Raw genomic sequence first — 60,948 nt, forward strand, 5'->3', positions numbered from 1 at the left:
GGTAGGAAAGAAAGTTCATTCATTGTTGTTCAAGTTCTAAGGAATATAAGATATTTCTGCAAAAATAAATAGGGATAAGTTGACTGCATTCCACCTCATAATTTTGAATTCATCTACAGACCTACAACAATTCAATATTATAGTATAACACCCATACCCTCCCATGAAATGGCATCAATTCCGATTTGGCACCTACCCTAACTGTATAGTGGAGCCAAGATTTTTGGGGTGGAGTAAATAGTAAAAACCCCAAATAAATAACTAAATTATAGGCAATAATTAAGGTATTAATACAAGGGCATATCATATCCGTATCCATGATCATGGATACAGGATACACTATGATTGGATACATATCCTACGAGTCAGGCATATCGGTACGATATGCCTTCGTATCAGGTTGTATCGCATCGTATCAGTGGATACGGTTTGATATACACCAATATGGAGGTGTATTAGTGTCTAGTTTGACAAAATTGTACATTGAATACTTTTGGATTGTTTTTCATTTTTAATACAAGTTAGAAAATAGTATTATGAAAAACTAAAATAAATAATTTAAGATTTAATTTTTCTACAAAAATTAATAAAAACTAAAAATTATAAAAATAATATATTTCATCTATCTTAGATGATTTATATATTTTATTTTACACATAATTATGTGTTAAAAATGAAAACATAGTTATTAGTTGAAAAATAGAGTTATTATATAAAAATACTAAATAAATAAAATTTCCAACAAAATGAATGGAAAACATAAAATTATAATTATAAAAAACTGAAATGAATAATTTAAGATTTGATTTTCCCAAAAAAATCTGAGAATTAAATATAATTTATTTTATCCACCTTAAATGTTTTATTTGTTTTATTTTACAATATGTGTAAAATAAAAACATTATATGTTAAAAATGAAAACATATTTATTATTAAAAAAATAGTTGTTATTTAAATAAAATACTAAATTAATAAATATTCCAAAAAATTAATAAAAACTAAAAATTATAATTATAAAATTGAAAGAGTGATAATTATTGTACAATGTTTGAATGCTCTAGAGTCCCAGTATTGTTTATTGTCATACTTCTCTTATGAAGTATGCAATTCTCATGTGCTTATATCTTATTCATTGTCAATTCAGCTTTTGGTTTAATATGATTAATGCATTTATGTGATTTGTATGCATTTCACTATCATATCCAAGCATTTCTATATCTTTTGTTCGTATCCATGTGTTTCCAAAGCATATCCATATTCGTATCTGAGTTATCTGGTACGATACTCGATATAGAGACTTTGATCTATGGGTGTTCACGGGTTGGGTTGGGTTGAGTCATTTTCTTCAACCGATCCAACCTAGTCGATTTACTTATTGACTAAACCAAAACTGACCAACATTGAAGCAAAACCAACTTAAACATGAATGATCGGTTTATCAGTTTAGTCGGTTTTATATATATTTTAAACTAAAATATGTATTTATACTTCAATTTATTTCTTTTTAGTTTTTATGCAAAATCAAAATATATATTGTTGAGGGCTTGTGAGAAGGATCTAGTCACGAGGCGATCCACGGGAAAACCTTCTTGTTTCCCCTTGTCTCTCCCCTTGCGTAAGGCACCTATCTTGCTCTTCTTGGGCGGAGGTGATTTGTTCAAGAGATCACCAACTCTCCTACTTTCTTGAGACTGAATATTCGATGCCTTTATTCCTCACTAGGGTCTCCTTAAATAGGAGAAGATTACAATAGTCCCACTCCTAGTTGGACGTGGAGACCTTCTCCTAATCTAACAAGAGTAAGTCACTCCTTATTCTGATCTAACAAGTAAGTCCTAATCTAATGTGGTAACAAGATAAGATAAGTGTTGTTAACGTAGGTGGGCTGGGGGCCCATTACTACTGCCAAAGTAAGCCCACTACTGCTGCTGAAGTAGATGGGATGAGTTGTGCTGAAGTAAATGGGCTGGGCTTACTATTGTTGCTGGCGACGCTGGTGAGTCTTCTTAGTAAACACGTCCATAACATTACACCCCTCCTGGACTAAGAGCTTGTCCATAAGCTCAAAGTCAGGAAAAGTCTCTCGGAGGTCGGCCAAGGGAACCCAAGTGGCTTCGGTTGGGGGTAGGTTGGCCCATTCGACCAAAACTTCGGGAGTGCCTCCAGTGATGCGGGAGCGGAGAAAAGCTATTGGTTCAGGGGCAAGTTTGCCTTCCTGTAGGGGCGGTAGAGTGGGAACTTGGTCCGGAGAGTTGCTTATAAACGGTTTCAACAGGGAAACGTGGAAAATATCGTGAAGCCGACTGTTTGCTGGTAACTCGAGCTGGTATGCAACCGAGCCAATCTGCTGTAAGACCTTGAAGGGCCCAAAAAATTTAGGGCCTAGTTTAGATGTGGCCTTGTGGCGTACAGAGCATTGCCTATAGGGTTGCAGCTTTAACCAAACGTATTGCCCTGGTTCAAGTGTTAGCTCCGATGGCGCTGGTCATAAGTGTGCTTCATGCGGAGCTGTGTCTGTTGTAGGCAAAGGTGGACGTCGGCGAGAAGGGCATCGCGTTCCTGCAAGGAGTGATCAATTGCCTCCAAACGGGTAGAGCCTGGTTCGTAGGATAGTAAGCGAGGGGGTCCTGGCCATAGATGATGCGAAAAGGGGTCATGCCGAGAGAAGAATGGTAGGCAGTGTTGTAGCAATACCCACCGTCGTGGTTGGTCACCCACAAAACATCGAAGATACATTTCTATTGTGCGGTTGACCACTTCTGTCTGACCGTCGGTCTGTGGATGATATGCAGAAGAGAAGGCCAAAGTGGTGCCATGGAGGCGGAACAACTCCCTCCAAAACGCACTAGTGAAAACCGGGTCCTTGTTGCAAACAATGGATTCAGGCAGCCCGTGTAACCTAACAATGTGTGTGAGGAAGGCGAGGGTGACAGAGGCGGCACTGTATGGGTGTGAGAGGGGAGTGAAATGGGCGTATTTGGAAAAGCGGTCTACCACTACGAGCATGACTAATTTGCCACCCACCTTGGGCAGTCCTTCGATGAAATCCGTGGATATGTCGGCCCAGATCTGAGTGGGGATCAAAAGGGGCTGAAGGAGGCCTGCTGGGTGCAAGTTCTCCCATTTATGCTGCTGGCATGTGGAGCAGTTTTGGACAAAATCCCGGATAGAAGCTTTCATACCAATCCAATGGAAATTAGACCGGACACGATGCAGTGTCTTCTAAACGCCCTCATGGGTGGAGTTGTGGATGTTCGAAATGATGGAGGAGAATAAGGGAAACCTAGGTGGGAGGTAGACCTGACCCTTATATAGGACCAGGCCATCCTGAAGGGACCAATTGGGATTGGCAGTGCCGAACAGTATTTTCTGTACAAGAGGGGTCCATTCGGATGACTGTGGTAGGGCCTTCTTGATGTCGTCCAAGAGAGAGAGACGTGGTTGGGATAGCCTGTACAAGGACATTCCTTCCTCGTCACGTCTAGAAAGGGTAGTTTGAGGAGCCCGCATTATATTCTACTCAGAAATCGAACCCAATGCTGCTGAGGGGACGTGATGAGCCGCTGTTCCAACAAGTACTTGAAACTGTAGTGATCGGTTTTGACAACGAATGACCGTCCCCACAAATACGACCTTCAATGCTGCACGGCCCTGGCTAGTCCGATTAGCTCACGCTCATAGGCTGGTAGCTTCATATGCCGATCGGCCAACTTGTGACTGAAGAAGGCGATCGGGTGTCCCTGCTGTTGTAAGACAGCCCCAAAACCGCTACCGGATGCATCACATTCGATGGTAAACTCGAGGCCAAAGTTTGGTAATTATAGAACAGGAGTGGAGGTCAGGGCATCTCTTAATGTCACGAAGGCTGCCTCTGCTGTATCGTCCCACCAGAAGGAATTCTTTTTTAGTAGATTAGTTAATGGGGCGGCTAGCAGTCCATAATTTCGTACAAATTTGCGGTAGTAGCTGGTCAGCCCCAAAAACCCGCGCAAAGCCTTGACGTTTTGGGGTCGTGGCCACTCCTTGATAGCCTGAATCTTGGAGTTGTCTATTGTGACCCCTTGTCCGTGGATGACGTGGCCCAGGTACAGCACCTGTCGCTCTCCGAAGGAGCACTTAGGTTGTTCAAGAAAGAGTTTGTGCAGTTGTAGGAGCTTGAATACGGTCCGCAGATGATGTACATGCTCTACCCATGATTTACTGTATACGAGGATATCATCAAAGAAGACTAAGACAAACTTGCGCAGATGGGGCTGAAATACCTCGTTCATCAGTGACTGAAACGTGGATGGGGCGTTTGTGAGACCAAATGACATGACTAGGAATTCAAAGTGGCCATGGTGGGTGTGAAAAGCAGTTTTTTCCACATCTTCGGGTGCCATTCGGACCTGGAAGTATCCGGACCGGAGGTCTAGTTTGGAGAAGTATTGGGCCCCATGTAGTTCGTTCAACAGTTCGTCGACCACGGGAATGGGGAATTTATCTTTGATCGTCCGGCTGTTGAGTTCCCTGTAGTTAATGCAAAACCGCCATGATCCATCCGGTTTTGCTATCAAAAGGACTGGTGATGAGAAGGGGGAATGGCTGGTTCGTATAATCCCTTGTTTCAGCATTTCGGAGCATTGTTGTTCGATCTCGTCCTTCTGTAGATGTGGGTAGTGATATGGCCGGACGACTGGTTCGGAGCCTGCTACCATAGGGATTCAGTGATCGCAAGCTCGGGGAGGGGGAAGGCCCTTTGGTTCTTGGAATACATCTAAAAACTTAGCAAGGAGTTTCTCCATGGCTGTTGTCTGCATGGTTTCTGCTTGGAGTGTATGAGCCTGTGGTATTTTTGCCTTTCTTTACAACCTTGCCACGAGACTTTGCTTTCCATTCAAATGGAAAGCCATGGTTAGTGCGCTGAAGTCCCATAGAATTGGGCCTAGGGTGATCAACCATTTGATCTCGAGGACAAGATCGAACCCATCCAAGGACAATACAAATAAGTCGGCAAAGAAGAGTTCAGAGTCCACCTGTATCTGCACATTCTTGCAGATTCTGGGGCTGTGGATTCTTTCGCTATTCGCGATGACTACCTGGAGCTGTGGACGGGGTTCGATTGGTAGGTTGAATCGTAGGGCGGCGTGCTCACTCACGAAATTGTGCGTGCTCCCTGAATCTACGTATCCGTACTGGTTGGCCTACGATCCGGGCCAGCTGCTGCATGGTCTGAGAGTTCTTAATGCCGTTAATGGCGTGGAGAGAGATCTCTGGCTCGAATATAGCGGTTTCTTCGTCATCCTCTCCTTGCTCATCTACTAGGAGGTAGAAGAGCCTCTTGCACCAATGCCCGACAGAATAGAGGTCGTCGCAATTGAAGCATTGGCCCTTCGCCCATCGTTCGGCCATCTCTGCTCTAGACAATCTCTTAATGGGAGGAGCCACTACGCTGCTCCCTACGCTTGTCGCTGGTCGGGAGGTATTATTTGAGTGGGTCTTCTGTTCTCTGTTGGCCGAAGGAAGGGGATTTGCTACGGTTGATTTCGGGGGAGCCCATGAGGTCGGTGGTCGCCCCTGGTTGATGGTCCTGCAGTTGAGTTGCAGCTTGCGCTCGAACGCACGGGCTAGGTTCATGGCTGTTACTAGATTTGGAGGGTTCTACATCTTTACGTCCACCCTCAGAGGGTTTGGAACTGGCGTTGGTACTCTGCCACTGTTCCTGTTTGTTTGAGATTGATCAGCTCGCCCAAGGGGTTACTTGTGAGCGGAGGTCCGAACCTAAGAAGGCAATATGACTTGAACTGTGCCCAGCCGAGCCCGGGTTCTTCTTGCTCCAATCGGTAGAACTAGAGCTGGGCTTCTTCTGTTAAGTGGAAAGCAGCTAGGCTAACCTTGTCGTGGTCATCAGCCTGTTGGTTGCGAAAAAACTGTTCGCACCTGTGCAACCAACCCAGGGGGTCTCCGTTGCTGTTGTAGGACAGGAACTCCAATATGCTATATTTTGGAATAATGGTGGCTCCTTGACCGGTGGTCTACTGTTCATTGGATGATTCTGACAGGTCTAGTCGGCGATTGCTGGTGGCTGCTGCTCCGTCGGCATTCCTTTCTTTGTTAGAAAGGAACAACTCCATCAGGCGCCGAAGCTCTCTGATTTCATCCTTGATCTCTCGGACCTCGGAATTGCTTTTTGTGACGCGGTATTCAAGCTCGTGGACTCGAGATGGGAGCTGTTCTGGATCACCCATGACGCCTTGCTCTGATACCCGATTGTTGAGGGCTCGTGAGTAGGATCTAGTCACGGGGCGATCCACGAGAAAACCTTCTTGTTTCCCCTTATCTCTCCCCTTGCGTGAGGCACCTATCTTGCTCTTCTTGGGCGGAGGTGATTTGTTCAAAAGATCACCAACTCTCCTACTTTCTTGAGATTGAATATTCGATGCCTTTATTCCTCACTAGGGTCTCCTTAAATAGGAGAAGATTACAATAGTCCCACTCCTAGTTGGACGTGGAGACATTCTCTTGATTTAACAAGAGTAAGTCACTCCTTATTCTGATTTAACAAGTAAGTCCTAATCTAATGTGGTAACAAGATAAGATAGGTAGGTAACAAGATAAGATAAGTGCTGTCAACGTAGGTGGGCTGGGGGCCCACTGCTGCTGCCGAAGTAAGCCCACTACTGCTGCCAAAGTAGATGGGCTGAGTTGTGCGGAAGTAAATGGGCTGGGCTGGGCTTACTGTTGCCACTGGCGACGTTGGTGAGTCTTCTTAGTAAAGGCATCCATAACATATATTTATAGCAAAAATAAATCATTTACATTACCATAGTTTGCATCATTGCAAATAAATTTGCAAATGAACCAAATACAATGTTTTAGAGGAAAATTTAGTTCATTTTCTAAAATTTCAAGTTGCTCTCCTCTTATTCCCTCTTTTAGTTGAGAATCTTCTACCATGTTCCCTCTCAGCTTGTTCTAGACGTCTCGTACGTATCTGACTATCGTATAAGGATTGGGGAGATGTGATTTGGGCACTTCTCAGGTTTTTATTTTTTAATTGCTGCCCAATTTTATTCCTCAAGTCATAAAATACCCTTAGGTTCAATTTAGAAGGAGTATAAATGTAAATTTATAGAATGCAAAACTTGTATTTTGTATATATTTATATTTATTATACGAAATTTGAAAAAAGAATACAAATATAAATATATAAACAATATAAAATGTAAGATTTTCCGCTCTCTACGTATTTGCATCTATACTCCTTCCAAACTAAGCCTCAGGACATCAGCACTTTTGGTAGTTTTTTTTTTTCGTTGGGACATGTTGCGTCTATCAAAACAGAACCTGGCAAAATCACACCCATCTTGTAACACTTAGTAACCCGAACTTTCGAATGCAATATTTAGGTATCCCGAACTTTTAGAAATAAACACTCAGGTCCATTCCGTTAATTCATGTTATAAAGTTACTGAAATGGCCATATTTTTTAAATAATTAAATAATAAATTTGAAAAAGACCGAAATAACCCTGATTAAAAGTTGGGTTCTATTTGGTTTGGGCACCACTGTTGCTCATCGTGGGGAGAAACTATTGCTGCCGCGGGTAAAAGAGATGGTTGTCGCCGCCTGGAAAAAACTATTGCCACCGCCTGAGAAGAAATTGTTTTCGCCACGGGGAGAAGAAATCATTGTTGCCATCTGAGAAGGAATCATTGGTTTGTTTGAGGTGATTCACTGGATATTTTCTGTGACTTTTCAATGCTGCCGCACTTTGCATACATGTCCCAGGAGCGCACCCGATACATCTGGGTTGGTATTTAACCCAAGTTTGATTACGTAGGAATGGCACCCTTGTCCTTGTCTCAGTAATACAGATTCAGTAGATCCAATTGCACTCAAAACACTACCAAAAGTGAATTCATTTGGAGAGGATTTTAGTATGGTAAGGAGAATGTTTGTAAAGCTTCTTGACCCATCCCAGTTTGTGCATACCTATAAATTAAAGCATCCAATGATACGGTCTCTTTGTAATTAATCTCATCAAATATCATTTTTGACTCCTTCATGGATTCAAATTTAAAATACATGGCAATGAAACTGTTGGGTAACATTCAATTCAGACAGAAAACCAATTTTTATACAAAATCCATGAATTGTATGCCCTTCTTTTACCAAATTCTCAACTGATATATATGGATTGATCCACCAAATGTTACTTCATTTGGATAAACTCCATCTTTTCTCATATCGATGAAGAGAGAAATAACATCTTTTTTCATTTATTGAAATCATGTTCGTCCATGAAATTACACTGCCTTCAGTTACGCTCTCAAACACCATATTAGCATCCTCAACCACCTCACACTTTGAATACATTGAGATCAGAACATTACAAACTGAAACATAGGTCCCATACCACAAGATCTCAAAACTAGACCATGTATTTGTCTCTCAAATTCCAAGCTTTTTTTCATGGCCACAAGCTGAAAAAACAATAGGAAAAGAGACATGATCAAGCTCCACCAACTCAACAAAGGTATAAACCTTTTTACCCCATAATTTCCTTTTTGGACATGGCCTGAAAGTAGAGCATTCCAAGAAACCAAATCCCTTTTGGGCATTTCATCAATCTCTCTCTTGGCTTCTTCTAGATAGTCCCACCCTTAGTACATTGTTATAAGTGCATTCCCAACAAATGTTTCAAAGTCAAACCCAGATTTAATTACAAGGGAACGAAATTCAAAACTCAATAGACAGTCCTGAATATTTGACAAAAAGTTAAGAACAGTATTATAAGTTACAACATCAAAGGACTGCCTAATGCTGTTTGATATGAGGTATTGCAGGAACCGAGGGTGCAATTAGATAATTCTTGCCAACTGGGTAGAGCCGAGGTGGAAGGATGAAGTTGCACTTTAAGATCTGAAATCAAGAAAAATTCAAAAGCCCGATGAATTATCCCTGGGTAGATACTCTGATGTTCAAATCAGTAGAAAACAGTGAGGTGGTCGGGCTGAGCAGTTAGAGAACGGTGCTGGTCCGAGCATAGTAACAGTATGGGAGTCAAAAGTTGATCATTTACCTTGAGCCAGGAGACACCTTTTTATAGTTGTCGTGTTCTAATCGGACGAGGCTCCGAGGTTGTTGGGATGAGGTTAATCGTTGAGGTCTTCGGGATAAGACAATCCCCAGCGGAGTTGTCCCCATCCGTATGATGATCTCTTGTCTTAGTCGTACTTATCCACATGACGCGGTTCTAACATGGCCGAGGAGATAGGATGGCCGCGTAGGTGACACGTGGCATCAGCCCAGCGCCTCTGCACAGGTGACATGGATCTTCAATTGTCTCTCATCAGCCCAACACGAACCAACATCGAGAAGGACGTGTATCACCTCACATCGATCTCCTCTATCATGCTTACCGCCGCTTTCTCCTCCTCGGTGAGTCGGGCCCACTCGGGTTGCGGCACCTTTGTCCTCAACATCTAGAGCACGGTTGGCAGAGGTGAACCTCCAGTGCAACACACAACGAATAATCCCTCCTTCCAATGCTTCATCGGGGATGGGGCCCCGACCAACACCTTGATGTGCTGCCTAGTCGATAAATAATAGTACCCATGCTGGTGATGCTTCCATTGGAGAAAATAGGTGATCATCCTCAGGGTGAGGTCAACATTGTGGATAAAGCAATAGGGCATGAGGACGATCAAGAATTTAAATGAGTTCGACATCAACTATACTGGTAGCACTCGGCACCACTCAAGTACCTTGACGACCCCCTCATGTAGCGAGAAGGCCGAGGAGATAGGATGGTCATGTAGGTGACATGTGGCATCCGGTGCTGATGTGGCCGAGGAGATAAGGTAAGGTCGCAGAGGTGATGTGGTGTTGACATGGCTGAGGAGATAGGATGATCGCATAGGTGGCACGTGGCATGCGGGGCCAGCTCAACCATAACCTAAACACCACTCCCCCAATTTCGAAGTTGTGTTGTGAAGTGCTCGGCCGTAGTGTGGCGTGGATGAGTTCTTCGGTCCTCGGCTAAGGAACTTGAAGTTGATGTCTGGTTGAGCGTGTAGGCTGGACCAAGCGGCTTGAAGTTGAGTCGATTTCTCTGGGTGAACCGGGCAGTTCAATGCTGGTCCCATCCCCGAAATGGGTTGTCAGAGGCATTGTTTCGCTTCTTGAGACTTTACACGTGCGGAGAGTGGTTGCGCCAATTGGCCCTCCCAAGCTTGTCAGAGCGGCGTTTGATCCATGCCATTGATCCTGTTTTGATCTGGAGTGTTGGGGACCTATAAATAGGGGAGAAGAGCATTTCCCCTTTGTCATTTGCGAAAGAGATCACTTGTAAAGTTCGACGGGGAGTAGTCTTCAGTACTCGGTGTTTGCTTTAGTTTTGCAACCTTAACTTGGTAAGGTTGCTTCACCGTCTTCCCGTTCTCCTCCCTCTTCCTCTGCTTCCTCTTCCAACTACACTGTTTCGCATTTTGAGTTCGAGCAAGGGTCCTTCACCAAGGCTGCCGAGCTTGATGTTCCTAAGGCTGAGGTCGAAGACTTCGAGGGGGTAGATTTTGAGAGGGCAATTGAGGCCGAGGGGGATGAGGTGGGACTGTCAGCTATTGAGGTCAAACTTCTTGCATGGGCTGACCACCGATTTGGGACCACTCCATGCCGTCTTACTCCCGGGGATATGGCTTGGATCCAGGCTCTGTATTACATTCCCAAGGACTTCGAGCTTAGGTGTATGAGGGCCAGTGAGAGGCCCACAGATGCTCAGCCAAACGATATATGTGTGTATGAAAAGAGTTTGGAGTTTGGGTTGAGGTTCCCGCTACACGAGGGGGTCATCGGGATACTTGAGTGGTACCGGGTGCTGCTGGTACAGCTGATGCTAAACTCATTTAGATTCTTGATTGGATTCATGTCCTATTGCTTTATCCATGATGTCGAGCTCACCCTAGGGATGGTCACCTATTTTCTCCAACTAAAACATCACTACCAGAGGTACTACTACTTCTCGGATAGGCAACGCATCAAGGTGCTGGTTGGGGACCTGTCCTTGGCGAAGCATTGGAAGGATGAATTATTCTTTGTGCGTTGCGTTGGAGGTTCACCTCTGCCAGTTGTGCTCCAGATGCCGAGGACAAAGGTGTCGCAGCCTGAGTGGGCCTGGTTCACTAAGGAGGAGAAGGCGACGATAGGCATGACAGAGGAGATCGATGTGAGGCGATACACGTCCTTCTCGATGTTGGTCCGCATTGGGTTGATGATAGGCAACTGATGATCCATGTCACCTACGCGGAGGCGCTGGGCTGACGCCACATGTCACCTATGTGGCCATCCTATCTCCTTAGCCACATTAGCATCACGTTGCCTCTGCGGCCCTACCTTATCTCTTTGGCCACATCAACACCACGTCATGTGGATAAGCGTGTCTAAGACAGGAGATCATCGTATGGATGGGGAGAACTCCGCTAGGGATCAGGTCTTATCCCGAAGACCTTGGTGGTTAACCTCATCCCGACAACCCCGGGAGCCTCATCCGATCAAAATACAGATCTTCAGCTATAAAAAGGTATCACCCTTTAAAGGTAAAGGATCCAACTTTTGACTCCCATACTATTACTTTGTTCGAACCAGCACCATTCTCTAATTGCTTGGCTTGACCACCCCATTCTTTTCTACTAACTTGGGCGTCAGAGTATCTACCCGAGGATAACTCCTCAAGCCTCTGACTTTTTCTTGGTTTCAGATCTTGGAGCATGACTTCATTCTTTCACATCAGCTTTGCCTAATTGGCAAGGATTATTTGAATGCAACCTCGGTTCCTTCACTACATCGTATTGAACAATATCACTGCCCAATTTGATGCATTTGAACAATGAATCTTAGCACATCCTAACTTTCATGGAAACTTGAAAGAATTGTGTTCCAAGAAACAATATCCGGGCTACTTAAGTTCTTGAATATTTCAAAAGCTTTATCAAATTGTCTAGATTTGCAATACATATTCATCAAAGAATTCGACACAGTGAAACGAATCAAACCCAAATTGAGCCATTTTTGTTGGGTCAAGTTATTTTGTGTCAAACTTAAAATAGATTGATTCAGTTATGGTTGAAGTATTGTGAATTTATTTTATCTTTATATTGATACAGTTTCAAAATAATACCTGAGAATGAAACCCCTTGTATGGTTTAGTGATTCATCCACTTTTGATGTAGTTGAGGCCTAACAATTAAAAAAGGGAGAAAGGGTTTATAAATTGGGATTTATACATTAGAAGGGAAAAACGGTCCAAAAACACACGAGAAGGGTAATTTTGGTATTATAAAATGTTTAACCAACGGAATACTAACGAGTGGATCTAAGTGATTATTTCTGAAAGTTCGGGGTTAAGTGTTGCATTCGAAAGTTTGGGAAGTGTTACTACTCCAAATTGTACTTATCTATAAATTATAATTTACCCATCTTTAAAAGCACGTCGTATGAAGTCAGTTCACAAAAAAGAGCGCGAGTGCGAGAAAGAGAGAAGAGAAGACTTGCGACGAGACGACACAAGCAGGAACCAATGGACGAACACGAATTGGAGTTTCTAGTAACAGAGCAGCGGAAGGAATTAATGGCGTCTAAAAATTTTGACGCGGATTTTGATTTTGCCTTTCGGTTGCAGATGCAGGAGGCCATGGCTGCATCTCTCGCATCACAACCCTCATCGTCTTCAATTCCTGCATCACCTCCCCTAATGGAATCTGATTTCTCCCTCAACGACGACGATGGCTATCGTTTGAGGAACCTTCATGACTTGGAGCTCCAAAGATTCGAGCAAGAACGAAAGGATCGCGAGCAGTGCGAGGCTGAAATGCGCAGACTCTCAGAAGACCTCAAGCGCCGGGTTCACGACCAGAAGTTTGCTCGAGAGATTCTTATGATTCCTGAAGATGATTGGGAAAAATACGGAAACAATATCGAGAAGCCATTTGGAGAGTGCTGCTCTTCTTCAGTGGTCGACGAGCCTTTCATTCTATATTTCAAGGGTTTGGTTAGTGAGGAGACGATTAGGGATTCCAAGGTTAAGCTCTCGGGGATTGGAGTGGCTATTTGCGATCCTCGTGACAATTTAATTCTTCGGGTACAAAAGCCTTTAACTGGTGAGGGTCTGAATGTTATGGTCGCAGATGTAAAAGCTTTGAATGAAGGACTCAATGCCGCTCTAACGTTGGATATTAAGAGTATAGTTTTGTACGTTGATTACTATCCACTCTACCAATATGTGAGTTCCCTTCTTTACCATATGTGCGTTTTGGTTAGTTATTTATCGTACCTTCTTTGCAATTCTTGCTTTGATGTTATCAATCTTTACTTGGACATCTGAAGGTTTTGTGCTAAGGTCGTGCATAAATGCATCGATACCACGTTATCTGAATTATTGGGTAAATATATAAGTTTTGATGAATCGTTCTTCCAACTAGTCTGCCTTGGACTCTTTGATAGTCTCTGGTCATGGCTGGATGTACAGATACACTTTCAGGGTGTCTAGATAAGTTGTTTTCTGGAGCTGGATCCTTTTTTGTTTAAACTTTAAGGTATATATGTTTTTTTCTCTCTGTATATTCATTTAGGTTTCTAGTTAATTTCCACTTGTTATGTCATTTGGCCAGTAGTGAAATGGAATTGACCCATGGTTTTCAAGGCGTCTAGGCTATTCTGGGTGACACTGGGGTGCTTAGTTGCCTAGTTGCCTAGGCAGGCACCTAGCCGTTAAGAATTTTATAATGGGGTGCTTAGTTGCCTAGTCACCTAGGCAGGCACCTAGCTGTTAAGAAATTATTTTTGATGAATGATAATAAATTTATCAATTCAGAAGCAGATTTAGAGTCAGTTCATACAACATCCCAAGAAGAGGTGCGAGCTGCAGCCCCACCTTGAATCTTACAAGTAAATTAGGAAAGAAAAGCAAGAATCACAACTGAGCCCAAAACAATTCTTCCCTATTTACCCCTTGCTTAGCTAACACATCTGACAAAGTATTTGCTGATCTCCCCACCCATTGTACAATGACCAACATATTCCTTGTCAACCAACTAAATTTCTTCATTTCATTATTGTAACGCCACATAGCCTCTTTAGGGTTTTTCAACCAACCCACCACCACTTTGGAATCCTCCTCGATTGTTAGGTGTTGTACCCTCAGCTGGTTCGCAAATTGCACCCCTTGTACAGTAGCTAAAAGTTCTGCCTTGATGGAGTCCCCAATTCCCAAGGGACCTGAGTAGAGCAACAAAATCTCTCCCTTCTCATTTCTCAAAGCAGCTCCCATTCCGGATAATCCTGGATTACCTATGCTACTTCCATCAAAATTCAACTTCAGTGAGCCTTCGGATGGAGGAGACCAGCTTGTAATTGATTTGTCCTTTAGGGATGAACACCTCGCTACTGCTGACCACTTTCTCCAAAGGTCATTAAAGGAGAATTGATGAAAGATTTCCAAGGTCTTCAGCCAAGGTATTGCCCTGTTTAACACACGGTCTTTCAATGCCTCTCTGCTCCTTTCCTTTTCTTGAAAAATTCTAACATTCCTTTCTTCCCAAAGAGTCCAAATCTAACATTCTTTTTCTTGAAAAATTCTATCCATTAAGAATTTTATAATGTAAAGAACTAACTTTTGGATAGTTCCCTAGTTTTATGTTCCATTCAGCATGTATATTAATTGAAATATAACAATTCTCTTTATTAAGAACATTAAATTTCCTCTAAAAAAGTGTCAAATCATCACATTTAAAAGATAAAAATCTTACATATATTAATTTCATTATTTTCAAAAATAATAATACTATAATAAGTATTTAATAGAGAAGTTTCATATCAATTAGCAATTAAATAAGGTTATTAACTTTATACGAAAAATATTGAAGATGGAAAAAATAGAGAAAAAACAAGGATGGAATTTATGTTTTATTTAATTAGAGAGAGAATAGAAAAAAAGAACTCCTTTATCCTTCTATTCTTACCTTCCTCTTTGTTTTTTTTTCTCTCTCCTCAAAACCCTTTGATCTTTTAAATTTCAATAGTAAAACATTCAAACAAAGTATAAATGATTTATAGCATATAATAAAATGTATTAAAACACATATTAGTAAGATACAACAATATAAATGATATTATATAAGGTGTCTGCCTTGTCATTTTTGTCGCCTAGGCAGGTGCTTAATCGTCCAGAAGGACACTTAGTTGTTATAAGTCAAGGCATTTGGGCGAGGCGCCTAGTCACCTAGGCGGAACCTTGACAACTATGAATTGACCTGGATACTATGTGGACCACAACATTCATTTTGGAATAATCTGCACCTGCAAGTTCACATTTCCCTATTACAGGGATTTTATATATGAAGTTGAATTAGCCTTATGCTACTTGAATTCTTTGTGTCATGAAATGCAATGTCTTGAATCTTGCTGCATTGTTAATTTATTGTTTCTATAAGATTAAAAAGGGGCCATTATTTAGTGCAGTGGTAAAACTTTTGGCTGAAAAGTGACAAGCGTGAAAACACAGGTTTGAGTTCGAGAGTGGCCACTTTGTGCAAAAACTGCTAAAAGTCAGGTCTTTATCCGGTCCATTCCTCCCAAGACCCATGGATATCCAGGAACGACATTGTGTATTGATCCTTTACCATTTAGGCATGTATATTACTACAAAATACAACGAAGATGGAAACTCATTCATGCTGAAATCAATTCACCAGTATGTTGAGTCATGAAACAGTCATATCCATTTCTATGTAAAAAAGAAAAAGAAAAAGTCAAAACAACTAATGCAACTAAAATTCACGAATGATTCTTAAAAGGTTTTTATCATTTCATTTGCTCTACGTTCATGCTTGACAGGGCTGATGTTGCATTCCTTCTACTGCCCATATTATTATTTTCTTCCTCTGTGCTTTGCCAATCTGTCCATACTTTCCCAAATCATGTAAAGAAGTTAAACTTCCATAAACTGTTAACAGTATAATGATACAGGTGCTCTCTTCAGGCATAAGGAACTGTGGAGTATTGAGTCTTTTGATGGTTTCATCCTCATTTCTATTTCTCCATTAATTACTAGATTCTACATTTGAAAAGTAACTGGATCAGCTCTTATGCATTACAAGAGATACCATAACTCATTTGTTAGGATTCCCCAGTCATTGTGACTACAACTCTACCAAGCAGATTAGCTTCTTTCCAGGCTTTAGCAACTTAGATGGATGCAAAGCGATTGATCAGGACTAAGGCAGTTAAGGCATTTCATACAAGGAGCCAGATATTAGACCAATTGTATGAATGCCTTGTTCCAATAGGTTCAAAGAGCAACAAACCCCTTGTTAGATTCAGAAACTAGAGAAGGTGATAATAGATATTGAGCTCTAACACCCCTAGGTTAAGGGGCTATAATATTTTTGTTTTGGCTCAACATGTTCCTTTGGGGTGGGGGGAGGACTAGTCCTGAGGACCTTTTCAGGAGAGTGCTTTGGCATTTTTTTTTTTAATTTTTTGTTTATTCACCTGTCCTACTTTATATTTCTTTTTTGGTTTAATATGATTCCTGATCAGTTACTGATAAAAAAGAAATCAAGTGAAATGTCCCTAAACCTCTCAAGTATCATAGCCCAGTGAACCAACCTGATTATTTCCAGATCAATATATGCTGCAATTGTGGGAGATCTGTTGCCAAGATCTTATGCTTCCTCTTCTCCTCGATACCAAAACTAAACATCGCACATTATAGTATAATCCTGCCTTTTTGATCAATTACCTTGCACCAACCAAGGTCGGATGCATGCATGAGAGAAACCTTTTGAAACTTTACACCACTATTGAACCATACAAGTTCAAGTATTAGAATTTCTCTGAGCAGCCTCCTAACTGTGAAGTTTATTTTTCAAGTGATACTAGAGGTTTGGATAACACCATTAGATTTTGGGAGGATGATTGGTTGGGAGTTGGGAAACTAAGTGAGATATGTCCAAGACTTTATAATCTAAGTGAAAAGAAATTTGTTATAGCACAATGTTATGAAGTTAGGCAGGGCTTGGTGGCTTGGGCTCCAAAGCTTAGAAGACCTTTGCTGGATAGCAGGTAGAAGAATGCATACAGTTGCTGTCCAGATTACAAGAAGCAAAGATCAATGTTGAAATGCCCTATGAGAGATGGTGGAAAGAGTGCAGAAATGGAAGATTTACAGTGAAATCTTTCTACAAAATTCTTCTGAGAAATTGGACCGAAAGGTCAGAGATTAAAGGTGTTTGAGGAAACCCAGTCCTTCCAAGAGTAGAGGCTTTTGTTTGGCTGGTGTCTTTAGACAGTATCCTGACACAAAATCATATCAAGGGGAGAGGTATTCATCTAGTGAGTAGGTTTGCTCTCTATGAGTTGAAAGAAGATGATGTGCTTCACCTTTTCTATGGCTGCACGTTTTCTCTCTTTGTTTGGGGCTTTTTCTTCTGTCCCTTTGACAAAGACATTGGTCACCGAGTTCACCAAGTGAAGTCTAAGCATACTGGCTTAACTAACAAAGTTACAAGGAAGCAAAAATGCTTTTTCTTTTTGGGAGCTGTCTTCCTTTTGCAGTCTGCTGGGAAATATGGAAAGAGAAGAATTAAAGGATTTTTGAAGGAAAAGCATGTAGGAGGATGTAGAATTGTGTGTGGATTGGCTCAAGGTAATGGATTGGATTCTGTTTTTACCAGAATGCAGAGAAGATTCAAGAGGCTCCTTTGAGGCAGACTTTTGGGAAACAATTGGATGGGGCAGGGTCTCAGAGTAGCTTGTTTTGTTTTGATGTAAAAGTGAAGTAATCTGTCTTTACTATGTTGGTGATTTCTCCCCACCTTTTATTTTTTTTTCTTTTTCTTATATTGCAATCTGTTTACTCTCTTGCTTTCCTTTCTCTCTTCAATAAAATTTTATTTTTTATTTACTACCAAAAAAATAAAATGAATTTGGCCTCTAAAACTAACATGAAGGGCCTTAAGGAAGGAAATACTAGATGTTTGGCCATTAATATAAACAAGCCAGACATAAAAGTACATTGGTTTAAGTGGACCTTCTTTAGAAATTAATTAATGCCAGAGCTTCAACGTAATTGTGGTTTGTCAAACCCTTACTAAAGTGGAAGAGGTTGTATTGGTAGAGGTGCAACTTGGGCTGCGCTAGACCAAAATGCAACCCAAAGAAGTTGGATTGGGTTAGGGTTATGATTGAAAAATATGAACCTGATTACTCAAAACAGAAAAGAACCCAGTTTAACTCTAGGTTGGGTTAGGGTTGAGGCCTCAAGCAACCTGACCCAAATCTAACCTGGCACGTGTATTTATATGTGCATTTTTAAAAATTGTATTTATTGTATATGTTTGGTATGTCTTATGTGCACACCAATAGTTTTAAGTACAAATGCTGTTTTTTTTTGGTGTAACATTAATACTCCTAAAGCAAAAAAGGAAGTGAAGAAATTGTACCAGCCCAAGCTCAACTTAACCCACCCCCTATTTGGTAATGCTATCCATTCGTTCATCCTAATAAAATATTTTCTTAAAAGCAATTAAAACTATAAAATCATTATTTTTTGTGTGAAAAACTAAGCATTTAAGACCCTAACATGGACTTGTTTGGGCTTGCCTCGAGGGGTGTGGCACAAAGGTGGCTTGTAGAATTAGGAATGTAATATGTCACATACTCACACTAGCTACTTGATGTAATTGAGCAAAAAAGAGATTGTGGGTTTTATATGCTTGAAAATGTTTTATACGTTTGATTTCATTTTTAAATTCTCCTTTGAATATGCTTTACATATTATGTTTATGTATTTTAATTTTAGATAATAGGATTTTTAAAACACTTATTTTAAAACTTAAGTTTATAATTTTATTAATATTATGTTTTATAATTTTTGATTTTTTTTAATTTTTTAATTGTGCGCCTTGCGCCTTGCGCCTCAAGCGCAAAATGGTCCTTGTGCCTTTTTTGCGCCTTTCGCTTTTAAAACACTGATGCTATATGATTGTGTTCCCTAGGAATCCAAACTAATTTTACATTTAGGAAGTCCAAAGAGTCCTTGGCCTCTGCTAAATAATGACTCAATCTCCAAGGTCCCCCCTCTTTGTCTCTTAACCATTTTATAGTATTTGCTGAATCACCTGCAATGGCTATATTTTGGATTCCCAAACTTTTTATTATTCTGATTCCTGTGAGAGTAGCCATTACTTCAGCCTTTGTGGAATCTGCCAAACCAATTGTACTGCTAAAAGTCCAGCAAATGTTGCCCCTTTCATCCCTTATTGTTCCTCTGCTACCAGCTAATCCAGGGTTACCTAAAGCACTTCCACCGAAGTTAAGGATCATCACTTCTTCACTGATGGGTTCAGGATATCTCGAGGATGATTGATGGAGATGAGGGAGAAATAGAAAGGGATAAGCATCTCTATTGAGATCATTGACTGAGACTCCTTTGAATAGATCTGAGTTCACCGTCCAGAGGTTGCAAGTATAAGAAATGTCTGAAATTAACTCCTCCAGGGGCCTGAATTTGTTGTCAAAGAGCTGTTTGTTTCTTTTATCCCAAACTCCCCACAACACTGCATGTAACACTGATTGCCAATAAAATTTACCCCTTTTACTTAAACCTGTTCCTTGCCATTGATGTAGGAAGTCCATAACATATTTTGGTATAGCTCAACTGTAACCTGCCATTTTCAGGAAATGGAACCAAATCTTTTGGGTGAATTTGCAGTGAAGGAAAATGTGATCTGCTGATTCACCTTCACTGAAGCATAAAAAATAAATGTGAGGAAAGATGGACAGTCTTCCCAAAAACCTTTTTTGCAAGAGCTCACACGTGTTTAATTTCTGGAGACAAGCTTCCCAGACAAAGAAACAAACTCTTGAGGGGATGTGGCTACACCAGATCTTCTTAAAAGGAAATGAGGGATGTTGATCATCAACAATCAAAACCTTGAACATAGACTTGGAAGAGAATTCGCCAGTGGGGTGCAGGGTCCAGATTTGGGTGTTAGAATTGGAGGGGGAGATGTAGGCTTCTTTAAGGGTCTGAATTAAGTCTATTAATTCAGAAATTTCCAAATCCCTTAAGGGTTTTCTAAGTCCAAGCTTTAGGGTGTTCTCAACAGTTTGGTCAGGAAGGCAGGAAGAAATAGTGGCTTCTTGGTCAAGGGTAAGGTTAAAAAGTCTAGGGAAGGAGGCTGCATGGGTAGATTCCCCCCCACCCCCACCAAAGGTCTTTCCAGAATTTTATTGTAGAGCCATTTCCCACATTATATCTTATAAAAGTAAAGAAAGAAGTATGGGTGGAGATGATACCTTTGCATGGATTTGTGGACTTTATCCTGTTCAAATGGAGATTGCTATCCCACCCGTTTACATTTGATCCATATTTGCTTGAGATGACAGCTGTCCAAAGAGCATTGGGTTCTTTAGGGAACCTCCACAACCATTTACCTAAGAGAGAAGAAATGTTCTCTTTTAAGTGCCCAATTCCCAAACCACCTTCCTCTTTAGGCTTGCAAACTTGTTTCCAACTGACTAAGTGACTTCTCTTTTCCCCACCTCCTTCCCAAAGAAAGTTCCTTTGAAGCTTCTCAATCTGATTTTTGATTTTGGTTGGAATATGGAAGATTGAAAGGAAGTAGGCTAACATATTTGCTAAGGAGGCCTTCAAGAGAGTAAGCCTTCCCCCTTTTGAGAGATAACACTTCTTCCAAGATGAAAGTTTCTTCTCACATTTTTCCACCACTGGTCTCCAGAAATTGAGAGATTTTGGATTCCCCCAAGAGGCATCCCTAAATATGAGATGGGAAGACTCTCCTCTTTACACCCCAACAAAGGTTTGAAGCTCTCCAGAAGTTCCACTTCCACTAAGTTAAGAGCTACTATAGAACTTTTGCAAAAGTTAACCCTCAAACTAGTGATAAGTTTGAAACATTCAATTATCCTTTTAGTGTTTGTGATGTTGGTTATGGAGGCATCCAAGAACAAAACTATGTCATCAGCTAACTGTAAGTGTGAAATGTGAATCTTGTCCCTTCCCAGTTCGAATCCTTTCACCAAGTTAAGGAGCATTTCGTTTATCACTAAAGTGAATAGAAAGGGGGAGAGCGGGCAACCTTGTCTGAGACCCCTACTAGCCTTAAAGTAGCATTTCACTTCACCATTTATCAACACCGAAAACCATGAAGAACCAATACAACCCTTAATCCACCTGATCCATCTGCTACCAAAACCTCTCATCTTTAAGCAATCTAAAATACAGTCCCAATCCACTAGTTTGCAATTGGAATGCTGTCCCAATCCAATCTAATTTCACTAGGACCCCCGGGTACCCAAAGGATTTTCTGTCTTCCACACACTCGTTTGCAATTGGAATGCTGTCCACAATCTGTCTCCCTTTTACAAAGGCAAACTGGTTTGGGAAAATTAGATCTTCAAGGACTTCTTTAAGTCTTTTAGCGAAGACTTGAGCCAAAATTTTGTAGATGCTCCCTATCAAACTTATTGGTCTAAAGTCTTTAGCCTCCAAGACTCCCCCTTTCTTTGGGATGAGACAGAGAAAGGTTGAGTTTAGGCCTTTGTTAACAATGACAGAAGAGTGAAAGTACTTGAAAAAATCCATGAGATTTGACTTTACTATTTCCCAACACTGCTGGAAGAAAGAGATGGGAAAACCATCCGGTCCTGGAGCCCTGGAGCCCTATTTCCATCCATGTTGAAGACAGCCTTTTTAACTTCTTCCTCTTCAAAGCTTCTTTCCAACCAAACCCTCTTTTCAGCTGATAAAGTTGTGCCTTCCCATCTGCTCAATGTAAACTGGTTATTACTATCCTTGAAGTAAAGGTTTTTGAAGAAGGAAAGGAAGGCTTAATTTCCTTAGGAGTCCCTCTGGTTCAATTTCAGCTTGGAGATGAAGTTTTTCCTACTCCTTCCCGAGGCATAAGCGTGAAAAAATTTGGAATTATTGTCTCCTTCCAGCCATTTCACTCTTGATCTTTGTCTCCGGTAAAATTCTTCTCTTCTGATCAGTTGTTCCCAATCCTTTCTCAAATCTGCTCTTCTACTTCTGTTTAAAGCATCAAGGGTCCCATTTTGTTCTCTGCTATCCAACTCCTCTAACTTCGTAAGAACTTTTTTCTTCTCTTCTTCATCAGCTTTAAATTCCTCTCTCTCCCCCAAGCTTTCAGGTTTCTCTTTAGAGCTCTTAATTTCTGTAGAAGCCTGAAACCAACCCAACCCTCTACTTTGCAATCTTCCCACCATTCTGCAACCTTTTTATTGAAATCTTTGTGAGATAACCAGAAATTTTCCAGTCTAAAAGGAGTCTTTCTTTTAATAATATTTTCAGTGTTCAACAAAATAGGCCAGTGATCTGAAGTACATCTTGGGCGAAATTCTTATCAAAGGTTGGGGAATCTTTCCAGCCAATCCTGAGAAATCAGAAATCTATCAAGTCTGCAACTTATGACATTTTCTTGCATATTTGACTAGGTGAAGAGTGCATTAGTAAGGGGGAGGTTGCACAAGTTATGTCTGGAAATAAATTTTGAGAATTTCCTCATACTTCTTGTTGGGGCTCTACCATTGGAATGTTCCAGATTGAATCTTGTGACGTTGAAGTCACCAGCTAAGCACCACGAGATATCCTCCTCATGCAGGGAATCCAATTCTTCCCAAAATCTCTCTCTCTCTGTTAGAGGGAGAGTTGGGGCCATGCACCCTGGTAAGAATCCAGCTGAACCCATCTTTAATGTTTGTGAACAAAACTGAGACTGAGAATTCACCTTTGTCAATCTCCAAACCTGAGATTTCGTCTTCCTTCCAAGCTAGGATGATTCCACCACCGGATCCCACTACTGGAACAACGGTCCATTTTCTACCCCTTATTCCCCAAAGGCTTTCATAAGTTTCTTGTCAATAGCTTCCTTTTTAGATTCTTGAAGAATAATTGTGTCTGGGTTTACTCTTTTCAAAGTTTCTTTCACTAAGCTTTTTTTAACAATTGACCCAATTCCACCTTTACACAATGTTTTAACAATCAACCTAGAGGCCAAACCATTTTTGCCTCCAGGTCGCAAGTCACCGGTTTGAACGTTTGGGTCGAATGGATCAGATTGTGCCACATCATCATTCTTTCTCTCTCTCTCTCTCTATATATATATATATATTTAAGTACATATATAGTTATACATATATGTGTATGTATGTATGTGTGTGTAAACACATTTTATCAATAAATAACGTATAATTACATGTAATATATGTATTATTTTATATTTAACTTATATTTTTTATTTGTAAAAATATTAAAAATTACAATTCGAGGCAAAAAAAGGGTTTTTTCACAAAAATAGTGGCACAAGGTGCTTATGACTTCTTGGGACTTAGAGGTCTCGAAAAGTTACCCAAAATAAAAAATCACCTCAATTGGACATCAGAGCGCCAAGTTATGGGCCTTCGGATAGTGTGCAACCCATGACCTAACATCGAGTCTAACTGGTCAATGGTCCAACTGCCTAGGTCAAATGGTTTTTGACCAATTTCTGGGTTTTAGTAGAGTTGGACCCAGAATCATGGTCGGGCCGTCAGGTGATGGTTTGAACAGTTTAATTGGCTAGGTCAGTGACGAGTTGAAAACATTATCTTTAGGTTGAGTTGGTTTGGGTTAGGGTGAGGGAATTCTAGATTGGGTGGATTAGGGTTAGGATTGGGCTTGTAATACTTTGGATTGGACTATGCATTGCCTCAACTTGGTCTAACTTGGTCAACTTGTGCCCCTATATATTGGCATTTTTTGGACCCATTGGTCATGGCTTTGAGGCTTCATGATAATGGCATTCATTGGTTTGGAGGAGATCGGTGGAAAGAGACTCGTTAAGTGGTTACCAGTTGATTCAAAGATGGTATGGATGGACGTTGGATTTTCCATCATTGCATTAGAGAGACTAGAACCTTGAAATGTTCAAATGGATTTAGTGGTTAGCCAACACCTTGGTTGACAACTTGGCATGGAAGAAAGTCAGGATATATGAGATGTATTGGGGGTTTGCCTCCTTGGATAGTTTCTTACTTATGTAATGTTTGGCACAAGGATCGAAATATTGCAAAGTATTGGGGTGTATCGGCCGATATGCATCGTATTGGTGACCCTCCGATGTGCCCCTACACTTAGTGTTTCAGGGTCCCACCTATTTCAGGGGGTAGATGGTCCTTAAACTAACCCCCTGAACCAGTTTGAAAGAAGAAAAAAAACTAAAAAAATAAGGTAGTCTTCTACAGGCCGATATGCCCCATCTAGCATATCGGCCTGTATCGATATTTTCAACCTTGGTTTGGCATGATCATGCACCACAATGGATAGTGGTTGCCTTCACCATGGAGAGGTTGTTTGGGTCAATCTTCCTACTTTGAGAATGGATTTGACCATTTGCATTACCCTTTACCTTTTAATTTTTGGCTAATTTATCCTTATCTTTTATTAACAATATCTCTTCAATCTGGTTATTTGTGATTTAAAAGCCATCACTTTATTAAGTAAATACATAATACTATTATGTAATAGACTTGGTGCAATTACTGCATGCATGTAAACATTGTTTGGCACTTTAGTTCCCCCTTTTAAATGCACCATTTTCATCAATATATTGATGTTAGCTGGTATATTATGTTTTCCATGCCATGATGACAAAACATGTAAAGGCTGTAGATACAAAATTTATGTTGGAAATGAAGTATCCGATCCAGATAAAATCTATATCTGCATTTAAGTATGTGAAACTCAATAAATGAAACACATACTACATTGAAACAAGGAAAGAAACTCTAATCTGTCAGTGGCCTTTACAAAAGGATGTATGTGTTAAAACTATTTTTTTGGGTAAAATATGTGTTCAAACCTAGATTTCTTGTTTATCTTTGATGTTTAGATCATTTTAGTTGTATCTGATGAGTCAAATGTGTACAAAGTCAAAATAGTTCCTTTTTATTCCAAGGCTGTACCCCCTGCTCTGTAAAATTATCACAAGGCCTTAATTACCATATGTATATTTTGGTGTTTTAAGGGTTTTTTTTAGAGGTATGAATTCTATGCTATCTCATATTAAACACTTGTGAACTTTGATGCATGGAAAGTTTTTAATTTAAACCTCGATTTCCATAACAATTATATATATGTGTTTGTGTAGGAATGGCAACGGGGCAGGTTCAAGGTGGGGATCATATTCCCTGTCCCCGACCCCGATTTTGGAATAAATACCCATCTCCAGTCCTGATCCCTGTTAGGGATAAAAATTGTCCTCCAGCTCTGATCCCCGATAGGGACAAATTCCCCATGGGGACCTGAATCCCTGAAATTTTTTAGTTAACAATATTTTTTGAAAAATAAATTTACGTAAAATAAATAAAAATTTTAAAATATAAATAATATTTAAATATATTTTGATAAATGAATAATATCATATATAATATATTTAATATATATAATTGGGGACGGGGTGGGGTTGGGACCTCATTCCCCATCCCCGACCCCAACCCCAACCCCGGTTGGGGATCCCCATTAATCCTCATCCAATTGCCATCCCTATGTTTGTATGTTGACTTAAGAAAATTTCTTTGTAGTTTAAACTACATCAATTATGGATAGTTTGCATTATTGACTGTATTTCCTGATGCAGATTATGGGGAGATGGCGAATTAAGCAGCGCAAGGTTGCTACATTATTCAATCAGGTGTTTTTGCTACAAAGGAAATTTCAGGGCTTCCGTCCAGTCTATGTGGCACGAAATGATGTTAAATTTGCTTTTAAATTGGCAAGGGATGCTATAGATTCTCAAATAACAAGGTCTATAGAATCTAGCTGTGGCAAGAATTTGAATGAGACTTGCACCATATGTTTGGAAGACATTGCTATTGGCCAAATGTTTGCTGTTGATGCTTGCGTGCATCGCTACTGCTTTACATGTATGAAGCAGCATGTGGAAGTCAAGTTGCTTCATGGATTGATACCTGGATGCCCTCATGAAGGCTGCAATTCCAAGCTGAATGTAGATAGTTGTAAAAAATTCTTGACACCTAAATTGCTTGAGATAATGAGTCAACGTATTTTGGAGGCTTCAATTCCTGTAAATGAGAAAATTTATTGTCCTTACCCTAGGTGTTCTGCATTGATGTCAAAAACTGAGGTTTTAAATTATTCTAATAATGTATTTATTGGTGCTGATCGATCTGGAGCCAGGATGTGTACAAAATGTCATGGCCTTTTTTGCATCAATTGCAAAGTCCCATGGCATAGTAACATGACATGCAATGAATATAAAAGGTTAAATCCTTATCCCCATGGAGCAGATGCGAAGCTGAAATCTCTTGCTACACAAAAACTCTGGCGCCAATGTGTTAAGTGCAATCATATGATTGAGTTGGCTGAAGGTTGCTTCCACATGACTTGCAGGTACTGTATTTCTAATTATCCCAAATTTGATCAGTCTTGTGAACTTCAAAAGAAAAATGTTCTTGATGCTTAATTACCATTGAGACATTGTGCAATTAGTGTCTCAAAAGTGAGAAGCGCAAGGGTTCCTAAAGCCTGAGGAACAAAGCATACACCTGAAAAAAGTGAGGCACCATCTCTAGAAAATAAAAGAAAATTAATATATAATAAATATCCAAATCTATGTCTATGTTCTCATAAAATGAAATCCTGTTAGCTCAATTGGTTGGAGTAATATTTTTTTTTATCAATATTGGTTAGAGTGTAATATTAACACAGGTTGTATTTAAAACACTAGCTCAGTCCTGTTAGCTCATGTAGCCTTGCAGGTTCAAGTCTACATGGGCTAAACTATTTAAAACTAAAAATAATAGTAATGGACAATCTACATAATAGTAAATTGCCTATTCGAACATCAAAATATAGGCTCATTCATCAAAAACATAGCAACAAGACAGGTGAGGTGCACCACACAAAATGAGTGCTTGATAACGGGATCCATGTATTTAAACAGATTGAACTAGTATGGTATTGACTGGTTGGGCTTACAAAGATTTTGTTCTTTTATTTATTTATTTTAATTTTTTGAATGGGTATGGGCCTCCAACCTTAAGCTTTGGCTGGTAGGTGGCCTGATTGGATTCTCTGGCATGACACGTAAACTGTATTGAGTCAAAGGCTTGTCATTTTTTTGTGCAGTCTGCTTTCATGGGCATTACTTCATACTAATCACATATGCATGTCCAGCAATTTATCTACAACCATCTAGCTCAAAATTACTCATCAAACTTGGAAAGCTAAATATGCTTAAAGATGAGATGTTGGTGCAGAAGTTTGCTTAAACACAAACCCTTGTTCCCCCTCCAAAAAAAAAAAAACAAAAACAAAAATTCTACCGATGAACTATTTAGACATGGTGTAGTTAGAAATTTTAGTTTCCCTTTAAAGTCAAAAGATTGCTGATATTGAATTTTCCACGCCAGTCCTAATTTCAATGTCCTGTAGACTTTTCCTTTTATGCCTTAAGAGTTTTACTTAATGTTAGTCTTCCTCTATAAGAATGACAGAAACTTCTATTTTGTATTTAGATGGAATATATGGAAGTGTTTTTCCCTTTATCAGGTGTCAAGCCAGATAAATATACAATTTCTAGAATTTCAGGAAAGTGAAATCCATGCATAATTGTCAAAGAGTGGAGTGCCTAGTGACTTAGGTGATAAGAGTATGGCAAAGAGAAAGCTAAGTTCTAGGTTAATTTCTTAGTTTGTTATTTACTACATAACACAGAATTTCATCTCTATACACGGAAATCATCATATCTAAAAGAAAATAGCATATTAAATCTATTAATTTCAACATTTCAAATATAATATTATAATGTAATTAGCTTTTAATAGAAGAATTGCATGTCAAAAATATTATTGTTAATAAGGCTATCATTTTATACTAATAAAAGATTTAAGAGAAGTAACAAAAGGGAAAAACAATAACAAGTGTGGGGCCTCTGTTCTATTTAACATGCTGAGAGAGTAATTATGGGAAAAAGAAAAAGAAAAATGGGAAAAGGAAAGAAGAAAAAGAAACCTCTATCTGTTTTGCTTTCTTCTCTATTCTCATTATGCTACCATATTTATTACAATGAAGAGCTTTACCTTGTGACTTTTGTCACCTAGATGGGCACTCTTTTGATACAAGTCGGGTGTCTGATGACATTTTAACAACTATAAATCAAAATCATTGTTATTTGGAAGACTTGCTAACTTGGTTGTGCTTTAATGGTCGCAATGAGCTGATTACTAGTTCTCTATAAATAGTTTTCCTAAATGTAGAATTAACAAATGGCTGCAAATCACTGCTATATCACTACTATTCTGTCCTTGTTTGTCAGATTGGTAAGTATTTTAGCATTAAAGTGGGAGGACATCAACTCAACTCAAAGTTGAAGGCCATGAGCAGGCAACTAATGAGTTATGCACTGTTTTTGCAGGTGCGGTTATGAGTTCTGTTATACTTGTGGAGCTGAATGGAAAAACAAGAAAGCAACCTGTAGTTGTCCACTCTGGGATGAGGTTTACATTATGTATGAAGGTAACCGGGAAGACTCTGATGAAGATGAAGATTTCTATGATTCTGATGAGTATGAAGATGAACCCCAGTATCGCTATTGGAGGTGAAACTGACAATCTTGGCAGAGAAGTACTTGAGTCAGGATTTTGTCTTCCTTTTTTTTGTTCATCGAAAAAAAAAAGAAACAGAGACTGATGGATATTTGGATTAGGTAGACTTTTATTTTTGTACACATATTTTATCTTTAAAACATCTTACAGTTTCGCCATACACTGATACAAGTGAGACTCTCTTAAGTTCTTGCTATTACCATCCAAGTGATCAACACCCACTTGGTCACAATTTGCATTCCTTTGATATCGTCTGTGAGACAAGGCATATTGGCAAAGTATCGATACTGGCCGATACGCTGGTAGGGCGTATCGGCCTTTTTTTAAACTTTCACTGGGCCGGTTTAAGTCCTGGCTACCCTCTGAACCAGGCCCTGACTCGATACAATTCCTGTAGGAGCGTATCGGGAAGGGCCCGATACGTAACAATTTTTTTAACCTTGTATTATTGGCCCTCTCGTTGAGTATGCATATTACAAGGACAACGAGAGAGGAACATCTCTTTCACTTTTGACAGCCACGTGTTTGTGCTGGGATTCAAATGTTTGCTAACAGGTCGCTTACGATTAGTCTTTCGGCTTTCAGGGTAAGGTCCAATGCAGGATGGAACACTTTTCATCAATTTTTTGCCTAAAGCGACAAATAGGGTCGGAAAATATATGAAATAAGTTATGATTGGTTGAGACCGGATCTCTTGTCCACAAGAACTCTGCCCATATCTAACCATATAATATTGCGGCCACACATAGGGAACATTTCATTCTATTACATAATATTATGCATGGGAGATATTTCCAATTCATAGAGGTGGTGTGCTGTGGTTAGATGTGGGCAGAGTTCTTGTGGGCAGGAGATCCGGAATCGGATTCCTAACTGTAAAATAAAAATAAGGGCCGATCATGAGTTATCTGTTGAAAATGCCAAAACTCAAAATTATCATTCAAAAGAAGACATTGTTTATGGTCTTCTATTTTGATTTTTGAGACTGAATCGGTTGAGTTGTTTGAACTTCTAGACTAATGAAGTCATTATCTTCTACCTTTAGATGTGAAACATATTCTTGTCTAGTTATTTCTTTGATTTTAGTTATTGTTTCCCTCTATCATATTGCATGTTTCTCTCTCTCTCTCTCTTTAAGATAACTGGTTCAATCTCAAGGTAGAAGACAACGAACAGTGTATTCTTTTGAAGGGTAATTTTGACATTTTCAACAGATAACTGATGGTTGATTAACGGTAAGGACCAACCTGACACTTTTTGAAAACTAATAAACATGTTTGACACTTTTTGAAAACTAGTAAACATGTATATGCATTTGCACGTGATAATATCTTTGAGACAAAACTATTTATAATTCATGGACAGTTTTTGAATAGTTATAAGTGGACAGTTTCTAAAGTGAGAGTAAATGACATATATACCCTCTTTATGCCCGTTGTATGCTTAAACAAGAAGAATAGAAAGCGTCCAACGAAAATTTCAAAAAGAAGGGGCATTCGCTCTTTTATAGGTAGTATAGATATAGATTTAGGTAATGTTCGGGTACTAACCTTACACTACCCCCAAAGTTCAAGGTACTAAAGTGAAAATTCCCTAAAATGATGATCATCAAATGCAATTTGGAATTTCGTTGGTTGGGCCGACAAAATGCAACCAATGTGGACTACGTGGTAGAGATCGTCACTCTACGAAGAGAGCAGGCAAAGAGGTTTTTTACCTGTTTGAGATGAGTTCGGATCTCTTGCCCACGTCTACTGACAACATACTACCCCCCATGAATTGGGAACATCTCCCCAAGATGAGATGTTCTCCATGTGTGGCTGCGATACATGTGGGCAGAGTTTGTGTGGGCAGGAGATTCGGACTCATTTGAGACCGTCAACTAGCTGAGTAGATCATGCCTTCACGGAATATCGTCTAACCACAATTCTTTGGCACCAGCCCACCACAATCATCCATTACCACTTTAATACGATTCACAGCACTGTATTTGGTTGCAGAATAATTTTATTTGCATTAAAATAAATGCATGTGAATGCAAATGAAAAATGATGCAAATTCTAATTTAAAAACAACACCACACATCCATTATGTGTAGTGCTGTTTTTTCTTTATATCTTTTTTTTTTTTTCTCCATTCTATGAGCAAACACATTTTCTCAAGTCATATCTCAGCTCAAGAAGGGATATGTTCCCAATGTATGCATGAGTTCAAATTGGAATTGGGATTTTCTCCTCACACTAGCACCTCAAATCATCTGGGAAACATCTGGCCATGAATAACAACACATAGGTATGGGAGATATTTCTAAAGTACGGTTGAGATGTGTTGTGAGGTCAGCATGAGGAGCGCCAGCCTCCTGCGCCCCACAGCACATTCAGATTGGCTTCCCCACTCTGTACACACATGATTGGTGGGGATGCAAATAGATTGGGTTGGATTCGAATCCAGATATATCTGAATGTGATCCGATTAGATCTCATATATGGTGATTTGAATTTGAATCCATCGAGAATGTCGGATATCCGAATATGATCTAATCAAATTCAAATCCTGAAAATTGTAATAAACTATTAAAATTAAAAAATCATAACAGATTATATAAAGAAAAACAGAAATATAAGTTATTTTTTCTAACTATTTTCATAATATACATGTCTTTTTATAAGTAAAATGTTTATAAATATACATATATATTGGATATAATTGGATAGGAGCGAACCAAGTTCGATCTGATTTTCAATTGGATCCTATCATCTGATCCGATCTGAAAATCTAATAGAAGGTTATTTGAATCTGATAAAAAATAGGATCGAATTCTAATCGATCATGATCCGATCCATTTGCACCATCACACCATGATATGCGTTTGGGCGCGCAAGTGGGGAGCCAACGTGGATTTGCGTGGGTAGCGAGCGCTCGTGTGAGCGGCAGCCGGCTGGTCCGAGTGCGATGGTCGACCCCTTGTCACCGGGTAAGTTTTTCTTCATGCTTCATGATCAGCGAAACCAATGAGAGTCCGATAGGTACTACCTGAAGAGCGATGAGCGGGGCGGGGAAGAAAATAGCAGATGTTGCTGTTAAAGCATCGAAGGGGATCGATTGGGATGGAATGGCGAAGCTTCTTGTTTCCGAAGAGGCGCGCAAGGAGTTCTCTTCTCTCCATGTCGCCTTCGACGAAGTCAGATCCACCCTCCAAACCAAATTCAGCCAGGCAACTCTCTCTCTCTCTCTCTCTCTCTCTCTCTCTCTCTCTCTCTCTCTCTCTCTCTCTCTCTCTCTTCACTTTTTTTTTTTTTGTCATGGATGATATATAATTCATCATCAGTTTGAGCTCTTCATGAACTTAGGGAGTTATTTTGAAGCTAGGGTTTTTGATTGGTGTATTATGTACCACATTCTTCGGTTCTACGATTAGAGCCTCCATGGACTTAGGTTTCGTTTCGTTGGAAGATATTTGATTGAACCAACAAAGTTGCAATAGTCGTTTCTGACACGATCGGAGACTGAGCGTTTTCCTCATCTGCATTAATATAGAACACGTCTTAGCAGGAAATTCTTCCCCTTCAAACACAGACACATCACAATTAAGACGCAATCAAACCAATTCTATAGTCATGAATTTTCCATGTTGCAGTGTGTGTCCTTTCGCATCCTTTGAAAGTTAAACTCGACATTCCAATTTTCCGTGTTTAAAATCATTCTGTTTGATCTAATAAAATTCTTGATCATCAGTGTGTGTATCCAGGAAGTTATCGAGGAAGGTTTTTTTTTTTTTTTGTGGATAATGCAGTTCATAGAGCTCATATGCGTTAACATGTTATTGAATTCATTAATGTATCCTGTAGTAGCAATGTATATTTCTGTGGATTTTTGCCTCTAGCGATATGGGAATTTGCTAGTTTTGCAATGAACATGATAGAAGGGCACAAGGGGACAACTGGTCCTTACATTTCTAACTTTCTTAATTTAAGTTGTTTATACTATGGTCATGCAATTCTTTCTTCCCTGTACTCTTCAGTCTTGCAAATATTAGTAACACCAAGTTGTTTTGTTATAATTCTTGAAGTTATCATTGCTTAAAAAACTATGGCACCTAAAAAATGTTCAGTGTTGCTGATTTCATGATCACAAAATGTAGTATTCGCCTTAGACAGAACTGCAGGTTGCAGGCTTGCAGCCCGTTCATCATGATCATCATTTAATCCTTGCCCTGGCTATATGGTGTTGGGGTTGGCTAACATTAATTCCCTTTTGATCAGCTTTTTTTTGCCATTCCCTTTTGTTTAGTTCCATAATCCATTGTTAAATTATGAACACTTAAATCATTTCTTACTACTTCAATCCATGTTCTTTTTTGTCTACTCTTACTTCTTATAGCCCCTTCAATTGCAACAAATTGTTTCTTCTCAGAGATATTGTAGACGGTTTTCTATACACATGACCAAATCATCTTAGTCTACTTTCTCTTATTTTATCATCTTTTGAAACTATTCCCAAGTTATTAATAATCTCAATTTCTCAATTCCCATTGACTAACACCATTTTTTTTTTACTTTATGCAGGAACTAGAACACATAGATTTGGAGTACTGCAAAAAAGGAGTTGGTTCAGGCTTGGTGGATATGTATAAAGAGGCTTATCAACAATGTAATATATGGGATACGAGTAGGTCAATGCCCATCCATTCTGATGGTAGAGACGACAGACTTGTCTGTGAGGCGGATCCTAAGGACAGAGACTCGATCAAGTCAGCCTATACCATAGCATACATAGCAGAATCTCTGGTAATTAATAACCCATTAAATCCACCTTTTGTTCTTGAAAAATCAAATCTCATGTTGAATGAATATCTCGAAGCTGGGAGCGCTCTTCAACAAGTTAAGAAGCGGAAAAAATTGGCTCAAGTTAAATGGAAAGCCCCAGATGAAGGAGAAATAAAAATAAATTTCGACGCTTCAAGAAAACAAAATGGGCAGTGTGCCTTTGGGTGCATTGTTAGAAATCACCAGGGGTATATCCTAGAAACCAAATCAGGAAAAATTGAAAAAACTTCAACCCAGATGGCTGAAGCATGGGCAGCAAGGGTGGCCCATGACCTAGCTAAAAAGTATAAGCATGACAAGGTTTGGATCGAGGGTGATTCAAGATTAATAATCGAGTGTCTCCAAATGAAGCTGGAGCCGCCTTGTATGATAAAAAATCTCATTGATGAATGCCAGGTTGCAGCAAGGGAGGAGTGCTTAGACGTTGGATACAAACACATTCTTAGAGAAGCAAATCAAGCTGCAGATTGGCTAGCACATAGAGGCCATACCAGTGTGAAGATTGATCATGTCAATTTACCTTGGGGTTTAAAGTTCATTTGCCTATTTGATTTTTGGGGACGTGCTACCCCCAGATCTGTGTAGCCCCTTTTCCCTTCATCAGAAAAGAAGAACATGTTCTTATTACATTTCTTTTCTTTGTTCCTTGTAGCTAGAATTAGGGGTTGATATTGGCTTGAGTCAAGCCAAATATTAGATTATTTGAGTTCGATTTGGTAAAAAAGCATAAGGTTTGACTTTGGGTTCAAGTCTGATTCCAATCAGAGCCTGTAAATATTATCTCAAATTTGGCTAAGACTCAAAGGCTCATGTGCCAACCAATGGATTGGTAAGGTCTCTTGCTGGTCATGGTAGAGACTTGGGATCAAATCCTGCCTGCACTTGGGTTGGGTGGGCTACCCTCGTGTTCAAGCCTCAAGGGTGAGCCAAACTTCATATAAAAAACTATATATATAAAATTTATTTCTTATTATACATATAAAAATAAATGTTATACATATAAAAACTTTATTTTTTATCATACATATAGAAAACTAAAAATATGCTCAATTACGCTCATGAGTTCCACGAATTGAGCTTCATACCATTTGACATGGGCTCAATTAGCAATTAATATTTTGAGCTCGATTCAAAGCTTGATTTAGATGTAACTGAATTGAACTTTTCGTAAGCTGAGCTTGGATGGCTTGTGAATAAATTGATTCATGTCCACCCTAAGTAGAAGTTGATAATGTTTGACACCTTTAGTTTTTAAAAAATATTTTGTTCATTATTAATGTATTTTATAGTAAACAGGATAAGGATATAAGATATTCATGGACAAAGAAAAAGTGATAGATGCATCATCCAATACACCAGCATAATTTCTAGTCTATAATCTAACTAATATTCCCACCTCATACAGAAAAAAACAAAATCAGACAGAAATGCCCCCGACCAACTATTTAAAACCCCATATATGAGTATTTTAGCACCCTTGAAAAAATAAGGTTCAAAGCTTGGTTTTGTTTCAACCCCAAACCTTTTCTTTTTTGACAAAAATCGTTGACTTGATCAGGAATCTGCTGACATAGGTGATTAAACCATCAAACAACATTTGTTGTTGTTGTTGTTGTTGTTCTTATTATTATTATTAATTTTTTAAATTGTCACAAATTGATCCATTTAGATCGGATGACCAAACCGCTGATCAAAGTGGTAGGTCAATTTTTAAACCATTGGTTCAAAGTATTGATATGTATTGGTTTTTAGGGTCACAAAAACAATAGATAGTGATATTTAGGTCCTTTTAATAAATTTAAAATATTCCTTTTGAATTATCAAAATGAAAGAAAAAAAATAAAAAAGAAGCACTAGTATGTATTGATGGTTGAAAACTTTGGATGTAGAAATTTTTGCATATCTAGTATATCGTTACTTTGAACCATACTCAACAAATCCAAGATGCAAACGGGAGCATCCTAGGTCCTAGCATAGACTATCCACTTCCAACAATACAAGACCCTCCCCCAGCATATTTTTGTTATATACTGATCTATATGCCAATTTGGAGACGCGAAACAAAGCTACACTGGTGTTTCTAGCTTTCTACAATTAATACTTGCTACTAGTATTAGAACATAAAAAAGAAAAATGTTTTTACAATGAAGGTATTCTTTTTGCATTAAGTATCAGGTCCCATGGTAAAAAGAATTTTATTTATTCAAATAAAACTTACTCATTTTTCAGGTGTGGATAAATAACTTTCCCACTTAAGGGAAAAATTTATAAAACATGATGGAACAACTTTGTCATTTTTAACATTAACTTTTTATGAATAAAAAGTTATTATATTATTGATAAGTGAGAAACATTTAACAATAAAAAATTTTTAAATGAGCAAAGCCTCGGCGAAAAATGATGGCGATGTAATATCCATATGCATTTAAGTAATCATTCATTATAATTAATGATACCAATTGAAGGATTTTTTGATAGATGACACCAATTAAAAGATTAGAGCTAGCCTTTCGACCTTTTTTTATGCAAGAACCATCTATAACCATTTTAGACACATTTTGTAAATTTGAAATTACCACATTTTTTTTCAAGCCCGGCCGGCTCGATTAATAGGGTCCGGTTCAGATGGGAATCTGAAAGAAATCCGAGCCGCGGCCGGTCCAAATCTTTGAGCGAGGAAGGCAAGAGTGGTGTCTCGTATCGTCTTTCTTTTCCATCTTCCTCCGGGGCTCATTGAATTTGATATTTACTGACCCCCTCTCCCTCTCTCTCTCTCTCTCTCTCTCTCTGCATTATAATCAGTGAAGCGAAGGAGAGTCCGATCAGAAAAATGAGTGGTACGGGGAAGAAAATAGCAGAGGTTGCTGTCAAGGCGTCCAAGGGGATCGATTGGAATGGAATGGCGAAGCTTCTTGTTTCCGAAGAGGCGCGCAAGGAGTTTGCTTCTCTCCGTCGCGCCTTCGACGAAGTCAACTCCACCCTCCAAACCAAGTTCAGCCAGGCATCTCTCTCTCTCTCTCTCTCTCTCTCTCTCTCTCTCTCTGTCATCGTCGATTGTATATAATTCATCATCATCTGAGGTTTTTTTCTCTTATTGATCTTTTCTTGAGATCCACGTTTCTGGTCGATCGTCTTTTTTGCTTGGTTATGATATGTTTGAAGCTAGGGTTTTTGTTTGGTGTATCATGTACTACATTCTTCGATCCTGCAAGCATGGCTCTTCATGAACTCACAAAGTTGTAATTGTCTTTTATGAGATAACCGAAGCCTACACATTTTCCTCCTATGCAGAACACATCTTAGCAGATGTCGACATTCTTCTCTTTCAAACACAGGCACATAACAATTAATGGACACTATCAGTTCAATAGTCTTGCCTAGCCCGTAGCGTTTTTATTTATTTATTTTTATTTTTTAACCTTTTTCTATGCTCAGAGTTTTTCCTACGTTGCAATTTGTGTCCTTTCGCATCCTTTGAAAGTTGAATTCAATAACAGTTTTTGTAACCTCTAAACTAGATGCAATAATACACCTTGCGTTTTAATTAATAATTCTTGGGATGTAAAAGTTTCTTCACTGATTCTAATGTAACTATTCGGGGTTTAACATGTTTTTTTTTTTAACATTATTATATAACGCTGTACGAAAATGATATTTATTTCCTTGAATTTGAGTGTTCTCTTAGTCATGAGTTGGAAAAATCACCTTGTATCATAGTATGGGAATTATACCAAGTGTACACTTGTAAGTTGATACTTAATCCTACACGATCCTTTTTTATACATGAGGATCTGACAAGACTAGTATATGGTTGTAAGGTTTTTAACATGTGTTACAATTATTTTATTTGAACTACAAGATTGATATAACACGACAGGAGACAATCTAATAAAATTCTTGATCATCAGTTCTGTGTATCTAAGGATGCTATTTTGTGGATAATGCAGTTCATAGAGAGAGATATGCCTTAAAATGTTGTTGTATTCATTAATGTGTTCTGTATGCTGTGGAATTGTGGATTCTTGCTTGAACTATATGGAGACTTGCTAGTCATGCAGATCTGTCCTTAAGGCTTATGTCAGTGGAGAACGTGATATAAGGGCATATGAGAACTGGACCTTACATGTCTAGCTTTCTGAATTTAAGTTGTTCTCCAATCCTACAAATACTAGTAATACAAAACTTATTGCTGATTTCATGATCACAACATATTATATTAACCTCAGACAGAAATGCAGGTTGTAGTCCTACAAAGTAGGGCTAAAATGGAGACTATGCTTTGCCAACTTTTGGAGTTAAGTTAATTAATAATCCCAATTCCTATTCACTTGCTACATTTTCCCCTTTATGCAGGAACCAGAACCTATTGACTGGGAGTATTACAGGAAAGGAATTGGTTCTCGCTTGGTGGATATGTATAAAGAGGCCTATGACAGTATGTTTTATGCATTTTGTATTGTTTGGAATCTATTTTTGTGACATTTCTTTTCTTTATTCCTTTATAATTGGAAGTTGGATACTTCTTTACATCTTTAGTTTGTGGTTTTTTAAAAGATATTTATTCATTATTAATATTAAGTAAACCATAACATTTGGTTTTTTAGTAAATAAGAAAAGGAAATTCATTGATAGCAAAAAAGTGATAGATGCATCAATAGGCGATAAGGCATCATCCAACCCACCAACACGAATTCCACTCAACAACTTAACCAATATGCTCACCTCCTACAGAAAAATCAGACACAAATGCCTCTCTGAGTAACTACATAATAAAACCCCCAAAGATTAGCATCCTCAACAAATCTGGACACACACAGGGAGCTATACTGTATTCCTAACTTATCGTACATGATATTTTCAATATAAATCTACAGTTAATACTTATTAATATGGGAATTACACATTTAAGTTATAAAATTGTCCTTGCACATTAAATGGTCAATAGTCATTTTGAATCTTTAGTGAAAATGGCAGTCCATAGTTATTTATCATAATTAATGACACTATTAAATGAGGTTGTCTCAAATTTTTAGAAGTAAAGATGCAAATTGATTTTTCTTTTGGTGCTACCTATACCACGGTCAAAAGTTACAAGAGTTTCAATCTGCTTGAGTAACTTCAGTTAGTGTTACTTGGGGTACAACAGTTGTCATATCCTAGTCTTGAACAAAGTTTTTTTTTTTTTTGAAAGTACACTGAGATTCTACATGATGGAAGTTGCAATCTCAGAAAGAATTCACCAAACTCTAAATTTGGTATGTCAACAAGGCATTAAAACAATAAAACTCTAAGCTCATCTGGTAAACTATTGTCATTTTGTTCATTTTCTAAATGATTATTTTATGCAATTATCCCTTTATCTATCTTGACAGGAGCTCTTAAACAATTTGTTGATGAGTTGGTGAAATATGATGGAATACCTGATAAAAGACTTATCTGCTGAAGGACAAGTTTTCATGTAGCCTTGAAATCTGCTCGGGGGCATAAAGTTTTGAAAAACACTCTCACATATACACTGGGTCCCTTAAGCCCAACATTTTATTTAGAGATTTATACAGTCCCCCCTGCCCCACACGCGCGCGCACACACATACACACACAAAGTCTCTGCTCCTGAATAGCCTTGAATTACAATATCACATGCACTTGAAACCGTTCCACCCTTCTAAGTTTTAAGTGATTAAGATATCACCAAGGATTAAAATATCAATACACCTGACACTTAGTTTTGGGTATTGGTGTGTAATGATATCACCGATACTTACATTTTTTTTACTTGTTACTTTATAATTAGAGGGATGGGGGCTTGGGGCCCACACCTTTAAAAACCCAGACCTTACAAAAGTCTTTGTATCAGTGTAGCCATGCGCATCTACTGATACATATGGGGCATATCATATCGATACGATATTTTAATCCTTGAATATGACTATTGAACTTTAATATTCTATTCCTCTCTCTTCTTCCCTCCCCCTTCTTTGTGTGTATGTGTTATATTGCCGACATGTGTGTGTTCTGACCTTCAATTTCATTTTCCCTTTGTTACTGTTTTTCTTTGCAGGCATAGAGATCCCCAAGTATGTAGACACTGTGACTCCTCAATACAAACCTAAGTTTGATGCATGGGTGAGATGCGATATTTCTTAGTTGCTACTTAATATTTCTTTTCTCGTTTCTCCTTCTTGCTCATGCCTGCAGTGTTTTACCTGCTTAAATCCGAATAACTGAATCATTGCATTGTAGTAATACTTGAGTGCTCTTCTTGATTATAGTTGGTGGAGCTAAAAGAAGCAGAAGAGAAATCCCTGAAAGAGTCCGAAAGATTGGAAAAAGAAATTACTGAAGTCCAAGAGATGAAGGTGAGCAAAAGGAACCAATACATTTTCCTTCCATAGCAAGTGTAATTCATTCATATGTTTTTTCTGCTCATTTAAACTTCACCAATCATAACAGAAAAAGATCAGCATCATGACTGCAAATGAGTATTTTGAGAAGCACCCAGAGTTGAAGAAGAAGTTTGATGATGAAATTCGGAACGACTATTGGGGCTATTGATGTGTCAACCTTGGTTATATCAACATTGAAGTCTGAATTTTGCCTTTTTCTTATGGTCTTGGTTTCATAAAATAAATATAACCACATCGTTACCTTTCTAGCTCTGTTGCTCAGATGAGAAGATTACTCATCGAGGATCTTCATGAAAAGAGGCACAATATTCCGAGTGGTATGGTCTAAAGATGATAAGGCTTCCGCTTACAATTCTCTTGGATCTTGGGAGCTGGGACCAGGCTCTCGAACTGCCCGTAGTATGTCAAGTTAAAAAATGGGATACATTTCTTAATGCACCAAATTGATTAATTCAACCCTCTTAAATTGCCCCTTAGTTTTCTGACATCTGACATTGTCATTAAGTAGCAACGAAAAAACAAAACATTGAATTTGCTCTCCACTATTCATCAATTTTCAAAATAAAGCCCAACTGATAAAAATTTTTAAGAGCTGTAATCTCATCTGCATTTCAGGTGATTTGGGATTATAATTTCGTTCTCATTTAAGAATGATCCCCGTGGGGATCCACCCTGAATGGAGCGGGGATGGAGAAATTCTCATCCCTATTAGTGGGGATGGGGCGGGGACGGGGACAGGGAGAGCACTCCCTGCCCCATGGGATTCCCACTAATATATGTATGCATGTGTTATATATGTATATATGTATATATACATCTATATATTAATATTTTTTAAAAATATTATTTTTAATAGGATTATAAATTTAAATTATTTTATTTTTATTTTTTAAATAATATGATTAACATCATAAAAAATCACGGGGAATGGGGATCTCCATGGGGATGGGAATAACCTTGTCCCTGTTATAGGGGATGGGGAGAGGCTTTTCATTCCCGCCCTGCCCCGTTGCCTTTCCTATTCTCATTCGCATTTCAGTCAGATGCTTTGTAAGTCCGTTCTAATGACGCCTTTGTATAGATTGAAGCAACGAGCAACCTAGATGGAAAAAGGCTCCCTGTCCCCGCCTGGCCCCGTTGCCATTCCTATTCTCAATTGCTTCTCAGTCAGATGCTTTGTAAGTCTGTTCTAATGATGCCTTTGTATAGATCTCTTCCCGTCCTCGCCCCGCCCCGCCCCGTTGCCATTCCTATTCTCATTTGCATCTCAGTTAGATGCTTTGTAAGTATGTTCTAATGATGCCTTTATATAGATCGAAGCAACCTAGACTGTTCACCTCAAGCAATGGAGGCCATAATGGCAACAACTGAGGTCTTTATGGGTTGATACATTGCCACAAACACAAGGCCACTCCTATTAATGCACTAGATCTAAACAACGAAGGTGATTCCTGAAGCTACCATTAAGGCTGCAACTTGGGTTGAGTTGGTTCAAACCTAACCTGAAAAAGTCGGGTTGGATTGGGTTGGGTTTATGCTTAGGTTAAGGTTAGGGTTGATGTTGATCCCTCGGGCAATCTGAACTTGATTTTATAGTACATGTCATATATTATACATTGATTTGTTTCAATGCATGACAGTTGTATAGCCCCTACCACATACTATCATTTCTTTATTTTAAGATAATCATTTCACTTAATTCTAATTGGTAATACTAAAACTAAGGTTCAAAGTATTAATATGTATCCGCCCGTATTGGTTGATACGTATTGTGTTAATGGCTTCCCGATATGCCCCTCCAGGGGTTGTATCGGGTCAGCCATTGGTTCAGAGGGTAGTTGGGACTTAAATAGACCCCTCTGAACCGGTTTCAAAAAAAAATAAAATAAAACCTAAAGAAAAGTATTGAAACTGGCCGATACGCTGGTACTAAAACCTTAATAACATATTTTATGTTTTTTGAATTGTGTACTTAAAGAACTAATAAAAGCATCAATGAACAAATACTAATAAAACATAGGATTAATATATATAGTGAAAGTTGAATTAAGATCTGAGATCAAGTTCTATGAGATTATAAGGGATGGAAAGAAAGTTGGGTTGGACCCAACCTGAGTCCAACTCAACCTTAGGGTTGAAGGAATTCAGTTAGGGTTAGGGGTTTAAAACTTAGGATTGGACTAGGGTTGGCCTTAACCTGACCTAACCTGGCGTGACTTGAAGCTACCACGTTGGCTGTAGCCGGATAATCCTATCCTTCAACAAAACAGCCCATATATATAAGAAAAATAAAAATCACGTTTTAAGCTGGAAACAAACCTGCAATGTGAACAGCGTATCTTTGAAATGAACTTCTTTTGTCAGAAAATCAATTACAATTGTTGCCTTGTACTGATTACTGAACTACGATTTACATATCTAAACAGAATATTTAAAGATGCAACAGTCCCAGGTAAAAGGGAAGATGTAAAAATCAGAGATGATGGCGTGCTGGAAAGGCTTGGACTTGCATAGACAAAGATGAGATCAAGGAAAATTTTTCCGACTCAAGGGGGCTATTGTTGATTGTTGTATTGTGAGAGCAAAGGGCCAATCTTGAACCAGTTAGTCTTTGGTGGCGAATAAGAAATGGAACAGAGAAACCACAAATAGAAGAGTTGGAAGGAATGTTTAACAGAAATTGAAGAGGACCATTTTGTGGCTCTGCATTCTGCAACGGGGTATAAACAAGAAAGATAAATTCTGAGAATATATAGATGGGTTGTGTCTTGAATTATAAATATTGGTGCAGAGGAGTTCCATAGATTATTATTTTTCTGTAAGAATCATATCACTACTTTATTGTTTGGAAGGACAAACAACCAAGAAACCAGAAAGGGAGCTGAGACTGAATCAGTGACCTGGAAGAAGTGGCAATATCCAGGAAAGTTCATATCTTTAATCGGCGCAACAATACATTTGCTTGCATTAGATTTCTCTTTGTAAAACTTAAATAGTTAAGGTTGAAGAGGCACCTCGCTCATGAATAGCACAGTATTCATGAATATATGCACTGATGAGACGGAGACAAAGATCAACGAAGACGGAGACTGATATGGAGTAGATTTAAAAGTGAGTTTTCCTTATCCTTTATAGTTTGACACTGTAATCATAAAAAGATATTTTAAAAAATTTAAAAAATATATATCAATCATATAATGTCACATGTGAACAGAAAATTAATGAGATTTTAGACAATTATCAGAAATTTTAATAATTAATATGTAAATAGTAAGTATAGTGTTAAAGCCCGTTTGGCAAATCTTCTTGAGAAGATCTTCTTGTAGCTCTAACAGTCAAAAGATGCATTGAGTTTTTGACATAAGATTTGGGCAGCCCAAAGATCATTTGATAGATGCGTCTTTCCATGCATCATTTCAGGTCTTTTTACACGAGATTAAAACGCGAAAGAGACGGAAATTTTCATTTGGAACTTCCTGAAATAAGCCCAAAATGGGCTTTGTAGGTCTTTTCAATATCCCTCTTTTGATGACTAAATCTTCCACATGCCAAACAGAAATAAACCGATTTTTATTCTTTCCAACTTGTAAACAGCCCAAAAAACCATGAGAAAAGATGCAACAAACAGGCCCTTGGTCAATTTCCTAAATTATAAAAGTTACTAAGAAATTTTCTCTAAAAAATAATACACGAGATATTTTGTTCATTCTCAAGTACTATCATCCACGTTCAACACTAGAAATAAATGCACCGAGTTGCTGGTTAGCCATCCAAGAAATTAATTTAAGCACTGTGCCGATGGGAACAGTTAATAACTATGTTAATATGTAATAACATTATTTCCCACTGCACGACATGAACTTGCTCAAAACAAAAGACGAAAGAACATCGCCATAAAATTGTAAAGTATGGTATGGCCAACTGCGCGATGTACAAAAGAAAAAAAGAAAAAAAAAAGAAAAAGAAAAACATCATTCGCAGTTTGTTTTTCAAATTCTATCAGAACTGATTAAGCATATGTAATTGCCTTTGCTTGCTCAGTGACTCGGGCTGTGTTAATATACAAAATTTAGTGCCCAAAATGTAAGCTCTTGCCGAGTACTGATGGATTACAAAAATGCTTGAAAAAGTTACAAGCTATTCAGAAGTCTCAAAAGAAGAGGGTGATGTCGACAAATAAAACTGAAGCAACATGATGCTCTCATTGCTGTAAAATCCCTGCCAGAGGTTGCACAACTCACATGTATCATTCGAAAAAGAAGGCCAACTGTGAGGCTGTTGGGGATCTTTAACCTGCGTTGGTTAGCCTCTTTTCAGGAAGCTGATCACCTTGTGGCTCCTCATTCTTGTCCATTGCCTTTCTTGCAAGTTCATAGCCTGCAAAGTTCATGGCACCTAAAGGTGCAATCCAGAAGAACCTAGGGACTGCTCCTTTGAATAGACCAAGAGGGCCCTCCTGACGGAGAATGGAAAAAGCCACCATTGACATTGATACTGGCAGACCTTGAGGAGCAGTCATCATTCTTGTTTTCATCACATCAAAAGGGGTTGTCACAACCGCAGCAAGCCCTCCTGAAAGAGCCCCAACCACAATTGTCTCCCAAGGTTCAAGGTCCCGCCTCAGAAGCTGCTGAGCAGCCTTAAGAAAGAAAAAAAAAAAGGTATTATCTCATTTTGCGTACATGCCAAGTCAGAGGTAATACAAAAAAAAACTGGAAAATCGGAAAATGATCGCATGGCTCACATGACATACCCAAAGCATATTGTGCAAGTCCATAGCATTATCCTATTCAATAGGATATCCTTGACTAGGTGACAACCAGGGTTCAGAGCATCAGAAAGTCAACTTTGAGAGATTGTGATTTGCTTTGGATACACATGTATGTGGAAAAATTAAGGTGTGCATGGATATGCTAGGAAAAAACACATCAATAAACTAAATGTAAGTTTTAGATGAGTGCAAGTTATATACACATAAGAAAAGCATACTATAATCTATTATGTGAAGTGTAAATTATTGGGGACACACTTGGTAAATGTTGAAAAATGATGAAAGAAGTAAAATATGTACATACATGAGTATATCGTCATTCTCAGAAAGTCAATATAATTTGCATTAATATTTATACATAAGTAAGTTCTAATAATAATTTTTTAATATTTATTGACAGACATTTAATGAGAAGAGAATGCCTAAAAGTTAAAATATGACAATTAATTGGAGCATGGTGTGGTGGACTTCTTGTCTTTCAACCCAGAGACCTAGGTTAAAATCTTCTTACTTATAGTTGTTATGCCAAAAAAATTAATGAGAGAGTAGTTATAGGAATTACATAGAAATTAATGAGAGAGAGAATGTGAGAAAGAATTTTGGCCATTCCACCCCTACCGTGTCTGTAACCTCAAAAACGGGTACATATTAGTTCATACGTATTGATACTTTAACCTTGGTGACAACCATGTAATTTTTTCTTCAAAGTCTGACTATTGTGTGTGCATGTACACACGATAACAAATTTCATGGAGTACTCAATGATAAGCCCCTTTTCATGGGATTGATAACCCACTTGAAGTAGTCACACTTCTTTCTATAAATGTAATGCAGACAGGTTCCAAAGTTCACCACCACCCTAATAGACTTGCACCAATTAGCATGCAGCATTTGCGTTGAGAAGTCAATTACTATTCATGCGTCCAATAACAAACAGTCTTGCCATTTTAAACCATGTTCCTGAAGCAGAGGTGACATCCTGAGCATGGTACTAGTTGTCTAGATTTGTGCAAACTTCATACCTTTTTGGATTCAGCATAGAGCCCCATGCCAGCAACATAGAAAGGAACTTCACGGCAGAGTGTAGCACCAGTTCCACGAAAGAAACCCTTGAGGCCATCTTGGCGCATTGTACCAACAATAGCCTCTCCCACATTGTCAAAAATGCCAGCTTGCAAACGCTGCTTCAGTACCTCACAGGGTATCCGCACAGCTGTTCCCAAGATTGTGCTGCAGAAGGATGCTATAGATTGCACCTAATAATCATATATATCAAGTTTCTTAGGATGCTATAGATTGCACCTTATCAAAAATTCTACTAATAACCATTACCTGAATTTCTGGAAGTGTTGGAGCAACATTTACAAGTACAAGTTTGCTTGCTTCAAAAATTCCAGTCCTCAACCCATGGCTATCATCAAATGAAACTAATATAAATAAATATTTAAACATGAACAAGAATGAGATTGCACATAGAACAAAGCTAACCTTGAAAATTGACCAAGAATTGCTGGAACAGATCCCCTATATAGTCCCTGTACTCCAATTTGAGGAAGCTTTGACACAAGTTCCGGGAATGAGAGTGTTGATGCTTGTACTCGAGTCTGAAAAACCAAGAAAGTATTATGGAGTGAAACCAATACCAAAAGCTTGTTTTTATAATATTCAGAAAAAACTACAATGAATTTAGTGATAGTAATATCAATATTACCCCTCAAGAAATACCACCACTTCCAAAAGCTAGTTTTTAATTATATGCTTTAACAAATTTTTTTTTTCACTTCACATGGATAGGGAATAGGATCAAAGACAGAAATTCCTCATTCTCAGCCCTTTTAATTTGCTCAACATGTCTTTTAAAGAAACATAGGATCAGGGGTATGGTAATCGGTGGATTACATGTCCAAGGGGTTTCTGGAATATGAAAACAACAAAAAAAATGATAATGCACTGGCCATAATTTGGGAAGGTATGAATTATAATTTGGTTGTGGAAGGAAACTGCCAAGTAGTCCAAGGTTGGTTGAAAAAACAAAACTTAAGATTCTTTAGTACTCCAGCAGGTAATCAGAGAAGCTATGTTCTTGGCATCTAATCTAAATTTCTCATTCAGATGGAAACCTAGATCAGCTAATACAATAGCAGATGTCCTTGGAAGAATAGGGGTAAATAAGGACAATCTTATGTAGGGAATACCAGGTCTGGGTATTGATGTAATGCAATGGTTTTTTCTCATTGTACCCAAATAGTGCAAGTTGCAGCTTGCACTGCTTGTATTGTCTTCTCTGTATCTGGTTCAGGATGCAGGATTTCTCCTCTTCATAATCAATGCAAGCACATGGTTATTGATAAAAATGTTTTCCCCTAGTTTGCAAAAAAAAAATAACTTTGAGAGAAGAACAAAGTGAGTAACCAGGAAACCAAATCTTGATACAAGTAATTCTACTTGATTCTTCAGAACTAGAATATTGAAATTTCTTGCCATCCCTAAAAACCTCCTACCTTTTGGTAGGGGGGTCAATGGATCAGGTTTGGGTTGGACCCTGTCTGAAACAAATTCAATTTTAACAGATTGGGCAGACCAATAAGACATCTTGAATTGGACCAGTCCAGACTTAATGGTCCAAATTATTTGTTAGATTGGACCTGGTCTGTTTGTAATGGATTTATATTGGAGTGGGTTGGATTCAACCAATGTACGGTCCGTCCACAGCAGAGGTGTCAATGGACCATGGACCAGGTTTGGGTTGGACCCAATCTAAATTAAAACTAATTCAGATAGTTTGGATGGTCCAGGCATTGAATTGGACCAGTCCAGAATGGTTCAAAGTTTTCATCAGATTGGATTGGTCATTGAACCTAGTCCATCCATAATGGACTCGTACTGGAACTGATCGGATTGGACCAATATCTGGTCCATTTACAATCCTACCTTTCGGATTGGTTTTCCTCAGTGATCACATTTAGCATTTGGTTTTAAGCAGCCAGCATAACTGATAATTTTGCAATCTTAAAAGATCTTCAGAAAAGAATTGGCATATATCTCCTCCCATAAAACAATGAAAACTTTGATGTTTTCATATAATATCCATATGTCAGCCCATTTTTACTTCAAGATCCAGCTACTAAAGTGTCCCAAAATTATGGTCTACCAAGTGCCCTTCCCATGATATTAAATGTTTACAGCAGATCTCAACTCCATCTAGTCTGCCTCCCTACATCATCATTGTGAGCCAAAATCTAAACTCAAGTGTCATGGATGAAGGATGATAGGAAATACCTTTGAAAGAAAGTCAGAGAAATTAATAACTAACAGTTTTGAGGATAGAACCAGTTTAATAGGTTATCAAAAACTTGTCTATAAATGAATATATTTTTAGATATAGTAGAAATACTAAACTGTGTAAATGAAAAGTTAGCTGCTTATATTAACAAGCAACTATGAAAATGTTTTTACCTACTATAAGATGACTTTGACCAGGTCCTCACCCCTACCAAAAAAGAAAAGAAAAGAAAATATAGAAGTAGCTAATAGCCAAAGAATTTGCCTTTATCGTATCGACAGGATGCATTAGTGAGGTAGAAAGTGCACATGCAAGGCCCCCTGCCAAAGCAGATTTTAATACACTTCCAGCAGGTATTTCCACAGGTGGTGCAACAGCAACAACAGTAGCAGCTTCAAACCATATGCTTCTGTAGATAATATGAAAAGAAAATAACAACTCTCATTAGAAAAATCTGTTGTGAAATATGACTTGCTATTAATGTTAAATATCTCATAAAGAAAAATGCATCTTCTTCAGCCATCTATACAGTACTGGGAAATAAGAAACAGAAAAATATCAGATCTTAAAACTAACTCATGTGACCACTTTACCAAAATTGTTATCTGTAAGTTCTTACCTAAAAAAAGTGAATAGTTCCAAGAGAATGGCAACCATAAACACATAATCAGTACATGTACATTTTCCCGATATTAGTAATGTATGGAACAATAATAATAAGGGTTCAAAACGGACAAAGAAAAGAAGAGAATGGGAGTTTCCAATGGTTTACAAGTCCCTACAGAACTCTTCAAACCTAATATTTTTTGTACTCAGTATGCCTAATGGAGAATGAATATTGAAATATATTTTCCGTGTGCATGCAGGTGTATGAGTACCTAAATGGCTTTCCATTCGCATAATAAACATCCTTATGTATATTAAGATATAATCTCAATTCTCCAAGACATACGCTATCATATTCTACTAGTAATCCCTGCTGCTACTTTTGCATATAATGAATTTTGTTCAACGAACATGCCAAAAAATAAATGAGAATGATTCAGTTCAAAATGCATCTACAATACAGGAGGGCATTCATTACAGTGTGGTTAAGCACCCATGCAAAGAAAGATCCAACTGTGAGCATTGACATGCTCAAGCCATTGCTTAGAGAATTCATGATAGTTGGCACAAGGCTTTGTTGGGTTTGTTGAATATCTCAAAAACAGGATAGATAATTTAATGTTTATCCAAACACAAACTGAATACTACTGAGCACTTCATGAGCACCCAAAGGGCCAAACCCATTTTACTTGAACAGAAGTCAATTTTAATAATTCTATTCTCTAATAAGTAATTACTCATAGTAACATATTCAATATCTTACCGAGGATCATCTTCAAGTCGATCAGAAGGGAGTAGAAGCATAAAATTGCGGAAATGGCCATAAGAAATAGATCCTTCACTATCAGCATTTAAAAAGCGCATCATGGCAATGGCATTGTCTTCATTGGCCGGAAGTCCTGCACTTTTAAGGGATGTCAAGATTTGACTCTTTTGCAGAGTACCAGACTTGCTTAAACATAGTGTGTTGTAAGCTCGAAGAATGGTAGGTTCCTTCTGTTCCATCAAGGATAAAAACTGTTTCCACCCGAATGATTTTGAGAATATGTGACTTCTGGTTCGGTACATAAACTCCCGAGCATACCTCCGTGGTAATCTTCTCTTTCTCATTGCAATTTCAAGATCTTCCAGTGTTACCTGGCCATCTCCATCCCTGTCCAGTTCCTCAAAAAACCGTCTTCCTGTAAGCACACGAGGACCTGAGGTTAACCTAAAGAGACAACTCGTGGAGAAGAATAAAAGCAAAAATATGAGAAGAACCAGTAGTCTATTACAATCTCTTAACCTCCTAAAACATGTTAAAAATCCAACAAATGGAAAAGTAGACAAAGATAAAGATCTCAATAAATAACTGGACAATCAATGTTCTATGATACCGAAATACTTGAGCAAGCTTAGTGTATCCATGTTGGACATGATATGTACTGATGGAACATATTAGGCCTTGGCTCAGGCTATATAGCCTTTATAATAGGTGCTAAGCCCGGCCCATTGTTGCCCATGATCACCCTAGTTTAGATGTTAAAAGTTCTATTAAGTGTGATGACATAAAATTGTGAATTGATATTTAGCTTAAAAATCAATATTTTGAAAACTGGACAATATGGTTTTCTGGTTCAACCAGTGGTTAAACCAATATGGTTTTCAAATTATCTGGAAGGTTTTCGTACTAGCTGAACTGGTCCAGTTTTCAAGATATTGTTGAAAAATAATTATAAAGACATGGTATGACCATTAAATAGGTTACTTGAATCCATATCAATTACCTGGATTTCAGGAAACAAATAGTTGTATTCCCAGTTCCCCACTTCCCATATCTGCATATGTATCAGTATCCATATCTAGGCCTCCTTTTTTGATCAATAACAACCAAGAATTTTATTTATGGGTTTAAAAGAATAATTTACAATTACAATAGGTAAGGCAGGGAGGCAGCCCTTTTTGTAGGCCAGCAAACACTACTTACCCCATGATTTATGCTCATTTATAGCTGGTTCCCCAATCCATATCTAGACCTCCTAGGCATCAATGGTCATAAACCAAACTTCATATCTGCACACTGTTATATGCTACATTACATGGATACTTCAGAGGCCCATATTTTGACCTGGAAAAGCTTGTTGGTTGGCAGGTTTAGTGGTTCAATCAGGTGAGCAAAATGATCAAAATCATAAAAAACCAGAGACCCCAACACTTATTCAGTTAATCAGTTCAATTGCCCAAGTCAAAAACAGGTTGAAAGCACTGATTCATAATGGGAGTTAGAGAAATGTAGACTAGGAAGACTTTTAAAGAGTTGGAAGGAGAGAATGGAAAAGGAAGTGTCCTATGATGGGAAGGGGTTCGATGTTGGGGTAGAGGAGATCTGTATCAAGTTAAGGATGCCAGGACTTGATGGGGTGGCTGTTGGAGAAGGTGTGGAGGGAGTAGAATTCAAAACCTTTGAAAAGAATGTGGTGCTGCAATTCAAGAGAAGTTATGAGAGTGCCTTAGAAGCTAATGACCTTGAGAAGAACGTTATTGTTGGAAAGCAATATAGGAGGTTAAGATGTCAGCAAAATTTCCCGATTTCAAAAGCTTTTGCAAGATTGAGAGTAAGTGTGTTTGGTGTGGGGCCTGTCAAAAAAGTGAAAAAAAATCAAAAATTTCAACAAGAAGCAAGTCTGCAGGAGCCAGACCTTCAAGAGCCATGTGGTCTTGATTGTGTTCAGTTTAGGAGGTTGGTGGGGGGTTGAGAGTTGTCTCTGTGGTTCATGTGTGGAGCATTTGGGGAGTTTCATTTTCATTTTTTGGCTTGGGTGGGCATTGTTTTTTTTTCTTTTTCTTTTTTGAGAAATAGGTTGATGACATTTAAGGGGGGCTGGTTTCGAAGTCTTCGGTTTCTTCTTTGTTTGTTCATTTAAGGTGTCAGTTAGGTGTCTGCAGGTTCAGTGTATGCTGGTTTGGGTCAGATCGTTTTGGGATTTTGAAGTGCTTTTCTTTTGGGTGACTACTTGTCACCTTTCTTGTATTCCTCTCTTTTTTCTTTAATAAATTTTATTTTATCTTCAAAAAAAGACTCTTTTTTTTGTGACATCAATAATATGTGTGACTCAAGGTACTTTAATTTAGTACAATCAATCTTTGTTTGCTTAGTGTTGTTTGCATTGATTTATGCATCCATATTTGATACTTTTTTTGGCAATTATCCCATTATTTGTCTAACATAAAGGATACATCATTAAAAAGTGTAACTTGAAAATAAAGTATAGCAACCAAGCCCTTGAATCCTATTTTTTGGGCTTGTCGAATCCGACACCTTATACATATGTCAGATTCTGACACTTGTACTAGTATCCATGTAACATATATAATATTGAAAAGTCTTGCAATTTACAAATAAAAGATAAGGGTGTTGTAAATGGTTTAGTGGCTTCTTCCGTTGTGGGTAGTTAATATATAGAATGATGCTTTTCAATACACGTGTGTGTGTGTGTGTGATGGCTTGCTTTTAGAAACCATAAAGGTCAAGCTATGACAACATATTATCAATCGAAAAAAAACCATGACAACAAATTACCAATCAAAAAACTATGACAATATATTTGTTTCATATTGGTAATGGAAACTCACTTCAGACTGAGTTGCTCATTTGACTATAAAGGTTGGTTGGCTTCGTCCTTTGGTTATGATGAACTGGAGAGATTATTTTAAACAGTATTTGAGGCTTAAACCTCTAGGCTTGGCACGAGTTTAGCCTCAAGACTCAATCCTGAGGTTCACATTTCACACGTATAAGTATGAGTCACATGACTAACAACTTGGGATACATTCATGTGTGTAACGCACACATATATGTGCATGTATTTCTTCATGCCTTGTGTCTCATTCACGCATCTAAGGGTTCCAGTGCCTCTGTTAAGACCACCAAGAATCTTTTGTATTCCCTTGCATATTGTGGTATTATAGCTGTCCTTCATTTCCCCATTGTCCTATCATATCCGGCTTCAATTTCCCTTCTAATAAAGTTTTAGTAACTTTATTATAATAGCCCCATATTGTTGGACTAAGGTTTTGCTAAGTAATATTACTATGATAGATGTTGGAATAAGGTTTCAACTTCACATACTTCTTTCAAGAGATTGCACCAAATCCATGCATTGCACACAGAGATCATTGTTTATTCTATTATGTTTAAAGCAATTAAATTGATATAGCATGACTGTAATTGGCACATAAAGATGCAATATCTAGTTAATTATAAAAAAAAAAATGTACTTGTAGCAAAAAAAAAATTATCAAAGAAAAAAGATGCAATATCTAGTTTTAACTTTGTGATCGTTTGAGTCACATACCTTCTGCCTCCGTGTACCTGAAGAAATCCTGGACAGAGAATAACTTCTTCTTGTCCGGGTAGTCTTTAGATGACCTTCCCAACTGGGGTACAAGTTCAATCAGTTCTGTCAATGAAACAGTGGATAGTGTTGACCGCAAGCGCTCGACATTTGATAACGGAATATTTAGCAGTCCATTTGCAATCTTCTGAGGTGAATTGCTCTCTGTTTCTTCCCTATTTCCAGTGGAGACACCATCTTCACCCTCTCCCTTAACAGAAGCTACTCCAACCAGACTTGGAGGCACACCACCCACCCTTGCAAACTTCAGATTTCCCAGAAAACCATCAACTTCAGCTTTTCTTCCTTTCAGTAAACTTGTAATTGCCCCCAAATGATCAAAGGGAGGAGAAAAAGACGAGGATTTTATTTGATAACAACTCTTATGACAGCTCTCTTGGGTACCCAGATCGAAGTTCTTAAGATTTTGAGTCAAACTATCAAATATAAGACCAAGAAGGATTTCCATCCACAGATTTTCTCCTTCCTTAGATGTCGTGCACTTGTTTCGAAATGGTGCATCAAATAGGCCACCGCTTCCATTCTGTTTCAGCTTAGATGAAACCACAGAGAATAATTGCGTGCACGAACTCGAGTAGGTGTTTTCTTGGGCAAACTGTTTTTGTTCGCGCTTCCTCCCAGACTTGAATGGACTTGGAAATGACTGGACGAAACCGTTACACAGAAGAGACCATGACAGCGCAAGGTGCAAGCAATTCACACGAGAAGCCTCCTCTTTAGCTAAGACTTTCTCCTTAGACCCTTTTTTTGACAAGTCAATCCTAGGGCCATTTTTACCACATTGCGGAAAGAAGGTTCCGAAGAACGTCTTGATAGGAACCCTTATAGACAAACCTTTTTTTCTCTCATCAACAACAGCATCTTCTGACTGTTTCCTCCTCAGAGAGAAACTCGGAGTCCTATTGTTCTCGTGAGAAACATTCAACTGAGGGAACAGTTCGAGACTATTAAGACCAGTTGTCGGAACCGCCCAGCAGGACTCAAGATCTTTCGCGGCTTGTCGAATTCCGGATTCAAGTGGAGAAAGAGCTTCTTTAATCGCGTTAAAGGAATTAATGAAGGATTCTACAGGATCATTACCGGAACCAGACACCATTACTGAAAAAAAGGAAACTAGATAAAGCAATTTTAGACTCAAACCTTAGGAGCGGAAGACGATTAAGTAAATAAAACAATCAAAATCTCCATTGGTTAAACATAAACAGATCTTCGTCCGTAAAGAGCAGACTAGATAGAAGAGAGACTAAAGGTTTTAGTCCTCCAATCAAGGAAAAAAAAACCTAGAAACTCAAAACAGTATCCTTCTTGTCAGCAAACGAAAGAGATCTGTTAAATAAGCGGAACAGCAATTCGGCTATGAAATTGCAAAATCCTAAGAATACCGTCTCAAAATCCGAATAAACTCCATCGCAGACGATGAATCTCATCGGCAGAGGTCCCATTTATCCTTCATTAGTATACAATAAAATTTCCAGGTGGATTGAAACTACGAAGCTCTGCAGTGTACAGATTAGCAAATTTCTTCTTCTGTTCCTTAATCCGGAATCTTAGAAATTCTATTCCAGTGGTTCACCGACAAAATACCTGCGAAATTTAGAGATGAATTTAGGGTTGATGTTCTGCTAAATTGGTGGAGCTTGCCTAGACCGAGACTGGGAGGAGAAACGATAAGTGAAGAGGGAAACGAAAGAGATGATGGCCTTTTGTATTTTTCTTCTAATAAATATAAATAAACCAACCTATATATATTTACGTTTATTATTTATTTTCCCGTAAATTTGCTTTTAATCTTCGGATAATGGGAAAGATAAAAAGCTGACGCATAGGCCTAGTAGAACGGGAGACGAGGCTTGGCCGAAATCGAATATGGCGTGCATACCGTTCGCACAGTACAAATAGAAATATTCTCAATGCACAGCTGTGAAAAGGCTGTGCGAACGGTATGAATACAAGAATCGTGGGAGTACTGAAGTCGATCTCGGCTTGGCCCTTACTAACTATTAGTAGATCGTAGACACGCCTAATCGTCTATTCGGTTGCTGGTGCGTTGATAATTGATATTCAGTTTTTAGCACAAATACACGTCTTCATGTGCTAACGGAATAAATGGAATCTGATTAGTTGGGTTGGTTGGTTTGCATTTATCTGGATATGTTTGTTTTCTATATGGGGGCATAGGGCCCTCCAGTCGAATGGTTTGTCCGCGGTCGTCTCCACTTATCGCTCCCTCGTAAGTCGGTCATATGTCATATCTTAAACTTAAAATAAAAAAATATGTACGTAATGAGCTCGGATCTGCCATCCACAAATATGCAACAACCACCGATCGTTCCCGATGTGCGGATGCAGTGTTTTGTAGGTAGGTTTTTGAGTAGAGTTTTGAACAGTAGATCTCGACTCATGTACGTAACATGTTCGAGTTTAGCGTCTTAAAGACTCTTATCCTGTATACGTGGCGCACATTCTTGGTTTTCAATCATTATCCTTTAGGAGAAATGGTCACAGGAGAAGAGACTAATGAATTAGTGGAATTGATTGGGTGCTGCACGTATACATCTTTTGGAGGAGGATTAAGGTTATGTTTGGTGATTAAAAGTAGTTTTTAAAATAAGTAGCACTACGTGATTAAAAGCGAATGTTGTACAAGTATCATTTAGTGACCGCTCCACACGCATTGTGTTTTAAAGCGGGGGAAGATCGGGTCTGCTCCTCACACGCACATTGTATCATTCATTGGGATCTACTCCTCACACCCAATGCATGGTGGATGTGGATCGGAGGCATTTTAATCCTCACTTCACTCTTACATATAAACAATTATTAATAATAATTATATTAAATGAATGATTTTAGGCCAAAGCCCCTTATAGTCAACATGTGGCCCATCTGCATTCAGACACCTCTCATTCAAAAGATTTAAACAAAATGGACACATGTCAAATTCTAATTAATGATAGTTCAAGAACAAAGCCCATTAGATGTGTGTCAAATACTAATTAGTGGTAGTTCAAGAAAAAAGCCCACCAACATGCAAGTTGTGAGAAGTGGGAAGCTCCCACTTTCAATCATTTCCTAAAAAAAAAACAAAGAAAGTGTGCTATTAATTAATGTTAACTACTAATCTAATTAATTAATTATATCTATTGATTACTAATAATAATTATTGTTAATTACTAATTAATTACTGTTAACTACCTCTAATTAATTCCAGCTATTAATTACTAATAATAATTACTCACTTATAATAATTAATTACTGAAAATAATTTCTTATAATAATTACTGCTATTACTTAATTGCTGATAATAATTAATTAGCAATAATATTGCTCATTATTAATTCAGAAAATAATTTATTGTAATAATTACTGCTAATACTTAACTATTGATAATTTATTACTCACAATATGGCTCATTATTAATTCGAAATGATAATTAATAAATATTTTCAAAATGGTAATTAATAATTCGAAAATAATCATTTTATATTTATATTAACTCATTAATTATTTTGAAAATAAATATTTAATGTTAATTATTTATATTATAATTATTATAAAAAATTATAATTCATACATTTATATGAAATAATTAATTATATTATTATAAGTAATTATAATTAATAATAATATTATTATTATTATCAATAATCATAATTAATTATTACTAATACTAATGATGATAATTATTACTTTGAAATGGTAATTAATTAATGATAATTAATAAGCATTTTAATAATGTTAATTTTTAATTGGGATATAATCATTTTATATTAATATTAATTCATATTAAATATTTTATAAATGTACAATTGGTGTTACTTATTTAAATTATTATTATTACAAGTAATTATAATTAATACTATTATTATTCTCCAATAAATACTTATTTACATTATTATTATTATAAAACTTTCAACTATTCAATATTGCTAAACTTAAAGAAATATAAAAGCAAATATTATTTTATGAATTAACTAAAATTTGTAATTATCACAAATTAATTACTCAATAAAAATAAAAATAAAAATAAAATAATAATAATAGTAGTAATAATAATAATACTTTAATATTACTGATTTCAAAACCAATACACACATAATAAGAATATATTATTAGTTAATAATAATAATAATATACTTATTATTATTACTAATTCCATAATTATTAATATATTATTAATCTATTAATAATAATGATTATTATGAAACAAAATGTTAATAGCAAAATATAATTACTTAAAATTATTTGCAAAAATTACCCATTTTAATTCGGACAGATAACTAATTACTGATTTTAATTTCTTAAAATTATTATTTACTGAATAATTTTAATTACTCTTTGATTTAATGAACTTATTTTTGTAAAAATCCAAATAACTTTTCATTTGCAATGCTAACCATTTTATTTTTCTCTTATTCAGTTTTCCAAAAGATAAATTAATGATATTTACCTATTATTATCAAATTATGTATTTATCAAGTTGTTGTCATTGATGAGGACGATGATGATAAGACAACTTTTTGAAAGAGAGGGGTGCTAATAATAATTAATGACATCCAATTAATTCATTTCAGCTATTAATTACTACTAATAATAACTCACTGATAATAATTTCTTATAATAATTATTGATATTAACTAATTACTAATAATATTTCTCATTATTAATTCGGAATGATAATTAATAATGTATTTCATTATGGTAATTAACAATCCTGAAATAATAAAATTTTATTTATATTAACTCATATTAATTATTTTGAAAATAAATATTTAATGTTAATTATTTATATTAGAATTATTAACAGAAATTATAATTCATACATATATATGAAATATATAATTATATTATTATTATCAATAATTATAATTAAATATTACTAATAATAATGATGTATGATAAAAATAATTACTAATTATAATTACTTATTGACAATTAATTCCTTAATTATAACAATGTTAATTATTACTTCAGAATGTTAATTAATTAATGATAACTAATAAGTATTTTAATAATGTTAATTATTAATTGGGATATAATCATTTTATATTTATATTAATTCATATTAGTTATTTTATAAATATATAATTAGTGTTACTTATTTACATTATTATTATTATTATTATTATAAGTAATTATAATTAATTCTATAATTATTGTCCAATAAATATTTCATTTAGTGAAAGTTAAATTATAAACTTTCAATTATTCATTATTGTTAAACTAAAAGAGTTATAAAAGAAATTACTATTTCAGGAATTAACCAAAAATAGTAATTATAACAAATTAATTACTTCCTAATAAAAATAAATAATAATAATATAATATTACTTATTCCAAAATAGATACACACATAATAAGAATATAATATTAGTAAATAATAGTAATAATAATATACTTATTATTATTATTACTAATTCCATAATTATTAATCTATATTACTGAATAAAGACATGGAATAAAAAAAAAATCAAATTACCACGAACTAAAAATCTATGAGTATTCTAATTGACTTGAATTTGACATATGGGCATGCCCAAAATTATAATGTCAACCTACATTTCCTATTTCTATCTCCCAATTCCCATAACTCAAACATGCCATTAGGTTATGTAGGGGTTTCCCTACCTTTTTTCCTAAAAATAAATTATAGCCAATGTACATTCAGTATGGGGAGCTTAGACTTAAAATTCATAACCATGATTGACTAAAAGAAGTGTTGCCACCTAATTTGGAGGTGACTTCCATACTAAGGATGGTCCCATTCTCCTTTATTTCATGTTTTCTCTATTGGACGAGCTTTGGAGTCCTGATTATATTATCAGTTGATTGTAGCCATGCATGATGACGATTTGATTGTAGTTATATATTTTTCATCTCTTACTTCATATGATGGATGCATCTACAAATGTTGTTTGGCATGTATTGTTTTTCTTAGCAGATCTCTTTGAATGATTTTCTTCCTTCTTTGCCTCTTTGAATAGATATCATTTAAATGTTTTTATTCCATTCATATGTCCCTAAATATTAAGCAGTATTGGTGATATTGTTGTAAACATCCATCTAATTTTACTATTTTATAAATAGATTAATGATTTCAAAGTTATTGATACTTTTTTGGGGGAGAGTTGCTCAATAGGACATTGATTTTTTTATTGTTAAATAATAAATTTCAAATTAAATAATACTATAGTTGCCCCTTACTTAGTATGAGGTCATTGTCTAAATAAAACATTGTAAGTCTCTTAAATCAAATAAAGAGCCTACCCTAAATGTCTATTATAAATAATTCAAATTAAATCAAGTAATGACTTGCTGAAAATTACTGGATTAAGTAAATAATAATAACAATCATCAAGTACTTAATTAAGTAAATAATAAAAAATGAAATAACAATCATCAGTTATTATTAATGTTTATTCAAAGCATGCCCCATAATAATTATCGAACACAATTAAACCTTCAATAAGAATCAATATTTATTAATAGTCATTAAAGTTGTCAAGCCAAATCATTAATGTTTATTCTTAAATGCAAAATATGAATTAGCAAATCTATTATATAATAATTATACTCGGTTGGAAATAATTATTTTAAGTAAATATTTAAATAATTACAAATTTAGTTATTGTTATTACTATATAACAAAAATTTTGAATTAAATACTAAAATAAAATAATAATAATAATAATAATAATATTAATAATGGTTAAATTAATGTAATAAATGGTTCATGTTGAATTTAATAACCCATATAATTTTATGGGTTTGACATATAAAGGTCAATTTATGTAGATCCGTAGATTGTATGAATGTCTTAAAAAATGGCAATTTATAAATAGTAATAAAAAATCATTAATGTTTATTCAAAATATATAATATATATATATATATATATATATATATATATATATATATATATATATATATATATATATATATATATATATATATATATATATATATATATATGTATATAATTAACTTCCATGTACTTAGTACGGGGTCATTCACTAGATATATTATACATTTCAATGAAAAACCACCACATCACCACATCGTGACACATGAGAGCTCACGTGGCCCACACGTGGAGTGCCATGTGGACCCAATTAATACTAATAATATGTATAAATTTATTATATATATTATTAATAAAGCAATAAAAGAAAATTCAGATTATTCAAAAAATATAAAAACATCACCAATATGCAATGAGAATTTTAAAAAATAAAATAGGATGCATATTAATAATAAAATAATTAATGAAAATTCTGATTATTCAAAAATAAAATACAAAAAAATCCCTAATATGCAATGATGAGTTGAAAATAAAATAGGATAAAATTTATTATACATATTAGTAATAAAACAATAAATGAAATTTTAGATTATTCAAAAAAGTTACAAAAGTATCACCATTACATTTAACAAATAAAAAAATGCAATGTGAACTTAACAAATATTCATATAAAAAATCATAAAAAAATGCAATAGAAAATTAATAAAAAAAACAAACATCTTCTCCATATTATTAATCACAACAACATATAAAAAGCATCAAAAGTATTCATATAAAAAATAAAGAAAAAAATGCAATCACAAATCAAGAAAACATGCAAACATTTAACTAATTATTAATCACAACAAAATATTTAAAAAAACATCACAATTATTCATATAAAAAGTAAAGAAAAAAAATGCAAACATTTAACTAATTATTCATACCAAAAAATCAATAAACACTCTATAACCACATATTTTAGCATATTTTTTGCATGATCTTCAACAAAAAATACCCCAAAAAATCCTACTTATTCATAGGAATCATTGCACAGACAATGCACAAAAAAACCCAACATAAATATTTTGGATTTCTCATCTATGAAAATCTGAAAAAAAAAATCGATTCAACCAAATGTTCATAAAAAAACAAAAATCAACATAAAACATGGAGGGGGTTTGTTTGGGCTAAC

At 37.0% G+C, this 60,948-nt stretch overlaps 3 protein-coding genes and 1 long non-coding RNA gene across 5 annotated transcripts; 3 read left to right on the forward strand and 1 right to left on the reverse strand.

Moving 5' to 3' along the window:
- The first annotated feature begins 12,472 nt into the window (after positions 1–12,472).
- Positions 12,473–28,844, forward strand: LOC148868316 (E3 ubiquitin-protein ligase RSL1-like). Its single transcript, XM_088968476.1, has 3 exons — positions 12,473–13,258; positions 25,698–26,470; positions 28,497–28,844. The coding sequence occupies exons 1-3, from the start codon at positions 12,557–12,559 to the stop codon at positions 28,681–28,683; spliced, it is 1,662 nt and encodes a 553-aa protein (XP_088824602.1). The 5' UTR covers positions 12,473–12,556; the 3' UTR covers positions 28,684–28,844.
- A 4,407-nt stretch (positions 28,845–33,251) lies between these two features.
- Positions 33,252–34,141, forward strand: LOC148868317 (uncharacterized). The gene is made up of 2 exons (XR_016107453.1): positions 33,252–33,473; positions 33,547–34,141. It is a non-coding gene; the product is annotated as an uncharacterized LOC148868317 (long non-coding RNA).
- Positions 34,142–36,342: 2,201 nt separating this feature from the next.
- On the forward strand, positions 36,343–40,384 carry LOC148868318 (ATP synthase subunit d, mitochondrial-like). The gene is made up of 5 exons (XM_088970923.1): positions 36,343–36,513; positions 37,866–37,947; positions 39,573–39,637; positions 39,784–39,870; positions 39,965–40,384. Exons 1-5 carry the CDS (start codon positions 36,343–36,345, stop codon positions 40,064–40,066), a joined length of 507 nt encoding a protein of 168 aa, XP_088827049.1. The 3' UTR covers positions 40,067–40,384.
- Positions 40,385–43,899: 3,515 nt separating this feature from the next.
- On the reverse strand, positions 43,900–54,690 carry LOC148868319 (uncharacterized). Of its 2 annotated transcripts, XR_016107454.1 has the most exons (9): positions 54,355–54,690; positions 52,913–54,070; positions 49,342–49,759; positions 48,237–48,381; positions 46,178–46,293; positions 46,022–46,100; positions 45,712–45,945; positions 44,672–44,831; positions 43,900–44,557 (listed from the first exon to the last, which is right to left on the reverse strand). XR_016107454.1 is itself a non-coding variant. In XM_088970924.1 (8 exons), exons 2-8 carry the CDS (start codon positions 54,066–54,068, stop codon positions 44,207–44,209), a joined length of 2,499 nt encoding a protein of 832 aa, XP_088827050.1. In that variant the 5' UTR covers positions 54,069–54,070; positions 54,355–54,690; the 3' UTR covers positions 43,900–44,206. The 2 variants fall into 2 exon arrangements, 1 of the variants encoding a protein (XP_088827050.1); XM_088970924.1 differs by lacking the exon at positions 44,672–44,831.
- Between the last annotated feature and the right edge of the window lie 6,258 nt (positions 54,691–60,948).

This window comes from Nelumbo lutea, chromosome 2 (genome assembly GCF_056320005.1).
Source record: "Nelumbo lutea isolate HS-2025 chromosome 2, American lotus-T2T, whole genome shotgun sequence".
NCBI lineage: Eukaryota > Viridiplantae > Streptophyta > Magnoliopsida > Proteales > Nelumbonaceae > Nelumbo > Nelumbo lutea.

Bases quoted from the DNA above. Each gene is read 5' to 3' on its own strand.
- LOC148868316 (XM_088968476.1), top strand. From the start codon at position 12,557: ATGGACGAACACGAATTGGAGTTTCTAGTAACAGAGCAGCGGAAGGAA. The intron at 13,259-25,697 runs GTGAGTTCCCTT...TTCCTGATGCAG, and splicing joins ACTATCCACTCTACCAATAT to ATTATGGGGAGATGGCGAAT. The intron at 26,471-28,496 runs GTACTGTATTTC...CTGTTTTTGCAG, and splicing joins TGCTTCCACATGACTTGCAG to GTGCGGTTATGAGTTCTGTT.
- LOC148868318 (XM_088970923.1), top strand. From the start codon at position 36,343: ATGAGTGGTACGGGGAAGAAAATAGCAGAGGTTGCTGTCAAGGCGTCC. The intron at 36,514-37,865 runs GCATCTCTCTCT...CCCTTTATGCAG, and splicing joins TCCAAACCAAGTTCAGCCAG to GAACCAGAACCTATTGACTG. The intron at 37,948-39,572 runs GTATGTTTTATG...TTTTCTTTGCAG, and splicing joins GTATAAAGAGGCCTATGACA to GCATAGAGATCCCCAAGTAT.
- LOC148868319 (XM_088970924.1), bottom strand. From the start codon at position 54,068: ATGGTGTCTGGTTCCGGTAATGATCCTGTAGAATCCTTCATTAATTCC. The intron at 48,382-49,341 runs GTAAGATATTGA...TATTATCTACAG, and splicing joins CGACTTGAAGATGATCCTCG to AAGCATATGGTTTGAAGCTG. The intron at 46,294-48,236 runs GCAAATTCTTTG...TTGGTTTTTCAG, and splicing joins ATCCTGTCGATACGATAAAG to ACTCGAGTACAAGCATCAAC.